The sequence below is a fragment of the Boleophthalmus pectinirostris genome, unplaced genomic scaffold (assembly GCF_026225935.1).
Source record: "Boleophthalmus pectinirostris isolate CB_2022bp ecotype Guang Dong unplaced genomic scaffold, ASM2622593v1 HiC_scaffold_13, whole genome shotgun sequence".
Lineage (NCBI taxonomy): Eukaryota > Metazoa > Chordata > Actinopteri > Gobiiformes > Gobiidae > Boleophthalmus > Boleophthalmus pectinirostris.
The window spans coordinates 7,402,716-7,474,804 of record NW_026571036.1 but is presented as its reverse complement, the minus strand read 5'-3'; the positions used below and the strand labels follow the sequence as shown (position 1 = coordinate 7,474,804).

General features: G+C 40.7%; 1 protein-coding gene and 1 long non-coding RNA gene across 2 annotated transcripts; one reads left to right on the top strand and one right to left on the bottom strand.

Annotated features, from left to right (window-relative positions):
* Positions 1–21,527: 21,527 nt before the first annotated feature.
* LOC129407604 (uncharacterized) lies at positions 21,528–23,073 on the bottom strand. The gene is made up of 3 exons (XR_008631623.1): positions 22,961–23,073; positions 21,854–21,980; positions 21,528–21,608 (listed from the first exon to the last, which is right to left on the bottom strand). It is a non-coding gene; the product is annotated as an uncharacterized LOC129407604 (long non-coding RNA).
* A 103-nt stretch (positions 23,074–23,176) lies between these two features.
* On the top strand, positions 23,177–51,973 carry LOC110164235 (cytosolic 5'-nucleotidase 1A-like). Its single transcript, XM_055149501.1, has 6 exons — positions 23,177–23,407; positions 23,781–23,948; positions 31,194–31,323; positions 33,305–33,427; positions 43,730–43,917; positions 46,773–51,973. Exons 1-6 carry the CDS (start codon positions 23,300–23,302, stop codon positions 47,136–47,138), a joined length of 1,083 nt encoding a protein of 360 aa, XP_055005476.1. The 5' UTR covers positions 23,177–23,299; the 3' UTR covers positions 47,139–51,973.
* The last annotated feature ends 20,116 nt before the right edge of the window (positions 51,974–72,089 follow it).

The following is a 72,089-nucleotide window of genomic DNA, read 5'->3' as shown; positions in this document are numbered from 1 at the left end:
AGGACAGACAGAAAGAGACAGAGAGAAAAAGACAGAGAGAAAAAGACAGAGAGAAAGACAGAGAGAAAGACAGAGGACAGGACAGAGTGAGAGTGAGTGAGACACGTATGATGGACACTATGGGACAGTCATAAAACACAGAAAATAGTGGACTTCTGCTCATCTGTCCTCCCTTTCCTGTCCTACACACTCCTCTCTCCTCATCCTCCTACACTCCTCTCCCTCATCACTCCTCCTCCTCCTACTGTCCTCACTCTCCTCTCTGTCCTACACTCCTCCCTCTCCTCATCTCCCCTCCTCCTCTCCTCATCCTCCTCCTTCATCATCTCCTACACTCTCACTCCTCTCATCATCCCTCCTCATCCTCCCTCATCTCTCCCTCCTCCTCCTCTCCCTCATCACTCCTCTCCCTCCCTCTCCATCTCATCACTCTGTCTACACTTTCCCCTCATCACTCTGGCCTACACTCCTCCTCTCCTCATCACTCTGTCCTACACTCCTCCTCTCCTCATCCCTTGGTCCTACACTCCTCCTCTCTCNGGGACACTGAGGACACAGAGAGGACAGACAGAAAGAGACAGAGAAAAAAGACAGAGAGAAAAAGACAGAGAGAAAAAGACAGAGAGAAAGACAGAGGACAGGACAGAGTGAGAGTGAGTGAGACACGTATGATGGACACTATGGGACAGTCATAAAACACAGAAAATAGTGGACTTCTGCTCATCTGTCTGTCCTACACTCTACCTTTCCTCATCCTCCGTCCTACACTCCTCCTTCTCATCTGTCTGTCCTCACCCTCGGTCCTACACTCCTCCTCTCCTCATCACTCTCTCCTCCTCTCCTCATCCTCTGTCCTACACTCCTCCTCTCCTCATCCCTCTGTCCTACACTCCTCCTCTCCTCATCCCTCTGTCCTACACTCCTCCTCTCCTCATCCTCTGTCCTACACTCTCCTCTCCTCTCACCTCTCCTCATCTCCTCATCCCTCTGTCCTACACTCCTCCTCTCTCCTCATCACTCTGTCCTACACTCCTCCTCTCCTCATCATCCTCTGTCCTACACTCCTCCTCTCCTCATCTCCTTCTCCTCCTCACTCCCTCATCATCCTCTGTCCTACACTCCTCCTCTCCTCATCACTCTGTCCTACACTCCTCCTCTCCTCATCCCTCTGTCCTACACTCCTCCCACTCCTCTCCTCCTCATCCTACCACTCACACTCCTCCTCTCCTCATCACTCTCTCCTCCTCTCCTCATCACTCTGTCCTACATCCTCTCCTCATCCCTCTCCTACACTCCTCACTCTGTCCTCTCACTACACTCCTCCTCTCCTCATCACTCTGTCCTCACTCACTCCTCTCTCTCCCTACACTCCTCCTCTCCTCATCCCTCTGTCCTACACTCCTCCTCTCCTCATCACTCTGCTCCTCCTCCTCTCTCTCCTCATCCCTCTGTCCTACACTCCTCCTCTCCTCATCCACTCTTCCTACACTCCTCCTCTCCTCATCCACTCTGTCTTCCTCACTCTCCTCCTCTCCTCATCCCTCTGTCCTACACTCCTCCCTCTCCTCATCCCCTCTGTCCTCACCCTCACTCTCCTCTCCTCATCCTCTGTCACTCTCCTCTCCTCTCCTCATCCTCTCTCTCCTCTCCTCTTCACTCTCCTTCTCTCCACCTCTCCTCTCTCTCTCTGTCCTCACTCTGTCCTCATCCTCCTCTCCTCTCCTCATCCTCTCATCCTCCACTCCTCTCACTCCCTCTCTCTCCTCATCACTCTGTCCTACACTCCTCCTCTCCTCATCACTCTGTCCTACACTCCTCCTCTCCTCATCTCCTCTCCTCACCTCCTCCCTCCACTCCTCCTCCTCTCCTCATCACTCTGTCCCACTCTGTCCCACTCCTCCTCTCCTCATCACTCTCTCTCTCCTCTCCTCTCTCACTCTCCTCCTCCTCCTCTCCTATCACTCTCCTCCTCTCTCCTCTCCTCATCCCTCTCTCCTACACTCCTCCTCTCCTCTTCTCCTCTCCTCCTCCTCTCCTCATCATCTCTGTCTCTCCTCTCCTCTCCTCTCCTCTCTCCTCTCTCCTCTCCCTCTCCTCTCCATCCTCCTCCTCCTCATCTCCCTCTCCTCTCTTCCTCCTCATCCTCCTCATCCCCCTCATCCCTCTCTCCTCCTCTCCTTCTCCTCATCCTCTGTTTTAAAAAGTAGATAATAAACAGCGTCTTAAGTAAACGCAATATCAACTTTATAGAACTGCTGTGGGGAAAAAAAAAAAAACAGTATGTATCTCTTTAGGATAAATATTTAATCCATTTGTGAAGCTCAGTGAGTTTTTGGAACAAAAACAGACAAAGGTTTATTCTTGTTACAGCAGAAATGGACAGAGTCTCCACACTCCTGACTCTCTCCTGCTCCTGTCTCCTCTCTCCTGTCACACTAGTCTCCTACTCTCCTCTCTCTCTCTCCTCTCCTGTCTCTCTCTCTCCTGTCTCCTCTCCTGTCTCCTCTCTCCTCTCTCCTGTCTCTCTCCTCTCTCCTCCTGTCTCCTACTCCTGTCTCCTCTCTCCTGTCTCCTCTCCCTCCTGTCTCTCTCCTCTCCTGTCTCCTCTCTCCAGTCTCCTGTCTCTCCTCCTCTCCTGTCTCCTCTCCTGTCTCCTCTCCTGTCTCTCTCTCTCCTCTCCTGTCTCCTCTCTCTCTCTCTCCTCTCCTCTCTCTCCCTCTCTCTCTCTCCTGTCTCCCTCTCTCTCTCCTGTCTCTCCCTCTCTCCTGTCTCCTCTCTCCTGTCTCCTACTCCTGTCTCCTCTCCTCTCTCTCTCCTACTCCTGTCTCCTCTCTCCTGTCTCTCCTCCTCTCTCCTCTCTCCTCTCTCCTCCATCTCTCCCCTGGAGCATCTGAACTCTCAGTATTTACATCTCGGTGAGTTTTGAAATGCAGCATGAAAGTTCAGTGCTAAGCCGGTTGAAGATCTATCTGAACAACATATTCCAGTGGTTGTTTTAGAGAAATACAAAATTAAAATATCAAGTACTAGCATGCTAAACGTGCACTTCCTGGTTCATGGAAGGTCAAAATGGTTAGATCCAGAGAGCACAAGGAAGTCTTATTTTAACCCTAACAGCTTCCTCCTTTATAATATATTTGTACAGGGGCCAGACACATTTTAATTTATACAAAAAACAAAAAATCAGTACAACCTCTTTGATACTGTATGTACCTCCACTGAGTCAAACAGATGAGGTTAAACCATCTAAACCAGGTCTAAAACCAGGTAAAAACCAGGTCTAAAACCAGGAGGTCTAAACCCTAAACCAGGACTAAAACCAGGACTAAAACAGGATTAAACCAGAAATAAAACCAGGACTAAAGCCAGGACCAAACCAGGTCTAAACCAGGATTAAAACAGGTCTACACCAGATCTAAAACCAGGTCTAAATCAGGACAACACCAGGACTAAACCAGGTCTAAGCCAGGACTAAAACCAGGTCTATAAAACAGGACTAAAACAGGAACCACATCTAAAACCAGGTCTAAACCAGGACTAAAAACAGGACTAAAACCAGGACTAAATCATGCCATAAAACCGGTCCGTGAAGCTACAAAGGTTGAGGACCAGAGTTAGTTTACAGGTCCGATCTGCGGAGAGGCGAGCCCAGTCACACTACGCATGAATGCTTTTACAAGATATTTTTGAGCAATAAATAAACCAAAAAAACAACAAAGCTATAATTGAACAAATGCAGGACAGACCGTGGAACAATCCAGACAAAAAACATCTTCAGAATGATCTTGAATGCACGAGAAACGACTTTACAGAAGTAACTTTGGCCGAACTTTTGCTGAATATAATTGCATCATTTCTTGGCAGGCTAATCCCTGTTTAGCGAAGGGAGTCTGAGCCATTGTACTTTCCACTTCAAAGGGCTGGAGCGTGTATGTAGGCCACCCATGCTCTAAAGAGTCTGTGCTGATACCAGGCTGCTATTTTTAACAAGCTCCTCACAGGAAAAGTGCATCTATCTTCACTAAATGGTCACTCGGAGCAGCTAAAGACACTATAGACCAGAGCACTGTATGGAACATAAATACAGGCGTGTAGAAAGGGAAGAGGAGAGGGGGAGGTTAAAGGTTTCCATTTTAACGAACCACTTGGAAGGATAAATACGTGAAAGCAGCAACGTACTTTGGTATTTTAACACTAAACTTAATGATCAGTAATGCTTAAGAGGGAGTATTACACTTCTCTGGGGTATCAATTGTTAAAACATAACAGACTTAGATCTTTAACCCTCCTGCACCCCTAGATACATTTTTGTACATCTCAACTTTTCTTTTTTGCATAACTTTGGCTATATTGCACCACCTAGCCTGATTCATCAGCCGGTTTCACTTCGTAGAAACCGTCTGACCTCACAGTGTTAGAATTTGTTCACTTGACGGTACTTTTTATCATTTTAACCCAGGGGTGAGCAAACTTTTTGACTCGTGGGCCATAAAGGGTTCTAAAATTTGATGGACGGGCCGGACAAGGAGCAAATGGATGGAGTGTTTTAGCAATGCACCTCATAAGAGAAAAAAATAACATGGGATATGTAGAAAACATGTGCTTGAATTTCAGTTGAAAATCATTACAAAGAATTACAACTTTTACTATTATAATTTATTCAAGTTTGGCGGGCCGGATTAAAAAGATTAAAGGGCTGCATTTGGTCCCCGGGCCGTAGTTTGCCCACCCCTGATTTAACCAATCGCTGCTATTTGGTTGTGACGTATGTAATGCACCGTTAACGGGACTTACTGGTATATTAAGTTTTTCCCAAATCCCGTAGGAAGAAGGACAATAACGTCTTTCAACTTGATAAAATTCACCAAACATTCTCTTTGTTCCGGCTTTAAATCCTCGATCTTGGGAATCGTTGACATGGCTCTTCTCTAATCGGCTGGTGCACAAACTCGCACCTCCGGGATTTTTGTGCACCTAGTCAGGGCTCAATTTAATTTCTCTCCAGCAACTAGGTCAGGAATCGGAATACACTAGACAGTTTGAACCCCGGAAGTTGTATAGACCGTGCACCGGCCAATCAGAGAAGAGCTGTGAAGCCATGACGTCAAACCGTAGAGTGTATAAAAAGTAGACTAAGTGAGTGTGATGTCATCCACAGCGATTGTCAGGGAATTTTACCCTAAGACATCAAATTACATTAAATAAAGACACACCAAAACGAGACAGTTAATTTACTTGCGCAAGGAGAGAAAAGCTGTCATCTACGCCGTCTGACCCTACAGCTACTCCCCAACAGCAGCTTTTATTGAAGTCATTTCACAGATAACAATACAGTACATTATGTTAAACTCATGATGTTTACCATTACGTTGTTTCTCCCGGTACATTATCTTAATGAGTCAGCCGACACATCAGCAAGATCACCTGATACAGCTTGAACACAACAAAACAAGACAAAAACAAAAAGCCAATGTTGCTTTTTGTCAGAACGGAAAAACCCAAAAACGCAATTGTTGATAACTCTAATCACACACACAAATGATTATGATTTTCATAATATTCAAAATAACACAGAAATTCTTTCACATTTCCCTCCTGTTTATCAATAATGCTTTACCTCAGAGTACTGCAACTTCTAAGCAGATTCATGCTCTTCAGCTACATAAACTTCAATTCTATCCTCACGATTACAGGAGCGAATCTGAAGCCAGGCTCTATGTGATGAATAGAATTTTTTTGACGGACAAAATAGCAAAAAAAATAAATAAATCAGGATCATATGTCGGGGGTTAATACGAACAATTTAAGACCAAAATTACGAGGCTCACTGCAGTAGTTACAGAGAGAAGGATGACAAGATCCTAATTTAACTCAGTTGAAGCCAGAAGGAGCCGGAAGAGCCTCCTGGCAAACTTCCTATTTGGCAGACGGAGACTAGTGCATTAGCTCTGTCCACTCATGTATAAGGTCTATGTGTCAAACTCAAGTGTCTGTCTGGGTCCCTTTTATGGAACAGCACAACAGTAAACAAAGCGGTCGAGATGGATGTAGATGAAGACAGACATTCTGTGTTGGCAACGATTCCCGAGATCGAGGATTTAAAGCCGGAACAAAGAATGTTTGGTGAATTTCATCAAGGGCAAAGACGTTATTGCCCTTCTTCTTACGGGATTTGCCGCATTACAGATGTCACAACCAAATAGCAGTGATTGGTTAAATAAAAAAAGTACAGTGGGGATCTGAGGCAAAATGCCAACACACACTTAACAAATTTTCAATACTCAAATTAAATAGCAATAATACAGGTCAACATTAAATCATCTGCATAGCCTGTCTATCCCCCCCGGCACACATACATACACACGCGTATGCACACACAATACACACACACACACGCACGCATACACACACACACACACAGACACGCACACACACACAGACACGCACATAAGGTTCACACTGTCACCAACCCCTGTCATCTTTGTTCCTATTTGTATGTAATGTTCAGTCGTAATGTCTGTCTTGTATCTTGTATGTCATTTGGTTCCTATTTGTTGTAATCTATGTAGTTTGCAAATAAAAATTATATAAAAAAAAAAAAAAAAAAAAATTAAAATTAAAAAAATTAAAAAGTACATGCCTAATGTCAAGTGAATGAATCCTAATGCTGTGAGGTCAGACGGTTTCCACAAAGTGAAACCGGCTGATGACTACACCAATGACATACAATTTGTCAGAGTTAAAATAAACGAGAGAACTAAACTTGGGAATTAGCTTCAAAAGAAAATTTAAAGGTGCACTGGGCAACCTGGTGGGTCCACTACCTTCTTGTCTCCATGGAGATATTATGTTCCATAGTGTGACATGACATGAACAATATCCATGTAGCATTTATTTATTACGAGTGTTTCTATTGTTCAAAAATACAACAATTCCTTCTGTGAATAGGGACGACTCTCCACAGATCTGAACTGTAATGTAGCGTAGTGCTGTAACGTCCCTTGTAATAGATAAGTTTACTGTGGAACATTCTAGATCAGGGGTGTCAAACTCAAATTCACAGAGGCCAAAATTAAAAACTGGGACTAAGTCGTGGGCAAAACTAAATATTTGGTGAAAAATTACAAAAGCATCTGCATGTTTTCTCTTCTTTCGAGATATGTAATGTTAATAATCTTAATAATCTAAATGTTTAATAATAGTTTTGTTTAAACATTGAATCCAGAACAAGCAAAATATTAAATAATAGCAAAATTTTAAATAAATAATGTCTCTATAGCCGGCGGGCAGCTCTAATACGTACTTGATATGATCTCGCGGGCCAAATATAATTATATCACGTGGGCCAAATTTGGTCCCCAGGCCTGAGTTGATATGTCTGTTCTAAGTAAAGCAATAACATTTCCATAGAGACAAGCAGGTGCACCTTTGAATTTTCTTCTGAAGCTAAATCCGTAATAGTTTTAGACAGAATATATTTATTATTTTAACTATTTTCAACGGAAATGACCTGGACGACTGAAGGATTACACGCAGACGTTTTGTTGACTAAAACTACAATAAAACAAACAATTCTTACCTCCGCTAAATGAATATCCAAGTGGAAGAAGCGCTTACAGACGTCATACTAAACTGTGAACGAAATTAAAACAAGGCGTAATCCAGTGAACCCGGAGATGCTGTCGGTTTTTTCCTCTGAGACGGTAAAACCAGAGTGACCTGTGTGCGCTGAAGCTGCCTGAAGACTCCTCCTGACCTATAGCGCAGAGTATGGGACAGTTCACACTCAGCCCTGCCCTGTAAATGTCAACAGCGCATGAATAATGGAGCGACCGTGGGGTAACCGGATCCGTCTCACCTGATCCGTGCCGCTAGCAAAGCCTGCAGAGGATTGACGATGGGCTCAGGGCAGGTAAAGGATCAGCACTTGTTCAGCACTACGCCTGAATTACAGTGGAATACAATGTTGTGAATTTACAGTCAAAATTGTTTAATGCGATGATACAGTATCGATATCGTGTGCTTCTGTATCGATATATATCTCCAAAGGTATTTTTTGGTGTATTTTACAAAATTATTGTTACAGTGCTACAGTTTTGTTGCTCGTTTGGAGGAAGGAAACTCGTTTATGCGACACATTTGACATTAGGGGTGTGCAAAAATATTGAAATATCAATATATCGTATCATTTAATGTGATAATACAGTACTCATATCATGGGTTGCTGTATCGATATATCGCCAAGAGTATTTTTTGGTATATTTTACTGAATTATTTTGTTACAGAGCTACAGTTTTGTTGTTTGTTTAGTGGAAAGAAACTCGTTTATGCGACACATTTGACATTTTCACAGTTTTGATGATTAAAATGGGCATTTTTCATATCAACTTTGCACAAGAAGTGGTTTAACAAAGACTTTTAGTATCACAGCCATGATTTAGCTTTTACTTTTTTACTGAACTGTATCGAACTGATTTGAAATATATAGTATTGAATCGTATCAAATCGAAAGCTCGCTGTATCGAGATATGTATCGTATCGTGGCCTATGTATCAAGGCATGTTATCGTATTGTTATCGTATTATTATCGTCCTGATGCGATCTGAACAAGCCAAAAGGAAAATACACAAATGTTAAACTTGATGTGTCCATACGTGTTCCATTCATTTTTTTAAAATTTCAATTAAGAAAGAAAAATAATAAAATGGGAAAACTGTTTATTATTTCATTTTTCCATTTTAGTGTCAAACCAAAAAAAAAAAAAAAGATTTTTACCTCTATTTCCAATATTTAATTTAAAGTTTATTTCAAATAACAGCAATCAAAAACAGTCTACGTAAGTGTCTATTTTAATTTGATATTTTATTCTCTCTGGTTTATTTGCCCTGGAAGTTCTGCTGCTCAGGCTTCCAGCAGCATTAGGATTCGTTCACTCGATGGTAGGTGGATATTTTTTTATTTAACCAATTGCTGCTATTTGGTCGTGACGTATGTAATGCACCAAATCCCATAGGAAGAAGGAAAAAAACATCTTTCCCCTTGATAAAATTCACCAAACATTGTCTTTGTTCCAGCTTTAAATCCTCAATCTCTGGAATCGTTGACAACACAGAATATCTGTCTTCGTCTACATCCATCTCGACGCTTTGTTTACTGTTGTGTTGTACCACAAAAGGGACCCAGACAGGCGTTTGAGTTTGACGTCATGGCTTCACAGCTCTTTGATGATTGGCTTTCGCACGGTCTACAACTTCCGAGGTTCTTGCAAACCGTCTAGTGTATTCTGATTCCTGACCTAGTCGCTCGAGAGAAATGAAATTGAGAAGAGGCACTAGGTGGGGCCAACCTGGCTACGTGTGGAGCAGTGGTGGTGAAAATGTGGACTGGAGCAATGACGTCTTGAATACAAAAGAATTAAGATGACTCAAACATGCATGAATCACTCCAAACACAACTTCAAGACGGTAAATGTGAACGGGAAACAACTATACTATGGTTAAAAGCTTTGAAAAGTCAATTTTGCACAATAGGTCCACTTTTATAAACAGCTGGCTCATTGTGAAGTCTTTGTTCAAGCTTTATCATGCCAAACTGAGGCGTAGTTATTACAGTGATACCTAATTCTGAATAGTAATATTGATTTTAGCGTTTTAGGAATGGTTCAATATAATGTTTTATCTGCCAAATGGGTCTAAAACTGAATCCAAATTGTGCAGTGGTGCATTTTTCAGGCACTTGCTCGTACACTGTGAGAACAATCCAGGGATGTTGCTTACACTTGGAGCGTTGGAACGAAACAAAACCTGCTGGATGAATGAATCATGAGCGCACAGCTGGTTCTACCGCACCACAGATAGAGAGAGGGAGCGATGAGTGAGAGAGAGATGAAAGAAAGAGAGAAGAGAGAGAAACAAAACCTGATCCTGACATACATAATGCACGCACAGACAGAACGCTTTTCGACTCACTACAGAGCCGTTTGTGCACCGCAAACACACACTGACCTACTGAAACTTCTAGAGACAAATATGAAGCTGGAGACTGGAGGCCAATACACAACAATTTATAGAAGAGAAAAAGATAATGCCACTTTTCAAATCGCGTAGTACAATTTCAAGAGCTGCCACATTGCCTCTATAATATTTTAGAACATTCTCCATGGAGATGTTTATGTTTTATGCCATACTTTGGAAGATTATAGCCAAAAGAACAACATTTCCATCTAAAACAGGTAGGTGGAGGCCCTTTTCCAGGACAATAAGAGTCAGGTTTGTGGAGAGGCAGCAATGTACAAGGCAGAAATATTCATGCATCATATTTACCTTATTCCGAAAACTGCTGTGTGCCGCCATCATCATTCAAGTTGTATTATTTTATATTATTTGAGGCTGCCGCTCTTGCCGCAAATAAGTTCTATACATACTCCAAAGCTGTTTCAAAGGGACAGTCTGGAATTTTGGACATAGGACCTCATTTCCTCTTTAGCCAGAGTGTTGGAGACGTGTGGAGACACTTTTTAAATTATTCCGTCCAGTGCAGATCTGACAGCTTCGACTGCTCACTAGTGGTCTTTCTCAGAGTGGTCACGTGATGTTGCTGTGACGTGTCCGGTCAGCTGATTTAAACTGAGGAAGAGCGCTAGTGAGCAGTCGAAACTGTCAGGTATGAAAACAAATTCTTGGTCTGAGAAAAGAACCTAATAACATGAAATATCAGAAGACCAAATGATCTTACTCACTCCACAAAGCATCCGAAGCAAATCTATTACTACACCAGACTGTCGATGTAAATGTCTGTGTTTATAGAATAATTTTAGAAATAAAATTTACCTTGCATCGCATCAATCGTCGCATGTTGAAGGACTATTTTCATCAGCAGCAGTGGAATTTTACTTTGCTGGTAAGATAGGTGCGAGGTGATATCAGTCCACCGCTGCCAAACTTTCTATCAGGAAGAATAACTCGCTGCTTGCTGCTCAGACATAAATCCTTCAAATGCAAGCTTTACTTGACACTCGACACAGACATTTATATCAACAGTCTATTGTAATAATAGATTTGTTTCGGGTGTTTTGTGGAGTGGGTAAGACTGTTTTTAATGGCAGGATAACTATGACCATTGACATGCACTAGTCTAGCACCAGCGACCTCTGCAAATACAAGGACTGGATGGAATATTTTAAAAAGTGTCTCCACACGTCTCCAACACTCTGGATCACTAGGAAATGTGGTCCTATGTCCAAAATTCTGGACCATTTAACCGGAAGTGCCACTACAAAAAACGCTTAGGAGCATTTAGAGACAAAAGTGGTCAAGGTGGAATAAGGTGAATACAAGATTTGTCCATATCTGTGTAAACTGTGTGTAAAGAGAGGAGCACTGATACAGCCTTAGAAATGTCATGTGTTCTGTGTTTTGTCTTTTCTTACTAATAATGCTTTGTTGATTATATTTATTCCCGAAAAGCTAGTTTACTGTGTATAACATCTAATGTACAAAGACATAAGTTAATGGAACACTGTGTACATCACAACTCAGACAGAACCTCCTCTATTTTCTTATGAGTGAGTATTACCTCTCCGTGCACAGATGAGCTCATGGGCACCACAACTCCGCCCCCCTCCTGGAAAACACACAAAACACAACACACTTATGTCAAAATATCTTTATCGTAACGTTTTTCTATTATTTTAAACACCTAAGATTTGTAAAAGATGAGGTTTTATTTAGAAAACACTTGGATCAGAATGGTCTGCCGCCCTCTGCTGGCAACAACTGGTCGTGCCACATTTCTACATGAAAAATTAGAGGCACGGTTAATGTGAATGTGCACAATAACCAAAGACAAAAACAAAACATCTCCAGAAATATGACTGACACCTGAAAGAGAAGGAGAACTACATATTAACATTTTCTGACACTCTGAGTCTCTCCCCTCTTAGGTTACATTCAGTCTGCAGCCTGAAGTGACCCAAATCCGATTTTTTCACCCCTATTCTCCTGTATCTGATCTTTTAATGACAGTCTGAACAACACAGATCCGATTTTTTAAAATGCAACCCAGGCCACTTGGTTATGTGCTCCTAAAACCGATACATATCCGATCTTTTGACATGTGACTTCATTCTAAACGGCCAGGTCACATTCATCCCACCTACGATATTTTCCGGGCTACAGGGCGCACTCATAAGCCTCCAACCCCATCAAAAAACGACTGCACGCCCCACAATCCAGAGCACCTTATACACAAATCCACTCGGGTGTCCCAGCACGATAGCATCCTCCCTACGCGCCACAATTGAACAAAGCTGAGAGTCACCGTGAACGCGCCAAACAAAGTCCCACTGACCCATTGAACTGTTGTGTGTTTATTTGTGAAAAAAGTTTGAAAATAGACCATTCTATGACAGTGCGCCTTATAATCCAGAGCGCCCTATAGTGCGGAAAATACGGTACATGTCAGGCTCAGAGTCTCGTCAGTGGAGGGAAAGCGAGGTTGGCGAGTTTATTAATATTTGGGGGATCGCTGTATTCAGGACAAATTGGATGGGTCTTATCGGAACTGGGCGGTTTCTGAAATGATTGCCAAAGAAATGTCCGAGCTTGGCTACAGGCGGACCTGACTCCAATGTCAATGAAAAATAAAGATCCTGCGAGCCAAATACAAAGAGACTAAAGACTCAAACAAAGGAAGTGGCCGTGGACGTGTAACCTGTCCGTTTTACGAAGAACTGGACCGTATTTTGGGAGACAAGCCCAGCGTTTAGGCGACTTCCGTAAACACTGAAAACGCTAAAACAATGTGGGACACTTTTGGGGCGTTTAAAGTTCACACTGGAGATCACATACAAGTCACATTTAACTGCAAATGTGGACAACCTTGGAAAAAAGTTGGATTTCACAAAAAAATCTTAATTGAGCATTAAGCCTTGCAGTCTGAACGTGCATTGGCTTGGTGATGTTTTAGTGTATCGTTTAGTGTCATGCTTTTGTACATTTATAGAAAACGGCCGTGTTGGAGCATGGGTGACATAGGCTTGTGGGCGGAGCATTGGACAGAATCTTCCAGCTAAACACAAGGACGGTTTGAATAGGGTCCTGGTGAGATCTCTAAAATACTCAAAAATTGCTTAATGACGTCTAAAACCTCTTCAGGCAGGTTTTTTGACGAGGGAACGTCGTTATAACGTGGTCGATTTTGCATAATCCCCGCTCTTTAACAACAATAATGGTTAAAACTCATCAAAACAGACCACTTATCCTGCCTTGTAATTTGCGCTCGGTGTAATGGCATATGGTGAGCCCCCAGGTGAGGCGAGGTGACAGATGCTCGCGATCTCATATTAACAAGAAGCAGCTGCTCAGAATGAAACAAACGGTTAATGTGCAAAATCAAAGTGACGAATCTTCATTAGGGACATCAGCGCTGGGACTCAGAAAAGCTAAAATAATGGCCAGGAAATGATCGATTATCTGCTATTTTTATCTTAACAACTAAAGGCTGCACAATATATCACAATCAAACTGAAAAAACACTATTTGAGTTAGTGTAATGATCAAATACAAAGCAAAATCTTGTAGTTTAGACAATTACAAACATGAAATGCATGGGATTCTTGTATTCATTTATCAGTTCAGATGTGAGTCTTCTCTCAAATGTTAACACTCCTGGAGTTGTTTACAATGTGCACTCTGATCAGAATCGTTAGGGCTGGACCTCCAGAGGATAATACACAGTAGATAGAACTCAGTGTTGTTCTTTGGGGAAGGGAAGTCAATTTAAAGATGCAAAAAATCCAAGGCACTCACTGGTTAAAATAAAATGCCTTTATTAATTTACTTGTCTTTATGGACATCTTACAAAGTCCTGACGCGTTTCAGCCAAGGCAGGGGTGTTAATCTCATTTTGGTCCGGGGGCCGTATCCAACCGACTTTGATCCCAAAGGGGCCGGATCAGAAAACTCATGTCATATAAACCCCAAAAATAGCAACAAGTTCAAATATTTGTGCAGAGAAATGCAAATCTATTACAGAAATCTTTTTTAATTGATGAACTCTTTCTTTTTAAAAAATATTAGAATATTATGAACAACCTGAAACTTTAAGAAAAATGCAATTTCAACACAATGTTTTAACATGAACTTGTATGCAAATAGGAATAAGTCCATTTTTCTTGGAAAATCCTGCACTCGGCTCCACTTTTCTCATTTTTGACATTTTGCTGATGAGGGTGTCACGGTCAACAGTCAAAACGATCGTCCTTTAAAAGAGGAAAGAGGCAAGTTTGGAAAGAGACAAGTCTTCATTTGTGCTGCTCTGGTGGGAGGCGGATACGCACAGAGACACCGGAGATGCTGTTACGATAAGCACCACAGAAAATTACCAATATTTTAATAGAAACTATAATTAAAATATTTTAGTAGAAAATCAGCCGAGGGCCAGATTAAAGGTCTTGGAGGGCCAGTTCCAGCCCCCGGGCCGTATGTTTGACACCTCTGGTCTAGGGCTTCCCTCAGGGAAATTCAGAATTATGAGTGAGTATTAACCATGTGAGTTAAATACAAGAAACCAAACAACAGGGCTGCTCCACCTGGAAGAGGAGGAGTGGAGTGATTAAGTGATTAACTGTCCAATAATCAGGAAGTGCTCGTAAGCATGGTAGTTGTTAGTTTTTCCGCCATGGCAAAGCTCTTCACTGGTCTCTGAGGTCTCATCCCTGTGAATAATTAGGATGGTTTGAGTGCACGAGGTGAGTGATGAATAACTTTGGATCACTGCAAACTCTTTAAAATGATTTAGTTCTGTTTTTAAGACAGTCAGAATCAGGTATAGTGCCTTTTAGAACAATATTCAGATCACAATGGCCGTCCCTGCAGCTTTGACACTGGTTATTCCATCACGTTTGACTCAAACACGTTCTAAAACAGAGGTAGGACACAGGCCGTTATATTGAAAAAGCAATTAAAGTCCTTGTTAAGCCTGAGCGTACAGAAGGGATTAGTGTCCTGTCTGTGATTTATAAGGCTCTGCAGCGGTTCACTTTACACTGCGAGTACGTGAGTGTGTGTGTATGAGTTTACACACACACACACACAGCCCCGGTGTCATGTCAGCTCATCTGATACTCTGGGCATTTAAGAAAGTTTTAACGTAATGCAATCAAGTGTGCAGTGAAATGTGGATATAGGAATCTTCTAGTAATCATTTAGACCTGGTTTAGTCCTTGATCCGAGTCGACTGACTAGAATTACCTGAGTCCTGGTTTAGTTTCATTCTCCCCTTAATAATAATACCGTACATTTGTCATTAGGGATGTAACAATAACCGAAATATCGTGATATCGTATCGTCAAAGTTCTCACAATAATATCATGGACCATCACAATATATCGAAATACAAGTGCGACAAACTTTGCTTGTCCCCACTTCCATAGGGGTCCAATTCTAGGTGGCGCTGTTGAGTCGGGTCGCTTCGGTCATTGTCGCGATGCCCATTTTATCAAATTTTTCACCCTACTGGTCGATCTAATACTGATACGCGGACTTTTCGTCGATGTTCAGGGGTCAAAAATGCGATTATATGTAAAGGGGAAAAGAATAATAATTAAAAAAAAGAAAGAAACCGACAAAGAACTATACCAATAACAGTACTAAGCACTTTTAAGTCTTAGTTCTTTGGAATAAGTCTTGTCAAAGAGGAAAAAGTAGCATATTAATAGTTTTAGCTGTTTAGCCTTCACAAAATATCGTAATAAATATCGTACCGTGAGATGTGTATCGTGAAAATATCATACAGAGAGATATGGATATTGTTACATCCCTAATCGTGAGCCTCTCCACCATATCGTGAGCTTTCCCACAATATCGCAATAAATATCGTAAAGTGAGGTTCATACTGTGATGATATCGTATCGTGAGACTCGGATATCGTTACACCCCTATTTGTAATGGGCTTTATAGGCTTGTTGAAGTCTTAAAGCGCTGTGCTGTATATTATATTATTGTACTTGTGCACAGTTCTCTCCTTGGCCGAGCACCAAAGTCCATCTGTGACATGTTAGTGCCATATGAACCATCTCACACTCTGAGGAGCTCAGGGACCGGCCTCCTGCTGGTGCCCAGAGTCACGACTAAACAAGGGGAGTCAGCGTTTCAGGTTCATGCAGCTAAAACCTGGAACAGTCTCCCTGAACATGTGAGACAGGCCTCTAATTTGACTCAAATCCAGACTCAAAACAGTTTTCATTCAGCACTCTTCTCTCTCATTTCACTTCTCTCTCTCTGTTTTTTAATTTTATGATGATTGTTTATGTTTTGATTAGTTTTTATTGCGATTTCAATGTGTTTCTTATTCTGTGAAGCACTTTGAATTACTGTGTGTACAAATTGTGCTATACAAATAAACTAACTCCACACTCGGTGATTCTACTGTTGTAACCACAGCTGCCCTGGGACAGACCGACGGAAGCGAGGCGGCCAATCTGCGCTATCGGCCGCTCCAATAACACACACACCACATTCATACTGGCATTACTACAGGTGGGCAAAGTGTCTTGTCTAAGGAACACACTATAGAACTTGAGCCACAGTCACTCCTGTTCTGATTCTGATTCTGACTTGTACTTTGGCAAAACACACCAGAGTGAGTGTTAATGAGTAAATGGGTCCTTGATTTAGTATAAATACATGCATCACAATATAATTACTGTAATAATAACTCATAATTATTTACCTACAGGTATCTTAAATAATCATAATATCATTTAAAACATGTAAAATAGAAGAGGTCAGGGGACAGTCCTTACTAGGGGTGTAACGATATCCAAGTCTCACAATACGATATCATCACGGTACGATATTTATTGCGATATCGTGGGAAAGCTCACGATTAGAGATGTAACAATATCCAAATCTCTCGGTACAATGTTTTCACGATAAACATCTCACAGTATGATATTTATTGCGATATTTTGTGGAGACTAATATGCTACTTTTTCCTCTTAAAATGCCTTAATCCAAAGAACTAAGACTTAAAAGTGTTTAGAACTGTTATTTCTTCTTGTAGTCTGCACTGAAATGGAGCAAAGGATCATGGTCTATGTAGTTCTCTGTCTATTGCTGCACCATAACTCTTAATTTAAGCAAAGAGACTTGTAATTCGATATATTGTGATGGTCCACGATATTATTGCGAGAACTTTGACGATACGACATCACGATATTTTGGTTATTGTTACATCTCTAGTCCTTACAGTCACATGCAGCTGAACAGAAATGTTTTGAGCCTGGATTTCAACATAGTCAAAGCAGAGGCGTTTAGTCCCGACTCTGGGCACGAGCAGGAGAGCTAGATGGTTCACAGTGTTGGGGAGTAACAGATTACATGTACCAGAGTTATGTAATCAGAGTACAAATTATGAGTAACTGTATTCAGTTAAAGTTACTGTTTCAGTGAGTGGTAATTAGATTACAGTTACTTGGTTGAAATAAATTTTTCCTTGGTAATTCCAGTCATTGCTGGACACTAAACCAGGTCTAAACCAGGTCTGAACTAGGTCTAAACCAGGACTAAACCATGACTGAACCAGGATTAAACCAGGACTAAACCAGGACTAAAACCAGGTGTAAACCAGGTCTAAAACCAGGACTAAACCAGGATTAAAACCAGGACTAAAACCAGGACTAAACCAGGATTAAACCAGGACTAAACCATCACTAAACTAGGACTAAAGCAGGACTAAAACCAGGACTAAACCAGGATTAAACCAGGACTAAATCAGGACTAAAACCAGGTGTAAACCAGATCTAAAACCAGGACTAAACCAGGATTAAAACCAGGACTAAAACCAGGACTAAACCAGGATTAAACCAGGACTAAATCAAGATTAAACCAGGACTAAAACCAGGAGTAAACCAGGTCTAAAACCAGGACTAAACCAGAATTAAAACCAGGACTAAAACCAGGACTAAACCAGGATTAAACCAGGACTAAACCAGGTGTAAACCAGGTCTAAAACCAGGACTAAACCAGGATTAAAACCAGGACTAAAACCAGGACTAAACCAAGCATAAACCAGGACTAAACCAAGTCTAAACCAGGACTAAACCAAGTCTAAAACAGGATTTAACAGGACTAAATCATGCTGCATGGGCCTTGTCTCTTCCTCTTCTCTCAATAATATTTTTATTACGGTAAAGTAAAAACTGGGCTTTTTATTGTCTTAGCAGATAAAACATCTTATGTTACAATATCCTAGTGTTTGCTTCTCTACAGCAAATCAAGTAATCTAAAGTATTCAGATTACTCACCTTAAGTAATTTAATGGATTCCGTTACAAACTACATTTTGGGGTGTGTAATCTATATTCTGTAGGGGAATACATTTTAAAAGTAACCTTCCTAACACTGATGGTTCATAAAGGTTCATTTTTTTTGATCCATTCTTCTATAAAAGCCTCAGTGTCAGTATAACATCATTACATTTACGCACAATCAATCAAGAAATGCATTTTAATCTACTGGATCGGGAGATTTATGTACTGTATCTTTCATATTCTGACTCGGTACGTACAGTATCCAAATATCTCTGACGTTGCTCTCAGCATCACGCAGGTTTTACGCACGCTCAGCACGCACGGCCGCACGTGACAGCAGAGTGCAGTGAGCGCGGGACGGGACACAGCACGCGCCTCCCCTGCTGCATCTCTGTCCCCGACACTGTCCCCCAACACTGTCCGCAACACTGTCCCCACTGTCCACAGCACTAACGCGGCGTGGAAATGTCTCACGGTGCCAACAAAAACACGCACATCCGGATAAAACGAGACGAAGAAGACGCACGAGGATTTGGTGGATGAGCTTTAAAAATATTCTCTAAGACACACGTGACCGCCTCAGAACATAACCTGCAAAAATACGGAGCTGGAAATGGAGAGCAGTGCCTCTAAACGCTGCGGTGTTTGGTGCACCTGCGCGGGCTTTGTCACGGCGACTGCCCCGAACCACGGTCCTGCACCAGCCCGAGTCCCGCTGCTGCTGTCCCGCGGAGGACTGCAGTGACATGTCCGCCGTGTGACCAACAAAAACAGCTCTTTACACACTGCTCTTAAGACGTGAGCGCGAATAAAACCGGTCTGAAATAGTGTCATGTTGTCCCGGTAAAGTTTGTCCCGTGTTCACCTGAGCCCCAGAGCCGTACTCACCGTCTATCGCCATGATGCTCCGTCCCGGACGCTACCATCCTCTGCGGGAGGGGGGTGGAGGAGGCGCGGGGAGAGAGGAGGGGAGGTCATGGTGCTGCCAAGCCGGACGGTGCAGCGCAGTCCCGGGCTCTGGTTGTGTAAGCACCGGGATGGAGGTGGGGTGTAGTAGAAAGTGCAGGAGACAGGTGGCGGTGTGAGACAATCTGCCCCCTCCAGCCCAACGGGAATCAAGCCAATTTATCTCAGGAAAAGTATGTTCTGGTGTTTAGTGAATTGGCCAACTGTAAATAATACTAATACTAATAATAATAATAATAATAATAATAATAATATGATCATTTTAAAATGGGATTCCTGTGGTTTCTGATTTTGGGGAACTAGTTTGCCTTTAAAGTAAATTTCCAAGTGTCAAATTAACACTTAAAGAGTAAAATTTTATTCTATTTCCGAGTGTACATGGTGCTTATCTGTACGGAGTAAAATTTACTCAGCTTCAGAATAAAAATATTCAGTGTCATATTTACACTTAAAGAGTAAGGTGATGACACTCAGTAGTGTTTTCAGAATTTTACTCTAGTGGTTTATTTAATCTACACAGAGTGAAAAGTAGTGTTCATTGTTTACTCTGTTGCAGTGCTGGTAATGACACTTATTAGAGTGTTTTTAATAACACTACACAGAGTAAAAATCACTCTTTGTAAGGGTCATATTTAGATTCAGATTCAGAAAACTTTATTGATCCCATAAGGCAATTCATTTGCAGCATCTCCGAGCAAACACAAACACAAACACAAACAAACACACAGTGTGTCAGTCCAACTGTCGTCCACCAGTGGAACTCAAAATAAATAACAAATTGCAGAGTAAAACTTTCATAAAACTATCATAAAACTGTACCCTTAGAATTTAATAATTTAATAGCACTGGGCACGAAAGAATTAGAAAACCTTTTGGTTTTCCGTACTGGAGCATAAAACCGACGCCCTGAAGGCATCAGGATAAAGTCAGGAGCCAGAGGATGGAGCGGCTGAGCCAGGAGACACTTGGCTTTGCTCAGCACCTGCTCCTCCCACAATTTATTATTATTATTTATTTAATCATCATATTTACTCTTGCAAGAGTTATATTCACAGATTTTATAGTGCAAATTACACTTTGCTACTAAAGAAATAAAACCACAAATTGTAAATATAAATGCCAGTTTATTATTATGTTAAAACATCTTTTCAGTAAAACATTGACCTGAGATACAAAATGACGTAAGGTACAACATACTTGGATGAATCCAATATTCCATACATACTTCCACTTCTTTTTTCAATTGAAAAAATAGCCTATATTTCAGTTAATTTACATATGTAGACCTTTTTAACTCTTGTGCACCCCTTTAAAATAATCACACCTGTGTTCCTTCGTGACAAAAATGTACATGGGAAAAGAATACCACAATATTTTTATGCAGTATATATTTTTGTCCAACTTTTTTATATCATGTCTTCATTTACTTCTGCCCTAATCATACATACCAAATATTATATAATATTTTGAAATTTTAATCCCTTAAATGACATTTTTGACAGCAAAAGTATAACATTATGTGCATTTAAAAAAAAAAAAGAAAGAATTTTAATTTGTTTGTGTTGAGATGATCTGAGGCTGGAGGCTTCTCTAGAACAAACCAGATCATTTTAACCTCAAATATCTATGTCTCTGGCCTTCAGTCTGGACTCAAATGTACAAATATCTTTCTATTGCTATAATCTTGTAATGGAAGAAACACAGTAAAAGGAAAAATATCAAAAAAATTCAAAAAGACATTAAAACAAAAAGGGTTTTCAACACCAAAGAATGAAAAATAAATCAGAAAATAAAAATATACTGGCAAAGTTATGTGAATGGGGCAAAACTGTACCTAAGGATTACAGGTGTGATTATTTTGATTATAGTTTGTTCATTTAATTTGATCTTGTGAGAAAACACAGAAATTAAAAATACATCACAAAATGAAATACACAAACTGGCCAATGTTGGTGCTATTTCGTAGCCTGATTCATCAAACAGTTTCACTTCGTAGAAACCATCTGAATTCATTCGTTCGACAGTAGGCAGGTACTTTTTTTCATTTAACCAGTCGCTGCTATTTGGTTGTGATGTATGTATTGCTAACTGGTATATTAAGCTTTTCCCAAATCCCTGTAGGAAGATAAAATTCACCAAACCTTCTCTTTGTTTCGGCTTTAAATCCTCGATCTTGGAAATCGTTTCCAACACAGAATGTATCACTTTTCGTCTGATTGGCTGGTGCCCGAACTCGCACTTCTTGCAAACCGCCTAGTGTATTCTGATTCCTGACATAGTCGCTGGAGAGAAATTTTATTGAGTGGAGGCACAAGGTGGCACCAGCCTGGCTAAAGAAAAACAGTCATCATTGCCAAATACTACAAAGAACCACAGGCAAAGAAACATTTGAACATTTTTTAGGCCTAAATCTTCTAGTGGATGATGCGCTGCCGAATCTTTTTAACCAAAAAAGTGCTACAAATCACGTTTAAGAAATCACTGATATTCACATGATCATGTATAAAGTAGGTCAATATGGCTAAAGGATGAAATACAAAAAAGAACCCACACTTAAGTCAAACTGCTCCAGTACCTCATTTGGATTAAAGTGCAGGTAGCCTTTTCATTTTTGCATGTCCCTCAGACTAGTCCAGACCCAGCCCTGCAGGTTCAGCTCACACGGTGCAGGTTTGTGGTTCTTCTGACTCACAACGTCGACGCTGCAGGGGAATTACAACACTGAACCACATTTGCATATATGGTGTTTACTATAGAACTGTAGAATTGTACAGACAAAACAGCAGTCTAAATAATGCACAAATAGTAAGTAATATTACCATAGATGGGGTGACCAGATTTTCAAAATAAAAAGATGAGACACACCCGGTTTGTGGTGGTTGGTAATAATAAAATTGAGAATCAAAAATTGTTCTGCATTCGGGTCATTCACGACTAACATGTCAGAATAGTCACATTTTCTTTGTGTTTTGGTCATTTTTAAGCAGCTTTTCCTAACAAATGACAATGTATGCCTCTCTTTACTGTTAGAAGGTATCAAATTAGTTAAAAATACAGACATTTCTGCCCGTAAGTCCAAGTCAAATCCATGTTGTTAGTTTTGAGAGTCAAGTTCATTTCAAGTCTTTAAACCACAAAAGTACCATTTATAGCTTAGATTTTTTTTTTTAAGATAATACAGTAAGAACAGGAAGATTCAGATTTAAAAGTGCTCCTCAAGTCACAGGACTCAAGTCCGAGTCAAACCTCAAGTCACTGACCTCCAAGTCTTGTCCCAAGACTTTGTCCATTTTATCAAATCAAGTTTCAAGTCCTAAAAATAGTGACTCAAGTCTGACTGGAGCCCAAGTCATGACTTGCAAGTCCCACCTTTGCTTTCAAATATAGGCTTTTACAACTCAAGCAGAAGTGCATATGGTGAGCAAACTATGGCCCAGGGGCTATATGCAGCCCTTTAATCTTTTTAATCCGGCCTGCCAAACTTGAATAATAATAATAAATTTCAGTGTTTTAAAAGTAATTTCAATAAATAGTAAATACTGTGGGACTTGAAAGACAGATATTTTGTTGTAATGCTTTGTAATGATTTTCAGTGATGGGATATTTCAATAACATGGGATATTTTTTCTATCATATTTCATGTATTTTTATTTTTTTTTTTTTCTCTTATGAGGTGGATTACCAAAAAACTCCATGCATCTGCTCCTGGTCCGGCCTTTCCATCAAATTTTGGAATCTTTTGTGGCCCACGAGTCAAAAAGTTTGCCCACCCCTGGTATAGGCCGTCTTTATCCGTGCAAAAATACTCATAAAATAAAAAAAAATCATCTCTGGAACCAGCGCCTCGGAGCCAAACCAGCGCCAACCCGGACCTACATCACCACACAAACCCCGCCCCTCTGCGCTGCGTCTGTCTCCGCACATTTCCGCAAAGTTTGGGAGTGTAGACTGCCACTCTCCCGCAACCAATTAACTCCATTTTACTTCTTTTAGTCAGTAATTTTAGCAAAAGTCGTTCAAAATGAGCGAAATCAAGCCTATCGAAGTCACCGAGGAAGTGGATGAGGAGAAGGATTGGGCCGCTGCCAAAGCGTTCTTTGACAACCTCAAAACTAAAAAACCCAGACCCGTGAGTAGCTGTCACATTTTAGTTGCTATTTTAGTACTTTATTAAATATCAGTGGATGGTTTCTCACGTAAAATTGGCTTATTTACGTCGTGTGTCATCGCGTTTTTCCATATCCGACTAAAAAGCGGGCGTAACAAGCGTATTACCAAGTTTCCATTTTCAATATTGCTGTAAACTTTAATAAATTACTATTAAACTGGCATAGGTCGTGCACAATTACGCATTACGCATTGTTCACCCATAATTTGCTATTAAAATTCGTTTTTATTAGACAGTTTAACCCCAAATGACCGTAGAGTTTACCATTAGCCAGTACTGTTCGTCATTTTACGCATTACGCACGAACTCTTTTTGTTTTTATCCACATTTGCAGCCCAAACCACGAAACGCAGTCACTATCGCCGTTTCTTCCCGGACACTTTTCAACCTGGTGGAGGAGCGGAAGATATTCAAGGAGCAGGGCGTAGAGAAGTACGTCGCTCACCAGGTGGAACACGAAACCGAGCCTCTCCAGCCCGGGCCTGCGTTCCCCTTCGTGAAGGTACAGCACACTGACACTGCACAGGCTCAGAGCTGTGGACTTTATATCTGCATGTGGAGCAGAGTGGGTGTGGCAGTAAAGAGATATGAGCCTACACAAAATGTTAACATAGATAGATAGATGAAAGATAGTTCAAGTAAGTAAAACATACAAGTTGTAAAATAAAGATTACAGAGCAAGATTGTACAGCTGTGATTTTTAAACCTGTCACTCTAAAGCTAAGGTGGGGCCAAGTCGTTGTTTTGCAAGTCTGAAGTAAGTCTCAACTCTTTGAACTCAAGTCCGAGTCAAGTCCCAAGTCAAATACAAGGCAAGTCCAAGTCGAGTCCCGAGTCTCTGTCCCATAAAGTCCAAGTCATCTGCTTTGAGCTTCAAGTCTTTAAACCAAATTACCACTTATAGCTTAGATTTGAGCAATTTATATGAATTTTAAACTAAACTGTACTTAAAAAAGTCATTTTATATTTATATATGAGTAATATTAGGGATGTAACAATATCCAAATCTCTAGGTACGATATTTTCACGATGTACATTTCACGGTGCGATATTTTGGAGAGGCTAATGTAATTGTTAGATAGGATATTTTTCTGCTTTTAAAATACCTTGAGAAGATTTTGTTGCAAATCATTACCATCATAATTCCAAGAGTTCAAGTAAAAAACATATTTTGTCATGTTGTCTGCACTGAAATGAATCATGGGATATGTAGTTCTCTATGTTTTTTAGCTTTTGCTTTTGCTTCTATAAAACAATACATTTAAGCAAAGAAAATCAATAATTCAATGTATTGTGACGCCCCACGATATTGTGAGACTTTTTACGATACGATATCACGATATTTCGGTTGTTGTTACATTCCTAGTATTTATATAAGAGTTGTAGAAATGTGAATTTTTCCTTTTTAAATTTCTTTGTCAAGATCTTAGTGTGAATCATTACGGTCAGAATAGAAAGTCTTCTCAAGTCACAGGGCTCAAGTCCAAGTCAAATCCCAAGTCACTGAGCTTCAAGTCCAAATCGTGTCGCAAGTCTTGGTCTGTTTTATCAAGTCAAATCTCAAGTCCTGAGTCCAAGTCACGACTTTCAAGTCCCAACCTCTGTTCTGGATGCCTGCGCCTGTTCCGGACACGTCCCACTGGAAGCAGGTCCCGGGGAAGACCCAGGACACGCTGTACGGACTATGTCTCTTGGCTGGTCTGGGAACGCCTTGGGGTCCCCCCCCCGGAGGAGCTGGAGGAAGTGTCCAGGGTTAAGGAAGTCTGGGAGTCCCACTTAGACTGCTGCCCTCACGATCCGGCCTGGATAAGCAGAAGAAAATGGATGGATGGATACGTTATATATTGAAATCCTTAAAGTGCCCACCATTTGCTTTGTTATTTTTAAATTCCATATATTTTGCTTCTTAAATCTTCTGTGTGCTCGTATGTGGTAAGCGTTTAAAAAAAAAAATAGAAAAAAAAACATTGAATGAGAGGGTGTGTCCAAACGTTTGACTGGTGCTGTTTAAACATTACCAGTCAAAAGTTTGGCCACACATTTTTCTTCTTTGATTCATAATTCCACACATCTTGCATCATATACAGTATTTGATGTCTTCCATATCTAAAATTCAGAATATAGTAAACATAATGAAAAAAAAAATGAATGAGAGGGTGGGTCCAAACTTTACGGTAGCTTATTAGCAGAAGTAGTAATAGTCGTAATAATTTTCAATAAAAAGGATAATAAACTATAACAATGAGTAAAGATCACAATACACATTACAGAACATTTATAAAACCCTGTGCCTTTTTATTATAAATAGGGATCTAACAATAACCAAAATATTGTGACATCGTTTCGTCAAAGTATCTCTGCTTAAATTCATTATTATGGTGCAGCAACAGCTAAAAAAACTGAGAGAACTACATAGACCATGATCCTCGGGTGTTGTCGGTGCCAATTTAACATTAATAACACTTTAAACTCTTACAGGTGGTATAGAGGATTTTTAAGGGAAGAAAAATACAGCAACAAGAAATACACCACCTTCCTCCTCCACAGCTCCCTCAGTAGAAACAGCCTCTCTACTCCTCCCGCCTCCTTACTCTAGAAATTACGTTTGTTTACAGCCAGTGTGCGTTCAGAATTACTTTTGAAGTGACCTGTCTAGAAGTAATTCAGCGACCGACGTGTCAGGTTTTAGACCCTTTGTCTGCTTCAGTCGCGCCATCGCTGGAAGGAATCTTCAAGAATCACCTCAGTTTGGCTTTGCTCCTTTTCTCCTTCTCTTCTTCTTTCAGCGACCTCAAAAACAGGCTTTCTTTTGCAGCGAACTGGTCGTGGATTCTCGTGCGCCATCGCAACAAACTTGTGCGAATTGTGAGGAAGCTATAGTTTGAAAAAGCTTCTAAGAATCGCTACATAAACCACGTCATCCCCGCACGTCGGCGAGTGAGTTACACTAGGAATGTAGGGAGTTTGATTTACAACCTAACAGCCAATAGAAAATGAGGGAGCCTCGTTTTCTATTGGCTGATGTTTATCTGGCCTCACTACGTCCTTAGTTGATAGATTTTCATTCTTTTTTTCTTTTTTGGCCATCATAATTACAAGGCTGCTGCGTCTCTGTAATGGTGTTTTAAACTTTCATTGACAATTTGAAACTAAGGAGGATTTTTTTTTGTTTCAAGTTGTCAATGATAGATTATAGAGATGCAGTAGCCTTGTAATTATGATGACCAAAAAAAAGAGAATAAAAATTCATCAACTCTGGACGTGGTGGGGCTAAACATTTGCCAATAGATAACGACACTGCCTCGTTATCTGTGAGCTGACAGGCTGTCAATCAAACTCCCTACGTTTCTAGTGTAACTGACTTGCCTGCGCCGCCGGTACGTGGTTTACGTACGACTGTCACGCAGTCCACAGACGCAAGCCGCACGGACGCTGTTTACTCCACCAACGCAACAGTTCTTAGCGGCTTTTTTTTACCTATATCTTCCTCGCAGATCGCACAAAGTTTGTTGCAATGGCGACAAGAATCCAGGAGCAGTTCGCCGCAAAAGAAAGTCAGTTTTTGAGGTCGCTGAAAGAAGAAGACAAGGGGAAAAGCAGCGAAGCCAAACTAAGGTGATTCTTGTAGATTCATTCCAGCGATGGTGCGACTGAAGCAGACGCAGGGTCTAAAGACTGACGCATTGGTCCACAAATTACTCCTGGACAGGAAACTTCTGCTTATTATGAAAACCTACTTTATTTCCAAGAGCTAGACAAACGTTTTTCAGGACACGAATGCGATATCCTATGTCTGAAAACGTAATTTTCAAGGCAAAGAAAGAGTCCGCTTGCTGCTGCGTGTTGTAGCTAGTTCATTCGCACGGAATCTCCACGCAACCTTCTCTGCTCCCCTTTCCTGCTCCTGTCCCCGCTGCCCGATCCACTCTTCCCCCTGCTCCTCATTTCTCCGGGCACGGAATCTCCTCTCTCCTCTCCTCTCTCCTCTCCCTGCTCCTCACTTCTCCCTGCTCCTCACTTCTCGTCCGCGAACGAAATGTCCGCACACCCCCTCCCCCCGCTCCTCACTTCTCCGTCTTGCCTAACCAACACTGTAGTTAGTTGTTTACAAGTCATGTGCAGCACCGGCTGTAAACAAACCTGTTTCTGGCGTAAAGAGGAGGCGGGAGGAGGCGTTTCTACGTAGGAGCTGTAGGGGAGGGGGGGTGGTTTCACGCATGCGCAACATTTGAAAAAGCACAAACAGTCGCTGGATTTCTCGTTCCTTGGAAAATCCTCTATACAACCTTTAATTCTTTATATTACAACAGAACCATTATAACAGTATCAAGGCTTTTAAAAAGAAATAAGTGGCATATTCACAATTTTGTTAGCCTCTACAAATATCACAATAAATATCGTACTGTGAAATGTATATATCGTGAAAGTATCTTGCCGAGAGATTTGGATATATCATTACATCCCAAGTTATAACACAATTGTCATCCTTTCATACCTACATTGTATTGTCTAACCTGCTATGCTCATTTCAAATTAAAAATAACAATTCCTTGTACTCGATTGTGTAATGAAATTTGCATGGAATTCAGAAGTGTCACTCTGACCGCGCCCTTAACCACTATGACAGGTATGTGCGGCCCTGGTTCAGAAGAGTGCATTAGACTTTTTTAGGTCTCTGAACGAATGTGCCTCTAGCTGTAGGTTAGATGTAAGTCTGGAAATGAAATTCTCCGTTGATGTTACACAATGCGACCAAACAACTTCCTCACTACTGTAGGAATGTCTGCTTTTTACACCGTGTTGTAGCAATACTGGTCAGTTTGTGGGTTAAGAAAATAATGACGGTACAGTCCTGATCTTTCAAAACGTTATGCAAAATTGACTCTTTGAGCTTTTAGCCATGTTTGAATGTTGTTACTTCATCAAAAACATTTCTGGACTTGTGTTTTGTTTCATTAACGCTTAGTTTTGTGTCATTAACACATGGTTAACACACAAAAGGACCCTTGAGATGCTGCAGTTTTTTTTACCACGACACCATATGTAGCAGCAAATGTGACAGAAGACTTTTACAGGAAATACTTTTAGGCAAGGCAAGTTTATTTGTATAGCACAATTCGTACACAAAGTAATTCAAAGTACTTTACAAAATAAGAAATGCATTAAAATCATAATAAAAGCAAATCAAAACATAAATAATCATGAAGATTAAAATAAAAAAAGAGAGACATAAATTGGAGAGAAGAGTGCGGAATGAAAACCTTTCAGTTATTTGCACAGTTAAACAGAAATGTTTTGAGTCTGGATTTAAACAGCGTCACAGAAGAGTCTGTCTCACATGTTCAGACTGTTCCAGGTTTTAGCTGCATGAATCTGAAACTCTGACTCCCCTTGTTTAGTCGTGACTCTGGGCACCAGCAGGAGGCCGGTCCCTGAGCTCCTCAGAGTGTGAGATGGTTCATATGACACTAACATGTCACAGATGGACTTTGGTGCTCGGCCATGGAGAGACTTGTACAAGCAGAGCTGCTTTAAAGTTTATTCTCTGAGGCACAGGAGCCAGTGCAGAGACCTGAGCACAGGACTTATGTGCTCGTACTTCCTAGTTCGAGTAAGGACCCGAGCTGCAGCGTTCTGGATGTTCTGGATGTTCTGGATGTTCTGGATGTTCTGGATGTTCTGCAGCGTCTCACAGCTCGTTTGGAGAGACCAGTGAGCAGAACATTACAGTATCTAACCTACTGGAGACAAACGCATGGATAAGTTTCTCCAAGTCTGATTTAGACAGTAAACCTTTGATTTTTGCTATGTTTTTCAGATGGTAAAAGGCTGCAGATGTTATTGATTTGATGTGGATGTTAAAGTTCAAGTCTGAGTCCATTATTACTCCTAGATTTCTTGCCTGATTTGAAGGTTTTAGAGAGAGAGACTGGAGGTGACTGCTGACACTGTCCCTTTGTTTCTGTGGACCAAACACTATGACTTCAGTCTTGTCAGAGTTTAGCTGGAGAAAGTTGTTTTGCATCCACACACTGATCTGTTGGATGCAGTGACCAAGTGAGTCCACTGGTCCTACTTTTAGAGGAACACAAGGGACAGTTGGATTGTGTGAACTTCATTTTTTGTTGTTTCCATATCCTTGGAGACTGCAAGAGGCAAACCAAGATGATACACTACCGCTCAAAAGTTTTAGAATGCCACACTTTTTTCTGTTTTTTTTACTGTTTACTGTCGACCAAAACGTATTTTTATTAACTTTTGATTCCTGAAAGTGTCCACCTTTGGCAGACATAACAGCTGAACACACTCGTGGCTCGTTCTTTTTACAATAGAAATCAAAAAATCTTCAGAAAGTTCTTCCCAAGTCTGTTGCAGAAGTTTTGTCCATTTCATCGCAAACCAGCTCGATGGGGTTTAAGTCTGGACACTGTGCTGGACACTCCATGTTTTCAAGCTTTTACCTTCTTGTTCTTTTTTCCTGAGGTAGTTTTGGCAGAGCTTGGACTTGTGTTTTGTTATATTTTATCTTTTTTTAACCTCTGTCTGTTCAGTTCTTACCTTTTATACCATTTCAAGCTCTTCATTGGACTAACACGACTTGAATTGCAGTAAATAACTGGAAAAATTAGGGTCTTCTAAAACTTTTGACCGGACATTTGAGACGTTAAAGGCTTTTTACACCATATGTGGCAGCAAATGTGGCAAAGACCTTCAGAGGAAATACTCCCAGACTTTCAAGATGAAACACTTTGAGGGAATTAATCATTTCAATCACCAAGAAGTGGAGTAAGAACAAGGCGTTGAGGCTGCTGTGACGCTGCAGGACACAGATGAGGGACACTTTTGGCTTTTCCTTTCCTCAAACTGCCCTTGACACAGATCTGCAGACCTTTCCTGACAAATCCTCCTGTTAAACTGCACTGAGACCTTTGACTGAGACACAAAGGACACTTTAATCTACACTATCAGTCAAAAGTTTTAGAACACCCCAATTTTTCCAGTTATTTATTGCAATTCAAGTCGTGCAAGTCCAATGAAGAACTTGAAATGGTGCAAAGGTAAGAACTGAACAGACAGAGGTTAAAAAAGATAGAAGATGACAAAACGTAAGTCCAAGCTCTGCCAAAACTACCTCAGGAAAAAAGAACAATACGATAAAGCTTGAAAACATGGAGTGTCCAGCAGCACAGTGTCCAGACTTAAACCCCATCGAGCTGGTTTGGGATGAACTGGACAGAAGAGTGAAAGCCAAGAAACCTACAAGTGCCACACATTTATGGAAACTTCTGCAACAGATTTGGGAAGAACTTTCTGAAGAATATTTGATTTCTGTTGTAAAAAGAACGAGCCACGAGTGTGTTCAGCTGTTATATCTGGACACTTTCATGAATCAAAAGTTTAGAATACGTTTTGGTCAACAGTAAACAGTAAAAAACTGGAAAAACTTTGGTGTTCTAAAACTTTTGAGCGGTAGTGTATGTATAGCTATATTTGAAGGTTTACATTTACTTTATGAGAACATTTCATACACTATTTTAAATGTAGTTTTATTCTACACTTGGAAATTAATGCTTTTTCTCATTTCATGGATTCAAAAATCAGAATTGGCTTCTCAGTTTTCCCGGTTACATTTTTCTTGATAACATCCAATCCATAGTTAATGAACTACAACTACACAAAAGGACTTGTAACTGTGATGTATGACTACACAAACACGCACACTCATCCATCCCGCTCGTGTTCACAGGCTCTGATGAACGTGAACGACCGCCTGAGACAGCTGTACCCGGGAGAGGAGGAGCTGTTTGACATCGTGCTCATGACCAATAACCACGCCCAGGTCGGAGTGCGCCTCATCAACTCCATCAACCACTACGGTACTCACCCGTTACTGATCAAAACTAAAACTAGAATCCAAACTAATGTGTAATCCTCATTTAAAATGTACCGATACGGAAAAAAATATGTGCTGTGATACTAAAAGTCTTTGTTAAACCACTTCTGGTGCAAAATTAAAATGAGACTAGGGATGGGCATTCGATGAAATTTTCTTAATCGATCGTCGGAAGAATTAACGATCGATTATCGATTAATCATGAACGTTTTTATATTAAAATGATCATCATTATTATTACTATCTGCACTACTAATCTGCATAAATAAATTCAACTTTACGACATATAAACCGTAACGACTCTAGAGCCACATCAGCCCGTTTGACATTATAATGTGTTTAATTCAGTTTTGTGCAACTCTCACAGAAACAAAACTTAAAACCGCATCGCTAATTTGCATAAACTCAGCGAAGATAAAACTACAGCTCTTGTGTCGCTGATGCGGTAAATTTCTGTCAGATTAAAAGACATGACTCAGTGGAATAAGGGTTAGTGTGACCAGGACACCGTACGGAGGGAGGGAGGTGGAGACTCGTCATCGACATTGAGCGACTTTCACCTGGTAAAACTTTTTCCCACTGGACACCGAAACATATGTGCTGCTTTATACACTGTGCACATGGACTCACACTTGTCCCGAACGCAACGGAAAGTGTGGAATTTCTTGTACAAATCATCTTTAAATACGCACATGCACTTCGGTACGTTACAGGCGGACTGACTGTTTGTGTTTGCTCGCTCCTTCTGAGTGCAGAGACACATGTACAGACCCCTGTTTGGTCACGCTACACACAGCATTCGATTTGTCGATTAAAATTAACGTAATCGATGAAATTCTTAATGATCAATTATCAATTAATCATGCCCATCCCTAAATGAGACACAAACATTTTAATCACCAAAACTGTGAAAATGTCAAATGTGTTGCACAAATGAGTTTCCTTCCACTAAACAAGAAACAAAATTGTTGTATATCGTATCGTTTAATGTGATGATACAGTATCGATATCGTGGGCTGCTGTATCGATATATCACCAAGAGTATTTTTTTGGGTATATTTTTAACTAAATTATTTTGTTACAGCGCTACAGTTTTGTTCGCTTGTTCAGAGGAAGGAAACTCCTATGAGACCGGGACCGGACTAGACTGGGACTAGACTGGGACTAGACTGGGACTAGACTGGGACTAGACTGGGACTGAAAACAGTTTAGTCCTGGTTTAGTCCTGATTGAGTCCAGCATTTTAAGTCACGGAAACGGGAAACGTTATCTGTTTTTTTCCATTAAATAAACACAAAATTGAAAACTGAAAAAAAATAATAAATCGTTACCCATTTTTTCAGTTTGGTTTTGGACTAAAACAGGACTGAACCAGGATTGAACCAAGACTCAAACAAGACTAAACCAGGACTGAACCAGGACTGAACCAGGACTGAAACCAGGACTGAAACAGGACTGAACCAGGACTGAACCAGGACTAAAACCAGGAGACCAGGACTAGACCGGGACCAGACCAGACTGAGTCCGAGACCAGACTGGGACTAGGACCAGGACTGAGACTGGGATTGAGACAGGAACCTGACCAGAACTGAGACCACGTCTGAGACCAGGACTGTGGTTGGGACTGAGGTTGGGATCAGACCGGGACCTGAGACCAGACTGAAAATGGTTTACTGTCCTGGTTTAGTCCTGGTTTAGTCCTGATTTAGTCCTGGTTCAGTCCGGCATCACAGTTTGAATCACAGAAACGTGAAATGGTCGATATCCGTTTTTTTCCATTATTTATTTAAACACAAAGTTAAAAACTGAAAAAAATGAATCGTTATCCATCTTTACATTTTGGTTTTGGAGACAAATAATGAAGAAAATTGTTGTTTTTTCGTTTTCTTATTTTTGGTTTTATTTTGAAAAACAAAGGAACGAATGATACACGGATTATAAATTCCTCTTTCCTCTTGTTCCAGACCTGACCATCGAGAGGTTCTGCATGACGGGTGGTATGAGCCCCATCGGTTACCTGAAAGCCTACATGACCAACCTGTACCTGTCCAAAGACCCAGAGAAGGTCACAGAGGCCATAGAAGAAGGTACGTGCGTTTTGTTGTTGTTGCACATGACGGGTTTTCATGGTTTTCTAATTCTGACTTGGTTTGGACTTGGTTTGTTTGAATAGTACGTGTTGTAAATATTTATCAAAGTTTTGTGGAGTGGTGTAGTGGGGATTTTTTAAGTGGGGGTATGTGATTCAGGACTGAACCAGGACTGAACCAGGACTGAACCAGGACTGAACCAGGACTGAACCAGGAGGACTAAACCAGGTCTAAACCGACACTCAATCCTGGTTCAGTTCTGGTTTGGTCCTGGTTTAGATATGGTTTAGTCCTGGTTTAGTCCTGGTTTAGATCCGATTTAGATCTGGTTTAGTCCTGGTTTAGATATGGTTTAGTCCTTTGTTAGTCCTGGTTTAGTCCTGGTTTAGATCCGGTTTAGATCTGGTTTAGATCTGGTTTAGTCCTGGTTCAGTCCTGGTTTAGTCCTCATTTGGTCCTGGTTTAGACCTGGTTTAATACTGGATTAGTCCTGTTTTAGTCCTGGTTTAATCCTGGTTTAGTCCTGGTTTAGTCCTGATTCAGTCCTGGTTTAGTCCTTGTTTGGTCCTGGTTTAGACCTGGTTTAGACCTGGTTTAGACCTGGTTTAGTCCTGGTTTAGTCCTGGTTTAGTCCTCATTTGGTCCTGGTTTAGACCTGGTTTAGACCTGGTTTAGACCTGGTTTAGACCTGGTTTAGTCCTGGTTTAGTCCTGGTTTAGTCCTCGTTTGGTCCTGGTTTAGACCTGGTTTAATACTGGATTAGTCCTGTTTTAGTCCTGTTTTAGTCCTTCTTAAGTCCTGGTTTAGACCTGGTGTAGACCTGGTGTAGACCTGGTGTAGTCCTGGTGTAGTCCTGGTGTAGTCCTGGTGTAGTCCTGGTTTAATCCTGTTTTAAGTCCTGGTTTTCATCATTGCCAGTAGCTCCGGTTTGATATTTAAGTTATAGCTATTTTATATTTGTTATTTTTTTTACTCTCGTGTACCACGCTCACTACACCCCTGGTTTTATGTTAGTTAAGTGTTAATTTGTGGGAAAAGCCCTTGAAAAGTAAAGTAGAAAAAAAAAAAAAACAGAAAGTATTGTTGTCTATGTCACGAACACAGAAAACTACATCCAAAATTCATAGACAATTTATGCACAAGGACAAAGGACATTTTTTCTTTTTTTCTGTCAGTTAAAACCTTCATAAAACCAAAAGTATGTGTTGTCCTCTATTTTTTATTGGTCTAATAATAACTATTGCATAATGTAATTGAAGTTTTGGCCCTTGTTCGCATTATGGTTGCCAGGTAACACTTAATCATAATCAACCAATTAATTAAACACAATTAACCTTTAGAAAAAGTATAGACCAAACATCAATCATCAGTAACATTTTGTGACACATCGAGATTAGAAAAGCGGCTTTGTTCCAGAGTGAATTGTACATAGAAAGTAATTAATTATATTTTCAATTACTATATTTTGGGAATTAAAAGATCCAGTTACAGTATTACGCAAAAAAATTGACTCTTGTGGGTGTTAAGTTATGTTATAATGTTGTTAACTCCTCAGAAATATAACTGGAGTTGTGTTTTGTTTCATTCACACGTTTGAGTGGTATAGATACAAAACTAATATAAAAAAAATGTAAGGTTAGATTAAATGAAAAGATCAATTTGGAAAATGGCACGACACATTAACTTGTGATGCACTTGAATTCGATTAATGGTAAAAATGGAACACCAACTTTTTTGTTTCTAAGTGTTTATTTTTTATTGTAATATTTTTGTAAACTATTATTTTTGTAAAGTATACTTATGTCTAGGGGTGGGCGATATCTCGATATTTTTAATATATCGAGATTTTTTTTAAACTCGATATGAATTCTGACATATCGTATATATCGATATAATGCTTATATTCAATTTTGATTTCGCCGCTTTGCTTGTTTGTTTCTCTGTCGTCGCCCGCGCGCCACCGCCTCCCTGATTTTGTTCGCTCGTGTCTCCTTCACTCGTCACTATCGCCGTGAACGCCGAAAGTTGGTGCCAGTGAAAAGCTTCTAGCGCCACGAAACTTTTCCACCATTTACAGACAAAAGCATCAGCAGCACATCCTCATGTTCCACCGAGTCGCGTCCTTTAGCCCGAAAGAAGCTAAACCGATTTGAGCTGCACGTGAGAAGTGCGCTGTTTATGCAAATTAGCCATGCGCTTTTTAAGTTTCGTTTCTGTAAAACGTAAACAAGTCTGCGCAAAGCTGCAAAAAAAATGTATAATAATAAACATAAAATAAAATAATTAACACTATAATCTCAAACGGGCTGATGTGGCTCTTGAGTCGTTATGCTTTATATATTGTAAAGTTTAGTAATGTAAATTCTATTTATGCAGAAGATTTTAATTAATAATCTGCTGCAGTGTCACTTGTACAAAAGTGTTTGGAAACGTTGGGTTTGATCTGCAGTGGATTGTGGGATTAAACCTCAGAGCTCCTCACTGCTGGATAATAACATGGATCTATTAAAATAAGGAACATCCTGAGCTTCTTCTGCTAAATGAGCTCATGGTTCTGGTTCTGGTTTGGATAACAGAGTTAATGCAAAGATGAGCTTGAGTTGAGTTGTTTTATTTATGAATGAAACAAAGGAAATATGTTTTATTTCTTTTATTTGACAGTTAAATTATTATTTATGTAATTAGGGTTTTTTTGTAATCTTAAATGTTCCTATATGAACTGTCGACCTCTTACACTTTAATTAAAAAAAAGGACCTTGTGGAATTTGGCAGATTTGTTTTTGCAGTTTTCCGTTTTAGGGGGTTATTTTTTCCTGTACAGATATCGAGATATATATCGTATATCGAGATATAGCAAAATATATCGAGATATATTTTTTGATCCATATCGCCCAGCCCTACTTATGTCTATGGAAGAAATTCTTTGAAAATAGCCATTTTTGTTCTGCTCTGCTTTCAAATGGCCATGGATTTCTCTGTGATGAAAAATTAACAATGTTGCCATAGCGATTCAATGTATTAAACACTTCTGAATTGTAGACAGTCATGACAATTGTGTCCGTATGAGAAAACATGTTGCAAAATAAGTTTAAGGCCAAAGAAATTGAATTCATTTGAATATTTTCAAGAGCTTGGTGATACTTGGTGATAGCCAGCAGACACACACCCATAAATGTGAAAACCAAATCGTGAAAAAAGACATAAAACTATCCACAAGAGCTGATCTTTGGCATCTCCAAAACTCAAAATGCTCTGCTCCACCTCCCCCTGATGTCATGTATTGGTAGTTTTAAAATTGACAGCTACTTTTTACTTTTTGTTTAGTAGGAACCAAATGATTCTAGTGAAAGTGTGGAGTGTTTAAAAAGATGACAGTTTACATCATAAGTTGGAACAGTGTTTTCTCTTTGAAAGAACAACTCAGCCTGAATCTGCATGTGTGAATGAAACAAAACACAACTCCAGGTCTGTTTGTGACGAGGAAACAACATTAGAACATATCAGAAAATAATATAGTAGAGCAGCTCGATTATGGAAACAATCATTATCACGATTATTTTGGTCAATATTGAAATCACAATTATTCAAACGATTATTTTTTTTGTTACACGACGCGTTTATTCAGCTTTTCTCTCTTAAAACCCACTTTGTTATTGATAATTTACGCAAAACTTTCAAAATGAAAATAAATATAGGCTACAAATATGTATCTTAGAGCAGTTTTGCGATGCATAAAACAGAGGTGGGACTTGACAGTTGTGACTTGGACTCGAGTCGGACTTGAGTCACTATTTTTAGGACTTGATACTTGACTTGATAAAATAGACAAATGCTTGGGACTGGACTTGGACAAAGACTTGGGACTGGACTTGGACAAAGACTTGGGACTGGACTTGGACAAAGACTGGACTTGGGACTGGACTTGGACAAAGGCTTGGGACTGGACTTGGACAAAGACTTGGGACTGGACTTGGACAAAGACTTGGACTGGACTTGGACTGGACTTGGACAAAGACTTGGGACTGGACTTGGACAAAGACTTCGGACTGGACTGGACTTGGGACTGGACTTGGGACTGGACTTGGACAAAGGCTTCGGACTGGACTTGGGACTGGACTTGGACAAAGGCTTGGGACTGGACTTGGACAAAGACTTGGGACTGGACTTGGACAAAGACTTGGACTGGACTTGGACAAAGACTTGGGACTGGACTTGGACAAAGACTTGGACTGGACTTGGGACTGGACTTGGGACTGGACTTGGGACTGGACTTGGACAAAGGCTTCGGACTGGACTTGGGACTGGACTTGGACAACTTGGACTGGACTTGGACGGACTGGACTTGGACTGGACTTGGACTTGGACTGGACTTGACTGGACTGGGACTTGACTTGACAAAGACTTGGGACTGGACTGGACTTGGACTGACTGGACTGGACTGGACTTGGACTGGACTGGACTGGACTTGGACTTGGACTTGGACTGGACTTGGGACTGGACTTGGACTGGACTTGACAAACTTGGACTTGGACTGACTGGACTGGACTTGGACTGACTGGACTTGGGACTTGGACAAAGGCTTGGGACTGGACTTGGGACTGGACTTGGGACTGGACTTGGACAAAGGCTTGGGACTCGACTTGGGACTTGGGACTTGGACGACTTGGACAAAGGCTTGGGACTCGACTTGGACAAAGGCTTGGGACTCGACTTGGACAAAGGCTTGGGACTCGACTTGGACAAAGGCTTGGGACTGGACTTGGGACTGGACTTGGACAAAGGCTTGGGACTGGACTTGGGACTGGACTTGGACGGACTGGACTTGGGACTGGACTTGGGACTGGACTTAGACAAAGGCTTGGGACTCGACTTGGAACTCGACTTGGGACTCGACTTGGACAAAGGCTTGGGACTCGACTTGGACAAAGGCTTGGGACTCGACTTGGACTCGACTTGGGACTCGACTTGGGACTCGACTTGGACAGAGACTCGGGACTCGACTTGGACTTGAATGTCAGTGACTTGCGGCTTGATTCAGACTTGAGGCCTGTGACTTGAGAAGATATGATGCTTCTCCTAAAAAAATAAGTTTTTAGAAAATACTTTTCTCTTTACAGTTGATAAATATGGTGCTTAATTTTACAGGAACAAACTAGAACATGTCCCTCCCACTTCTGTTTGTTACTTTGGATGAAACTGAAGTACTGTGAGGTGGTATCATCAAATGTACTACAGTAATACACAGTACAACACAGTAAAACAGAGGGAAATACATAGAACATGATCCTTTCATTTCAGTGCAGACAAAATAACTGATATTAAGCACTTTTAAATCTTAATTCTTTCTATTCTGACCGTAATAATTCACACTCTTATCAAAACATTTAAAAATAACAAATTAGTATTTCTACAACATATAAATGCTCATATCTAAATATCCCATGACTTTTTAAGTACAGTTTAGTTTAAAAGTCATATAAATAGCAAATATCTAGGCTATATTTGGTATTTTTTTGGTTTAAAGACTTGAAATGACTTGAAGCTCAATGCAGACGACTTGGACTTGACTCGGACTTATGGGCCAGTGACTCGAGACTCGACTTGGACTTGCCTGTATTTGACTTGGGACTTGACTCAGACTTGAGGCCACAGACTCGAGACTGACTTCAGACTCACAAAACAACGACTCAGTCCCACCTCTGCTATAAAACAAAATAAATAAAATGCTTAAAAATACATGAAATAAGACATAGAAAAACATAAACATATCCAAAATAAACTATATATCCAGCTATTCTACAATCTCTATATTTAAATCTCAGAATAAACTTTGTTCTCCAAACACATATAATCGAGCTGAAACGATTAGAGTTTAACAAACAAATTGAAATCGCGATCAAGATTCAATTCAAAAATCCAACACAGCCTTATAATATGGGCCTTTTAAATATGGTAGTAATTGAGTGCGTATACATGCACATCAATAACCCGGTTATGATCGGGTTTTTTGAGTATCCCGGTTTCTTGATGGTGCATGTATACGCAGTAACCCGGTTTCAGTAACCCGGTTATGGCAGTATCCCGGTTATTAGAAACCGGGTTACTGTAGCTGGTTTATTCCGATAGTAACCGGGTTACTTGTGGCATGTAAACGCAGTACCCCGGTTACTGCAACATAAAGTTGAGTGCGCATGCGTCCAAAAGACACTTTCCAGCCTCTCAACACAACAGTAGTGACATAAATAAATTGACCAATATAAATAAAGTGACCAAACGAGTGAAATGACTGTAAAATTAAGAGCTGCGCTAAACCTGCACACGTACAATCTGCACTCGTACGACCTGCACTCGTGTGACGCTGAAAAGCTAAAACATGAACTATCTCCTATACTCTATACGCACGAAACACACTTACCATCATTAGCGCCTCTTCTGTCACAGAAATAACACACATAATCCACAGAGTCGTGTCATTTAGTCCAAAAGAAACTGATCACATCAGCGGCACAAGGAGCGAGTTGTTTTTATCGCCGCTAACAGTTTATGCTAATTAGCCAAACGGTCTTAAGTTTCGTTTCTGTAAAACGTAAACAAATGTGATCACAGCTGAATTATCTGATCAAACGGGCTGATGTGTCTATAGTGTTTATGGTTTATATGTTGTAAAGTTGAGTTTATTTATGCAGAAGATTTTAATGAAGAATCTGCACAGTGGATTGTGGGAGATCTCGTAGCTCCTTAGCTTCTTATGCTAAAGGAGCTCACGGTTTGTATTTTTCCTGGTTTATGAAATTGATTTAAGTTAATTTTTGCGCCTGCGCATTTGTAAGATTATGTCAAGAAACCGGGATACTCCATTTGATCATGTATACGTGGATATGAGTATCCCGGTTTCTCAGTGCGCATGTAAACGCAGTAACACGAATACTGACATAACCGGGGTATGGCTAATAACCGGGTTACTGATGTGCATGTATACGCACTCACTGATTACACCATTATAAACTCAACTCATTCTAAAAAACTGTCACGTTTAAATGTTAATTCAAGAGCATTTCTTCAGCAGTCAACAGATACAGTAGCTCTTGTCCCCTCCATCAATCTGTGTTCTGTTCTGTCTTGCCTGTCCATGTGTATGTAATGAATGCGAGCTCGTATGGCTGAGTATGGAATGAGAATAAGGATTTTGCGACACAACCAGAATAACAATGTGTCTATAATACAGTATGGTTCATTTAGAGAGGATGACACGGTGACATGTTTGTTTACAGCGTGTTTCACCAGTAACAAAAGCCGAGAGATTTGTTTATGCAGCAAATAGTGTTTTAATGGCATTCTGCATAAGGCTGTGTAAGTAGTAGTAGTAATATTTCAGTCCCTCAGATGTGATTGTGGTCTAGAACATGTAAATTTCATAAAATGTAAACAGGTTTATCATTTGTGGACTGTTTGGATGTTTTAGTCCTATGGAAAAATGGGCCACAATACACAGTTCACTGCATCTGTGCTCATGTGGAAATATCAAACTGTACATTTCACACGCACACGGTCACTTTTCCTAGCCTGATTCATCAGCTCTGACCTCGCAGCATTAGGATTCGTTCGGTTGACGGTAGGCGGGTTCTTTTTTTATTTAACCAATCACTGCTGTTTGGTTGTGACGTATGTAATGCTCCAAATCCAGTAGGAAGAAGGTCAATAACGTCTTTCCCCTTGATAAAATTCACCAAACATTCTCTTTGTCCCGGCTTTAAATCCTCGATCTCTGAAATCGTTGACAACATAGAATATATGGCTCTTCGCTGATTGACTGGTGCCCGAACTCGCACTTCCGGGTTTCTTGCAAGCGTATTCCGATTCCTGACCTAGTGGCTGAAGAGAAATGAAATCGAGAGGAAGCATTAGGTGGCACCAGCCTGGCTACACTTTTCCAGCAGAGTCAGCAAAGTGTAAGTGACTTTGATGTCGTGCCACAAGATATCGTGAGACAAAATTGCCACAAGATCATGCACATGTGAGAAAAATTATCTTATGGGATAGTTTCCTCCTGAATTTAACTTTACCTTAGACTTAAAAAGAGTTCAAAGCTGGAGAGTTATACAATTTGAGAAGCTGTAGTTCAGTACTACAATGACCGCTAAAGTATTACATAAATAAAATAAAAAAATTAGGGAAGCCAAAATTGTGAAATGGATTATACTATTTACCGTATTTATTACAAATTATGTCAAAATCTCGTCTTGTTTTCCCGTGGACTGAACATTATGGTGTGTCTCATCTTGTTAAATTTGTATCTCGTCCCACCCCTGATGTTTAAACAGGAGCATTAACACTGAGAAAACTGGAATATTAAAGGGGTACTGTGTAAGTTTTCTGGTGTAGGGTCTGCTTTACGATCAGGCGGTAGACACTTCATCAGAAATATTAAATAGTGCGCCTTTAAATGAAATGTGTATAAACTGCTAGCCAGGCTGGTGCCATCTACTGCCTCTGCTCAATTTCATTTCTCCAGCGACTAGGTCAGAAATCTGAATACACTTGATGGTTTGCAAGAACCCAGAAAGTTGTAGACCTCGCACCAGCCAATCAGCGAAGAGCTGTGAAGCCATGACGTCAAACTCAAGCGCCTGTCTGGGTCCTTTTTATGGTACAACAGTAAACAAAACGGTCAAGATGGATGTAGACGAAGACAGACATTCTGTGTTGGCAACGATTCCCGAGATCGAGGATTTAACAAAGAGAATGTTTGGCGAATTTTATCAAGGGGAAAAACGTTATTGCCCTTCTTCCTACGGGATTTGGCGCATTACATACGTCATGACCAAATAGCAGCGACTGGTTAAATAAAAAAAGTACCTGCCTACCGTCGAGCGAATGAATCCTAATGCTGCGAGGTCAGACGGTTTCCACGAAGTGAAACCGTCTGATGAATCAGGATAATAAACTGCAGTCAGTTATACAAATACATAATTCCAGGTAACACTTTTTTGCACTGCAACAAAAAGTCCTTTGAGCAGTTCTTCTATAAGTGGGCTTGCCTCTCCATATATGTTACTTGTAACTTGGCCTGGTCCCTGTTTGTCTCCATGGAGATTGACAAGTTCAATGCCATACTGTGGAACACTCTTGACTCGGGATGGGCATGATTAGTCGATTATTCGATAATTGGTCATTAAGAATTTCATCAATTACGTTCATTTTAATCGACAAACCAAATGTAGGTTGCTGTGTGTAGTGTGACCAAACAGGGGTCCGTACATGTGTCTCTCTGCACTCAGAAGGAGCGAGCAAACACAAACAGTCGGTCAGTCTGCAACGTACCGAAGCACAAATGTGTATTTAACGATACTTGTACAAGAAATTCCACGCTTTCCGTTGCGTTCGGGACAAGTGTGAGGCCATGTGCACAGTGTATAAAGCAGCACATATGTTTCTGTGTCCAGTGGGAAAAAGTTTTACCAGGTGAGAGTCGCTCAATGTCGATGACGAGTCCCCACCTCCCTCCCCCCGTACGGTGTCCTGGTTTTGACAAACGCAAATATGGTCACACTAACCTGTATTCCACTGAGTCATGTCTTTTAATCCAACAGAAATTGACCTGCATCAGCGACACAAGAGCTGTAGTTTTATCTTCGCTTAGTTTATGCAAATTAGCGATGCGGTTTTAAGTTTCGTTTCTGTGAGAGTTGCGCAAAACTGAATTAAACACATTATAATGTCAAACGGGCTGATGTGGCTCTAGAGTCGTTACGGTTTATATGTCGTAAAGTTTAATTTATTTATGCAGATTAGTAGTGCAGATAGTAATAATAATAATGATGATCATTTTAATATAAAAACGTTAATGATTAATCGATAATCGATCGTTAATTCTTCCGACGATTGATTAAGAAAATTTCATCGAATGCCCATCCCTACTCTTGACACATCCGAGCAAGTGGCGGACCCTCCACATGTCAATAATATTTATAATACAGGTGTTGGTCTCATCTTACAATAATGTTGTTAAAATGCTGTGAGTTTTAGAATTTAGACACTGATAGGTCATACGTACAAACAACATTTGTGAATTTATCTTTTTGAAAAACCAACAACAAACTGCTGGAAATTGCGCAAATTCATATTCTAATTGTATTTCTAATAATATCGTAGTATTGACATTCTGAGGCACATTTCCTTCCCTGCTGTAGTGTTTAACAAACCCTCCATTGTACAACATAAACACAATCTAACACCTGATCTCACACATGAATGATGCAGATCTAACCTGTCTGTCTGTGTCTGTGTGTTCCTCCTCAGGTATAGCAGCAGCCACCATGTTTATGCCGGAGAAGATGCAGTCCCAGCTGAGTGACACCCAGCTGCGGGTGGCCTTCGACGGGGACGCCGTGCTCTTCTCTGACGAGTCCGAGATCATCGTCAAACAGCAGGGCCTGGACGAGTTCTTCGAGCACGAGAAGACCTTTGAGAACCTTCCTCTGGCACAGGTGAAGAAACTGATCATGTCTCTTACTCTCCTTAAACAAGAAGACAGTAATATCAGATAAAACTAGAATGTTATGTTATATGTTATGTTGTGTTATATTATGTCATGTCACTCAGCTGTACTTATTCTTGGGGTTCAGCTTACTGTTATTGGTGTCATTTGGAGGAATTTTGTCCATTCAAAAGACAGGCTAACATTTAGTTTTGAATTTTTATTTACTATGGCACTTGTGCTAGATTTTGATCACCCTAAAACCCATGGACAGGTGCCACATGTGGTGTAAAAAACAACATATCTATTACCAATAAGATAAGATAAAGCTATATTGCCTCGTAAGTAGTCATGGGACGAGATAAAATTGCCATAAGATTGTGCTCACATTTTGAAAATGATCTTGTGAGAGTTTTTCCCATGTGCAAAAGGTACTGGCAAGATGCATTTTTTGAGAAGCTATAGTCACAAAAAGCACATGCTCCAGCAAAAATATTAAATGAAGTGAAATCAAAAACGGTGAGAATAAAATTGGGAATTGGTTTGTATAATTTATTTATAGTAAATCGTGTCAAAATCTCGAGTTGTCTCGTTCTCGTAGATCCAGTCTTGTGTCTTGTCTTGTGGAAATTGTATCTTGTCCCACCTCCAGACTGATATCTCTGTGTATTTTTATAAAGAGGGATATCAGTCTGGTCACCACGCCCTCCGTCGCACCTTGAACCAGGCTCAAACACGACCGTCCAAGCAGATTTGTTGATTCAGTGACACATCTGAAACGAATGAGCTCATCGGTTACTCATTATTTTTTACAAAATCAAATTTCTCTCACCACGGATTAACAGAGTTTGGTGCTTCGCTCATTGATTTTTTTTCCTTTCTTTCTTCCTCATAAGCAGCCGTGTTTGTTTTGATACAGATGAACCATGCGTGTCCCTGATTGGTTAAACCACCTGTCAATCATCTCCATCTGAACTCGCTGAGGTTATAGAGTTTGTTTAGGCAACAAAGTGTTTTACAGTGATGATTAAAAAAAACATTTAATTTAAAACGAAATGTTATCTTCAGTAGCCTGTAGTTTCTTTTTATCCTGCGGTCTTACATTACCTCTGGCACAGATCAAGATCAATTTAAAACTAAAAAGTGCAGACACAGTGTGTCCATGCTGTAATCTTACTCACACCCCAATGTCTTATCGAATCTATTCTGGCCTTGGTTTATGTAAAGCTTTTAAGCCCAGTAATACTTTAATATGAGCTCTCAACGTGTTTAAAGTATAACTGAGCTGCGTTTTGTCCTGATCAAATATTTAAGAATCGGCTGCATTCTAAAGTGAATGTGCTGAACAAAACAGAAATACATCACTACACTCACAGTGTGAATAATGAATAGAAATGCTCACATATCTACAACCTTGTGTACAACTCAACTTTGATTTTACTTGGTTAAAAAGTCACAGTCAAATTTGTGTTTTTCTTTTACAAGAAGTTGCAAAAACATACGAAACAAACAACAAGCACAAATACAAAATTCAAATAGATTCTTGCTGGGTCATTTTGCAGAACCAGTTGTGCAAGAGTTTTCCCTCCTTGAATCAGATCCTAATGAAATAAATTTAACGTCCTCAATTTCACATTTGACAAACTGCACAGTATTTCACAATATGTCCTGTATTAGACCTGATCTGAAAGTAGGCAAGGCAAGTTTATTTGTACAGCACAATTCGAAAAGTTATTCAAAGTGCTTTACAGAATAAGAAATACATTAAAATCATAATAAAAACAAATCAAAACATAATCATGAAGATTAAAATTAAAAAAGAGAGACATAAATTGGAGAGAAGAGTGTTAGTTATATGCACAGTTAAACAGAAATGTTTTGAGTCTGGATTTAAACAGCGTCACAGAAGAGTCTGTCTCACATGTTCAGACTGTTCCAGGTTTTAGCTGCATGAACCTGAAACTCTGACTCCCCTTGTTTAGTCGTGACTCTGGGCACCAGCAGGAGGCCGGTCCCTGAGCTCCTCAGAGTGTGAGATGGTTCATATGACACTAACATGTCACAGATGGACTTTGGTGCTCGGCCATGGAGAGACTTGTACAAGCAGAGCTGCTTTAAAGTTTATTCTCTGAGGCACAGGAGCCAGTGCAGAGACCTGAGCACAGGACTTATGTGCTCGTACTTCCTAGTTTGAGTCAGGACCCGAGCTGCAGCGTTCTGGATGTTCTGGATGTTCTGGATGTTCTGGATGTTCTGGATGTTCTGCAGCGTCTCACAGCTCGTTTGGAGAGACCAGTGAGCAGAACATTACAGTATCTAACCTACTGGAGACAAACGCATGGATAAGTTTCTCCAAGTCTGCTTTAGACAGTAAACCTTTGATTTTTGCTATGTTTTTTAGATGGTAAAAGGCTGCAGATGTTATTGATTTGATGTGGCTGTTAAAGTTCAAGTCTGAGTCCATTATTACCCCTAGATTTCTTGCCTGATTTGAAGGTTTTAGAGAGAGAGACTGGAGGTGACTGCTGACACTGTCCCTTTGAAGTAAACTTCCTTCAATTATTTGACTTCAAATTATAAATTAGACCTTATGTTTTGGTAGTTACTCTTTCCGTTTCTTTTACTTGAGTTATAGTTTCACCAAATACTTTGTTACTCTTATTTGAGTAATTTCTTGGTCCACTACTCTGTACTTTGTGTACTTGAGGAATATTATTTCAAAGTAACATAATTCTTAATTGAGTAAAATCTTTAGTTACTACTTTAGTTCCACCTCTGCTCTGCTGTCAGTCTTTGTTATATTTCAGATTTTTGTTCTATTTGCAGCTCACTTTAACCCTCTCTCCTCTGTATCTCTCGTCTTAGGGTCCTCTAAAATGCTTCCTGGAGGCACTGGGAAAGCTCCAACGAAAATTCTACGCCAAGAACGAGCGACTGGAGTGCCCCATCCGCACCTTCCTCGTCACAGCCCGCAGCGCAGCCAGCTCGGGGGCCCGCGTCCTCAAGACCCTGCGCTCCTGGGGCCTGGAGATAGATGAAGCTCTGTTCTTGGCCGGAGCGCCCAAGGGACCGCTCCTGCAGAAGATCAGACCCCACATCTTCTTCGACGACCAGATGTTCCACATAGAGGGCGCGCAAGAGATGGGCACCATCTCGGCTCACGTGCCCTACGGCATCGGACAGAAGTACCACCGGGGGAAGCTGATCGAGAAGCCAGCAGAGAAGAAGTAGAGATACAGGAGCGTTTACAATATAACAGGAAAGGCAAAGGGCTTTAGAGGGTTTACAGGGACGTACAGACATATGAGAGTTAGGAAACGGTGGGTGATCAAAAAGGTCAAAAACTAAAAACTGTTTTAGAAAGGCTGTTCAGTAGTTTGTAAAATAAATAAATAAATAAAAAAAAACATTCCCAAATGGAGGCAACTGGATGCATAAAAGTAATAAGTTTGTTTGCTCTTTGAGGACACCCTGCTCCACGGGCTCGGGGTTCTCTAAGGGGTGATCCTAGATTCCAAGTCCTAGTCCAAGATTAGTCCTGGTTTTGTTCTGGTTTAGACCTGGTTTAGACCTGGTTTAGTCTGGGTTCAGTTCTTGATTCAGTCCTGGTTTAGACCTAGTTTAGTCCTGATTTAGACCTGGTTTAGACCTGGTTTAGTCCTGGTTTAGTCCTGGTTTAGACCTAGTTTAGTCCTGGTTTAGACCTGGTTTACTCTGGGTTCAGTCCTTGATTCAGTCCTGGTTTAGACCTGGTTTAGACCTAGTTTAGACCTGGTTTAGACCTGGTTTAGTCCTGGTTTAGTCCTAGTTTAGTCCTGGTTTAGACCTAGTTTAGACCTGGTTTAGACCTGGTTTAGACCTGGTTTAGACCTGGTTTAGTCCTGGTTTAGACCTGGTTTAGACCTGGTTTAGACCTGGTTTACTCTGGGTTCAGTCCTTGATTCAGTCCTTGATTCAGTCCTGGTTTAGACCTAGTTTAGACCTGGTTTAGACCTGGTTTAGACCTGGTTTAGTCCTGGTTTAGTCCTGGTTTAGTCCTAGTTTAGTCCTGGTTTAGACCTAGTTTAGACCTGGTTTAGACCTGGTTTAGACCTGGTTTAGTCCTGGTTTAGACCTAGTTTAGTCCTGGTTTAGACCTGGTTTAGACCTGGTTTACTCTGGGTTCAGTCCTTGATTCAGTCCTTGATTCAGTCCTGGTTTAGACCTAGTTTAGACCTGGTTTAGACCTGGTTTAGTCCTGGTTTAGTCCTGGTTTAGTCCTAGTTTAGTCCTGGTTTAGACCTAGTTTAGACCTAGTTTAGACCTGGTTTAGACCTGGTTCAGACCTGGTTTAGTCCTGGTTTAGACCTGGTTTACTCTGGGTTCAGTCCTTGATTCAGTCCTTGATTCAGTCCTGGTTCAGTCCATATAAAAGTTCGGCATCTTCACTCAGTTATTTTGTTGAGAGTAACTTAAAGTTCTGCAATAGTCGTGTAATGTTTTACATTTTAAACACTGTAATATTGTAATGTAACGAATGACTTTGAAATGACAGTAACAAGTCATAAATAACACATTACAAATTTGAAGTAACTTACAACAGTGGTCATAACGTGTTAAACATTACGATACTTCTGGCAAATGTGCACTGCTAAACTAGTATTTTACCTTGTGTTTTTTAATGTTAGGAGACTATTAGACACACTCATCATCATTACAACATATTAAATGTTTTGTGACGCTCAAATACTATTTAGGCTTCAATACCTAATTGAAAATATGGGATCTCACTTTTGCCTCCAGTTGCCACCATTTCATCGTTTTGAACATTCTGATGACATAGTATTTTAAGGAATCTGTAAATACACAGAAAAACAATAGTGCATTTCCATTGTGAGATATTGTGCTTTGGTAAAAAATAAGTTCTAACTAAACCGTTTGTATTTGTTCGACTTAAAGCTGGGGTCTGATTTCACGTAAAGCATGTCAAAGCAGCACTTTGTAACACATGAGGCCACCTCTGTTTGCTGTGCGTGTCTCTCACTGTAAAGAGTTTTTAATAGAGATGTAACAATAACCGAAATATCGTGATATCGTATCGTCAAAGTTCTCACAATAATATCATGAACCATCACAATATATCAAATTACAAGTCTCTTTGCTTAAATTAAGAGTTATGATGCAGCAATAGCTAAAAAAAGACAGAGGGAACTACATAGACCATGATCCTTTGCTCCATTTCAGTGCAGATTACAAGAAGAAATAACAGTTCTAACACTTTTAAGTCTTAGTGCTTTGGATTAAGTCTTGTCAAGGCATTTTAAGAGGAAAAAAGTAGCATATTAACAGTTTTCGTGAGCTTCCCTACTATATCGCAATAAATATCGTATCGTGAGGTTCATATCATGATAATATCGTATCGTGAGACTTGGATATCGTTACACCCCTGGTTTTTAAAATCACGTTAGACAGGCTCTGATAACCGCTATGTTCCCTTTAGAGACGAGTGCGTTGGGGCTTCACCGTGTTTCACTTCTTGCCTTAAAAAGCTGTTCTGAAGCTTGTCCAACTGCCAGATAAAGTCATGCACGTATTTGAAAATCAATCACCCCAGTTTTAAGTAATTTTTACAAGACATGTGCCTTTATTTTACCTCACTACATGTTTAAAAAAATGTCTGTAATTTACAAATTTTACGTACAAATGTTGTATAAAATTGAGTTCAAACTGTAGAGACACTATGGGGAAACTGCACATACATGAAACACAGATACAGATACTTTTGCGTTTTGTTTTGTAACAGAACTGCAATTTCACTCCAAAGTTGTGCTGTTTGTGTCTGTAGTGTATTTAAAGGGCCCATCTCATGCAAAATAACTCTTTTCACATTGTATCTTCAAGCACAATTTGGGTTTTGGAACATCCATTACACAATAGTTATGAAATCTTACTGATTTCTTGGAGGCGTCACAGACCAGGAACTGTGAAAGACCGACTATTGCTCCTCCCCCCGCCCGTCCTGAGAAAGCACAGGCTCCGCCCTCCAAACGTGACGTAGGCTCTGAGTGAGCCGCCCTTCCTCCGCCATCTCAGGGAGGGAGGGGGAGACAGACGTGACCCTGATAGTGGTAGAAATAAACTTTTATTCATCATGGAGATACAGCGCGTTCAGCCGCATGTGTTGGACCTGGAATCAGACGAGGACTTTGAGGAGCATCAGCTGAACATTACTGATTGGTAGAGTACTGATAAACGCTAGTAGATAAAATGATTATATTGTGTAGCCTGCAGTGTAGAACAATGAGCTTATGCTGTCACTTTTGTTGAGGTGTTCATGTGGGAATTTTCAGCCGACGCAGATGGAAGCAGGGGACGGGGACGGGTGCGAAATGCTGATTTCTGCTACCAGTGTTGGGAGGGTGACTTTTAAAATGTATTCCCCTACAAATTACAGATTACACACCCCAAAATGTAGTTTGTAACGTAATCCATTAAATTACTTAAAGTGAGTAATGTAATCTGAATACTTTAGATTACTTGATTTACTGTAGAGAAGCAAAGACGAGGAAATCGTAACATAAGAAGTTTTGTCTGATAAAAAAAAATAAAAAGTCCAGACTTTACTGAACCAAATTAAAAATATTACTGATAGAAGAAGAGTAGGAGACACGGTCCAAGCAGCATGATTTAGTCCTGTTAAATCCTGGTTTATTCCTGGTGTATTCCTGGTTTAGACCTAGTTTATACCTGGTTTGGACTTGGTTTAGACCTGGTTTTAGTCCTGGTTTATTCCTGGTTTAGTCCTGGTTTAGACCTAGTTTAGACCTGGTTTTAGTCCTGGTTTAAACCTGGATTGGACCTGGGTTTAGTCCTGGTTTAGACCTGGTTTAGTGTCAGGCAATGAGTGGAATTACCAAACACAACAGAACAAAAAAATGGAATAGCCAAAATGTGAAAACAGGAAAATACCGCCGTGTAATCCATTTATTTCAACAAAGTAACTGTAATCCAATTACCACTCACTGAAACAGTAACTGTAACTGAATACAGTTACTCATAATTTGTACTCTGATTACATAACTCCGGTACATGTAATCTGTTACTCCCCAACACTGTCTGCTACGTCAAACGCGTCGTCGTTGTAGCAGCTTTAGTTCGTTGTCATGTGGGAGGGTGGCAGAAATACGCTGCAATTTGTTAAAAAAAATGCAGAATTAATCTAAAAACCACTTGGGTGACAAATACAAGGCCCACACATCTTGGAAGATAGAAAACTCTGAAAAGTCAATTTTGCATGACATTGGCCCTTTAAATCTAGGACTAGTGTTACTAAAGTTAGGATGATACAATATAAATATACAAATGTAGTGTCTCTTTTGCTTCTCAGGATTTATCTGCGTGTTGCAACCTGCTCACACTGACTTGGCAAAACTGTTCCTGCATATTCAGTTTTTTCAGTGCATTTGTGTTAAAGCAACAAACTTGTAACTTGTTTTCTTTCAGACACTTGTAACATTATTGTGATAAAATATTTAATGTTTTTATGGCAACACATTTTACATACAACCTTTTTTTTACTGTTGAAAGTTTATTTTTTAACTTAAAATGTAAAAAAAAATGCACAAAACCTTTAAGATTTTCTGCTGCAATAACAAACCGAGGAAGAACATATGAATTTATAAGTATATTTTGGTCTAATACTTTTCATTTCTATGGGTTTTATTAGTTTGGACAAAATTTGGTTCTATAAATCTTCACATTTTCACAGATTTTCAGTTCAAAAGGGAAGGATTTTGTATTTCAGAAGTTGATGAGTCGATGTTTTTCCATGCGGCCTCTTCCAGAATCTCCACCATTTGATGTAGTTCATAAATAATACAGGCAGCCTATTTTCCTGTGCGCGCTGTTGGTGGGCGGGGTTATGTGGTTTGGATCACTGCTGTTTTGCTGTTTGACGCACACTTTTTCTTGTTTCTCGTGGGTTTTTCAAGTTTACATTTTGGACACCAGCGAACTGTGTGTATCGTATTCATGTTCGTGCTTGATAGGACAATGTGTTTCCTAATAAAACGTGTGCAATGACATAATTCTGTTAAGACTCTGTTTTCATTTGACTTTCATTTCAGTGTGTGGTACCACTTTAAAGGCGAATAACTACAGCTTAGTCTCAGTGAAGATCTGCTCTTACAAAACCGAGGCCATGGTTCTCGACTGGAAAAAGGTGTCTTGCCGTCTGCAGGAGGTTGGAGAGTCTCTGCTTCAAGTGGAGGAGTTCAAGTATCTCGGGGTCTTGTTCTCGAGTGAGGGGAGGACGGAACGTGAGATTGCAGTGTCTGTCGTGATGCGGTCGCTGTATCGGACCGTTGTGGTGAAGAGGGAGCTGAGTCGAAAGGCAAAGCTCCTGATTTACCGCTCAATCTACGTTCCTCCCCTCACCTGTGGTCATGAGCTCTGGGTAATGACCGAAAGGACGAGATCGCGGATACAAGCGGTCGAAATGAGTTTCCTTTGCAGGGTTTCTGGGCGCTCCCTTAGAGATAGGGTGAGGAGCTCAGTCACACGGGAGGAGCTCGGAGTAGAGCCGCTGCTCCTCCACGTCGAGAGGAGTCAGTTGAGGTGGCTCGGGCAACTGTTCCGGGTGCCTCCTCGACAGCTCCCAGGAGAGGTTTTCTGGGCATGTCTCACCAGAAGGAGACCCAGGACACACTGGAGGGACTATGTCTCTGGGCTGGCCTGGGAACACCTCAGGATCACCCTGGAGGAGCTGGAGGAAGTGTGTGTGGAGAGGGAAGTCTGGGAGTCCCTGCTCAGGCTTCCCCGGATAAGCGGAAAAAAATGGATGAAAAATGGATGGAAAACTAACCTTACATCGCATGAATCGTCAAATGTTAAGGGACTATTTTCTCATATATCAGTCCGCCTCTGCCAAGCTTTCTATCAGAAGAACTAGCTGCTGCTGTTCAGACATAAATCCTTCAAATGCAAGGTTGGTTTTACTTCTAAATTATTCTATCGACACAGGCATTCACATGGACAGTCTGGTGTAATAACAGATTTGCTTCGGGTGTTTTGTGGAGTGGGTAAGACTGTTTTTAGTGGCAGGATAACTATGGCCATTAACATGCACTAGTCTAGCACCAGTGACCTCTGCAAATACAAGGACTGGATGGAAAATTTTAAAAAGTGTCTCCACACTTCTCCAACACTGTGGCTCACTAGGAAATGAGATCCTATGTCCAAAATTCTGAACTGTCCCTTTAAAAATGTAGAAAAGCATTAATCCTGACTATAAGCGCGCTTGCATCTCCACAAACTTATAATGTTGTTCCTTTAACTATAATCTTCCAGAGTATGACTAAAACATTTCTATCTCTATGGAGAATGTTCTGAAGTGTGGCTTTAACTTTATATTTCCATGGGATCGTGCAGGTGATGGATCTCCGTGAACAGGGTGACCAGCTTTTTATAATTCTAAACTGGGACATACCCGGGTTTGGATGGTTGGTATAAATAAAACTGTGAAAAGAGCATGTAAAATTAGACCTAGACTTTAATGATCCACAAGGGAAATTACTAAAATAGTCAATTCTCGACTCACTTGTGGGTCAGTATAAAATTTGAGAGACTTGGTGCATTTTTTTTTTTTGACACAGTTTTCTGTATTTTAGCTGAAAAGAATGACAATATTTTTGTCTTTACAGAGGCTGGGTTTCAAATTGGTCAAAAATAAGAACATCTGGGGCATTTCTTGTATAAAACTGGGACAAATGAATGTTTTGTTTTGGATAAATCTGCTGGGACGGGGGATGCAGGAAACAAAACTGGGACTTTTCCAGGTAAATCGGGACATCTGGTTATATCCATGAAGTTACGTAGTTATATTTATATGTAGAGAGAGTACTGTACTTTTAGGCAAAGCAAGTTTATTTGTATAGCAGAATTCATACACAAAGTACTTCAAAGCACTTTACATAATAAGAAAGACATTAAAATCACAATACAGACAAATCAAAACATAAATAATCATCAACAAATTAAAAACAGAGAGAGATTCAATTAGAGAGAATAATTTAATAAGCTATTTGTTCATTAAGAATTAAGTCTTTGTTCTTTTCATATTAAGGCGAATTAAAATGTAGCCTATAAAATAAATGTAATGAAATGCAGAATCGGCTTTGTTATTCCAGGTTAATTCACAGGTCGAGAATTGATCCTACTTTTTACTTAATTAGCAAATAATTATGCAGACAATTCTCACCTTGTAGGCTAAAGAATATCACAGTTAACATTCTGAAAAAATAAATAATAAACGTCATATTGCAGTTTAATCATTTCAATTACATGCAAGAAAATATCACAAAAATAATTACCAACAGTGTAAGTTACAAAGACAGCCTGAAGAGGGCGCCCTAATCAAGCAGAAACCACTACTGTAGCCGTGTCAGTTCTACACATTCATAAAAATGTTTGTAGCAAAAATGTTTCATAAAATTTATGTTGATGTTTACATGGTTCCCAATCTTTTTCACTAACAAAATTTCAAAAATTTTCCATGACTTTTTCATGACCTAAAGTGAATCTCCCATGACTTCATAGCACCTACATGTGTAGAATTTAACTGACTTTTAGGGTTAAATATGAAATGTTAACTCTTTCGCCTCACCTTATGGTTTGGTATTCTAGTTTTTAACATTCAAAATACTGTCAGTCAGAGTCTACGGTGCACGAGTCCATCACAGTACAGTTCAACGCCGCACCTGCCCGTAAACCCACGATTATATCAAAGTTAAACCCGCACCCGCCCGGACCTGTTAACATTTCACCTGTTACCTGCCTGTGCCCATGATAAACCACGCACAAATTAAAATCATTAAAACTAAAGCATCTATCAGAATACGAATCGAAAAGTTGTGACTTCAAGAATTATAATCATGAAATAGTTACACTTTCTTCAATATAAACACAAATCACAGACGGGACTCGACTGTCATCACTTCACAGGCTTTATTTACTGAACAGAAGAAACACTGATCGAGATGCTGGACTTTTGCGCCGCACACACCACGGACTGAACCAGTACTAACCCAGGACTAACCCAGGACTAACCCAGGACTAACCCAGGACTAACCCAGGACTAACCCAGGACTAACTCAGGACTAACCTAGGACTGAATCCAGGACTGAACCAGGAGGACTAAACCAGATCTAAACCAGAATTGAACCAGGACACACTGTCAGGACGGGCTCGGAGATGAGCCTGAGTGCACCATTGGGTGACCTCAGGTGAAAGGACCGGTGCAGAGCGCTGCACAGCACAGGGATAAGAGCACCCGTCGCCCGATCGTGCTTTGCGGACACATTGCTCCGCGGGCTTGGATTTCTCTCTCTCTGTTAAATCCAAGATTAATCCTGGTGTAGACCCACCTGTTTCAGCAGCGATTTGCCCACAGGTACCCGACCCGGTGCAGGAGTCTGCTGTCAGTGCATTTACTGTCGTCTCTTTCAAACAAAAAGCACATACGTTCAAGAAATAACCATAATAGTTTAACGATAACTTAACAGAATGCTGCAGTTGTGTTAAAAAGACATTAAAATTCTATGACTTTCCCAAAACTTTCATTGAGTTTACAAAATTCTGTGACTTTTCCAGGCCTGGAAAAATGACATTTTCAATTTCTATGACTTTTCCAGAATTTCCATGACCGTGGGAACCCTGTGTTTATATTGAATTTTGGCTTTAAATTAGAAAAAATTTGTTTAAAACTCATCCCGGCTCGCTTCTGGATGATGAGAAATTAGAGCCGTTGTCATAGCGACTAACGATAAAAACAAAATATTTTATCTTCTGAATGGGGAAAAGTCCACCGTAAACAGTCCGCCGAAGCACATGAATAGAGACGACTGTGAAGCAAGCGGGAGGAAGCTGCTGTGCTGTTCCTGTGCAGACTTGTGAACACCCACGGGTGCTCCTGAGCCCTGCGCGCGTCTCCCTCTCGCTTTTCCATTAGCTCCGATTAACTTACACCCGTCCTGTCAGCCCCGCGCTCGTCTTTGCGACACCTCGACCCGCTTTTCGTCTCTCCCTGCACACACACACACACGCTCACACATACTCGTACAGTGAGAGGACCGGGAGGCTGTTGCCATGGATACGGCGGGGCGCTGACACCGGGAGAACTGTGTAGGCTTGTCGTGTCGGAAGATATAATTAATAACAAAGGATTAGCGCGGGCATAGGTAGCGAGGGGCTAGCGCGAGAGGAAGCTAATCACAGAGTGGCTATAATTGGCACCTTTTCCCACGGCGAGGGTGTGCCACGGGAGGAATACGTGGCGCTGTGAGGACATGCGGAGGGGAAATACTTTGCAGTGAAATTGCAGAAGTTTACGTGTTTGGGTCTCAAAATGTGGCACCCGCATATCTGGTAGCTTTTTGTGATTGGAGGTTTTTGTCGGTTAAACGAACCGTATGTAGCTGCCACTTTGACTGGGTTCAGGGTTCCCACGCTTTTTCACTGACAGCATTTCAAAACTTTTCCATGACTTTTTCATGACCTAAAGTGAATTTTCCATGACTTTACAGCACCTACATGCAGTGTTGGGAGTAATGCGTTATAAAAGTAACAAATTACTGTAATACGTTGCTTTTTGCTGTAACGCAGTAATGTTACAACATTACAGGGGAAAAAAAAATTAATATTTTACTTGGTACAAATGTGAGTAATGCGGTTACAATACTTTTTTAACCTGGATTGAAGTGGTGGGTTTTTCTACATACAAATTAGCTAATATCACCATGATATCAGCAGCAGTGAAACGCCCATGTAGACCGTCAGGTGACCGTGGGCGAAAGGACCGGCGCAGAACTCTTAAGACCTTTACAGTCGTCCCTCGCTCTATCATGGTTCACTTTTCACGGTCTCACAAATTTTTTGCATGTCATTTGTTTTTACAGTGTATGAACATGTATTGCGTTCCTCCCGCTGCGTCCTGATTGGCTGAGGGACTCCTGTCTCCTGTACAGTACAGAATGTGTTCAGCTGCCAAATTTAAATAAATGTTGGATCTCTAGCAGTGTGATTCTGAAGTGCTGTATGTTTGCAAGTTTTCTCCCCGACAAAACCCACAATGTCGACGAAACTTTCGGCACCGACAAAGGCTCCTGCGCTCGCACCCAAAAGGCAGAGAAAGATCTAACCATCACACAAAAAGTTGGACTTCTGGACACGCTGAAGGAAGGGAGAAGTTACGTGGCTGTAGCAGAGTCTTGCAGCAGGTCGGGTACCCGCAAATAGTTGCTGAAATCAGGACCGCAAGCCCGCGCAGCAGGGTGTCCATAAAGAGCAATCGGGCGACAGCCGCTCTTACCTCCGTGAGGTGCGGAGCTGAGCCGCTCCTTTCTCCTGTGGTCACCTTTGAGCCCGTCCCGACAGTCAGTCCTGTTTTAGTCCTAGTTCAATTCTGGTTTAGTTCTCCTCTTCAGTCCTGGAATCAGTCCGAATTTAGTCCTGTAACAGTCCTGGTTTAGTCCTGGTTTAGTGCTGGTTCAGTCCATATATGGCGCAAAAGTTCAGAATCTTCACAGTTATTTTGGTGAGAGTAAGTTAAAGTGCTGCAATAGTCGTGTAATATTTTACATTTTAAATACAGTAATATTGTAATGTAATGAATTACTTTAAAATGAAATGAAATGACAGTAACAAGTCATAAATAACAGTGCATGTTCTACATGTGTAGAATTGATCAGACTTTTAGGACTAAATATGAAATGTTAACCCTTTCCACTCACCTTATGATATGGTATTATAGTTTTTGAACATTCAAAATCCTGTCGGTGCATTTATTGTCGTCTCTTTTAAACGAAAGGTGCAGACGTTCAGAAATAATCATAATAGCCTCATGAGAACTTAACTACGTTGGCCGGCAAGTGCAAAACCCTTTTACATTTCACAATACACATTAACAAGTTTGAAAACAAAATTACATTTCGAATACACTTTTACATCTTGAAAACAAATCCACGTTTTACAAAACACGAAATACTTGTACAAACGCCAAGACAAATTTAAAACAGAACCCTGGCGTTACTAAAATTCCATGACTTTTCCAAAACTTTCATTGAATTTACAAATGTCCATGACTTTTCCAGGCCTGAAATATTACATTTTAGTAAAAATCAGCTACAGAACATTTTAATAGTCGTACTTCAGTGATTCTGAGCTGGTGCGTCCTGGAATAGACTTTACTATTAAACGAAGATTCTCCATAGATCTAAAAATAAGCCGTAGCAGTACTTAGCTCTGGCCTATGTTGCGGTACCGTCTTTTCCTCCGATGCAGCTGATTGTGCTGTCTCTGGTTTCTATAATTGGCATCTCCTCCTCCCAAGGCGATTGTGTGTACGCTCCTATAAATACATCCTGCTGAGGACAGTGCGGCTCCCGTGGCGTGTGTGTGTGACTATAAATACACCCTGCTGAGGACCGTGAGCAGCTCCGTTCCCGTATACTGTACGCTAAAGCTCGCCCGCCGCATTCATCTTCCTGACAGGCTGTTTGCTCTAAACACTTGGTTGATTGCCAGGATCTGAGAAGGACGAGGTTTTTTCAAAGTAATGGATTTTACCTTATTCGTGGCCTTGGAGATCTTATTAATTGCATAATTGGTGAGTTTTTTAGTTTTTTTTTTAAAGATTACAGCTGTCCAATTAGACGGGCCTGATGTAGTGGTATAAGGAGTTTTGCAGAGTCTGTAGAATGTATATTTTCAAAGCACATTGTATTAAACTCACAGCAAGTTACAGGTCAGATCTGTGGAGAGACGACCCAGCTCACTAGCCAGGCTGACCTAGTGCCTCCGCTCAGTTTCATTTCTCTCCAGCGACTAGGTCAGGAATCAGAATACACTAAAAGGTTCGCAAAAACCCCGGAAGTGCGAGTTCGGGCACCAGCCAATCAGCGAAGAGCCGTATATTCTGTGTTGGCAATGATTCCCGAGATCGAGGATTTAAAGCCGGAACATAGAGAATGTTTGGTGAATTTTATCAAGGGGAAAGACGTTATTGTCCTTCTTCCTACGGGATTTGGGAAAAGCTTAATATACCAGCAGTGTTGGGGAGTAACAGATTACATGTACCGGAGTTATGTAATCAGAGTACAAATTATGAGTAACTGTATTCAGTTACAGTTACTGTTTCAGTGAGAGGTAATTGGATTACAGTTACTTTGTTGAAATAAATGGATTACACAGCGGGATTTTCTTGTTTTCACATTTTGGGCTATATCCCTTTTTTATTTTTATTTTTTTATTTTTTGGTATTTCCACTCATTGCCGGACACTAAACCAGGACTAAATCAGGATTGAACCAGGACTATAACCAGGACTAAAACCAGGTCTAAACCAGGACTAAAACCAGGTCTAAACCAGGTCTAAACTAGGACTAAACCAGGACTAAAACCAGCTCTAAACAGGGCTAAAACCAGGTCTAAACCAGGTCTAAACTAGGACTAAACCAGGACTAAACCAGCTCTAAACCAGGCTAAACTGGGGCTAAAACCAGGTCTAAACCAGGTCTAAACTAGGACTAAACCAGGACTAAAACCAGCTCTAAACCAGGGCTAAACGGGGCTAAAACTAGGTCTAAACTAGATCTAAACCAGGACTAAAACCAGGTCTAAACTAGGACTAAACCAGGACTAAAACCAGGTCTAAACCAGGGCTAAACTGGGGCTAAAACCAGGTCTAAACTAGATCTAAACCAGGTCTAAACAGGACTAAAACAGGCTTTAACAGGATGAAACCATGCCACGCGGACCGTGTGTCCTCTTCTATCAATAATATTTTGGGCTTTTTATTTTCTTTTATCAGACAAAACATCTTATGTGAAGATTTCCTCGTCTTTGCTTTTCTACATCCAATCAGGTAATCCAAAGTATTCAGATTATGTTACTCACTTTAAGTAATTTAATGGATTACGTTACAAACTACATTTTGGGGTATGTAATCTGTAATCTGTAGGGGAATACATTTTAAAAGTAACCTTCCCAACACTGTTATACATGTATGTTATGTTATTACATACGTGACGACCAAATAGCAGCGATTGGTTAAATACAAAAAAAGTACCCGCCTACTGTCAAGCGAACGAATCCTAACACTGCGACGTCAGACGGTTTGTACGAAGTGAAACGAAGTAAAACCGGCTGATGAATCAGGCTACCAGCTGACAGTAAGAATGTATGATTTGTCAAAGTAATAAAAACACCTGTAATTCTATATAGGCAAAATAGAAAATGTGAATGTAATAGCATTAATTGCACAGTGACCCTTAAAATATAGTTTAAAGAGCTGACATTGTTTCATACAGATTTATAAGACGACAGCGATAAAAGGTCCAGTTTCTCTCTTCAATGGCTCAGAAGAGGTAGTCTGATTCATCAGTCGGTCTCACTTCATGGAAACCGTCTGACCTCGCAGCATTAGGATTCATTCGCTCGACAGTAGGCGGGAACTTTTTTATTTAACCAATCTCTGCTATTTGGTCATGATGTATGTAATGTGCCGCTAACGGGGCTAACTGGTATATTAAGCTTTTCCCAAATCCCGTAGGAAGAAGGACAATAACGTCTCTTTGTTCCAGCTTTAAATCCTTGATCTCGGGAATCGTCGCCAACACAGAATGTCTGTCTTCGTCTACATCCATCTCGACGCTTTGTTTACTGTTGTGATGTTCCACAAAAGGGACCCAGACAGATGCTTGAGTTTGACGTCGTGGCTTCACAGCTCTTCACTGATTGGCTGGTGCATGGTCTACAACTTCAGAGGTTCTTGCAAATCGTCTAGTGTATTTTGATTCCTGATCTAGTCGCTGGAGAGAAATGAAATTGAGCGGAGGCACTAAGTGGCGCCAGTCTGGCTACAAAAGAGCTGGTTAACTACAGAAGTCACAGCTGCCCTGGGGCTGAAAGGCAAATAAACACTTGCACGCAGGTCTGTAAGAGAATTTAAGTAATTTATCTTCCACGTAAATCTCAGTTTAACATTGAATCACAAAAGCTATATTTACACCATGATCTTCCCTTGGCACACCATTGGCATACCATTATCTAAATTATGGCATATTTCTGTCTAACCCAGGGGTGGGCAAACTACGGCCCAGGGGCCGTATGCGGCCCTTTAAACCTTTTAATCCGGCCCGCCGAACTGGAATAAATTACAATAATAAACCTTGTTGATGTTTTATTTGTCATGCATTTCCAGCGTTTCCCAGTAGATGGCGCACTATATATACATTGAGTTTATTGTGGCGTATTATGTTGGCCGCAATGCTTTATGGGAAAGTGTTCTTACAGGAGTTATTCAGACCATGAGTGAAGTAGTTGGTGCTTAAGATATAAGACTGCACTGCTTCCATTTTGAATTGGTAAAAAGCAATTAAGGAAACGTATGGACTCTGAGTTGTAATTATTAATGTGTACAACATTTTGGAGACAGGTTTTATCACACTCACAGGTGTGTAACTGTGGTTGTTGGCGTGAGCTTTGTTTTTGAGCTGTTACTAGTCATATTCAAAAATGGTAAACTCACGATATACATTCACTCGTGGTGTGCAGTGGAGCAGGTCTCAACAGTTTTATGTTCTGAATCTTTCACAGAAGCGATGAAACGTGTGGCGCGTCTGAAGTCCTAGATAAATGTGAATAAGAACGTAATGAATCTGAGCTCTTAACACATCATGTCCTGTCTTCTGTCCGGCCCTACAGTCAAACTTTAGGACCCTATGTGGCCCGCGAGCCAGAAAGTTTGCCCACCCCTGGTCTAACCGGTGCCTCCTGGCCTTCATAGTCTCACTACACTACACTTTATAAAGCTCCTCCCCTGGAAGCTCAGTCGAGGGGTTTAAACACTCAAAGATCATATTATATTCTCTTTTGAAATCATACTATGTTGCCTTTTCAAGTCCCCCCAGGGCCCGTATTATTGATGGTAAATAAACTGCTCCTGCTTAATACATCCAGTTGGTCTCCAGGCTTTTACTTCCACCCTTTCTTGGACAAGCTGAAAACTTCTACAGCAAGGTCTATCCAAGAACAACACTGAGGCATGACAGGGATTGAACCATCATTTTTATTTCAGTCAGTGAAGTTTTAAAACTACTTTACTGTCTCCTGTAAATGGTTTAGTTCTCTAATATTAATTAGTACTCATACTAATATTGTGCTCACAAGAAGCAGAATCAAAGCTGTGACTGTTTGAAAGTTACACAATCCCATCAGTCCAAACACACAGTGTGAGATTGTACTCCACGTGTGAAACGCCCACACAGCCCACGCACCACCACCGCACTCTGAGACCACACTCTGGGACCAGACTTTGGTACCAGACTTTGGACCAGACTGGGACAACACTATGGGACCAGGCTTTTGTATTTATGGAGTTTGTAGGTTCTTCCTGTGTCTGAGTTGCACAATAACATGCACAATACAGCAGGTGTAAAGAAGTCGGAGATCTGGAGATGGGTCCCTCTGCTCCTGACAGTTGAAGGATGGGTTAAATGCAGATTATGAATTTCCTCGTGGGTTTAAAGTGTACAATTACAGAGTTTGGGCCCAGGCTGTGGGACGTGCCTCCTCATGTTCAGTGTGAGCACATGAGCGACTACCTCCTAACTGCTCTCATAATCACATGTATCGGGGTCAGATGTTCTCCTCCCTACAGGCCGTCTTAGAGCTGCTATTGTTCACACTTACACACATGTGCCCCCCCGGCCCACACACACACACACACACTCTGTCATAGAAGAGAAGCCAAACCCTCATGTGTTATGTGGCTCAGATGACATATCATTCTCTAGGACAATCATATAGGACTGTAAAAAAAACGTAGGACAATAAAATGTAGTCTCTCTTATATATATAACCAATTAAGACACTCACCTTGCCACCAGTGAACGTGTGTGAATGGGTGAGTGCGTTGAAGGTGGAAAAGCGACGTATAAAATGTGACCAATTCCCATTTACTCAAATAGAAGAACAAATAAATGGTCCAAGAAATTACTCAAGTTTAAAAAAAAGAACATAATACAGACATAACAAAAGGAGCGGCGCAACAAACACAAATCAACATAAAGCGTTTGTCACTTTGGACTTATTCACAGTGGGAACTTTGACTCAAGTAAGAGTACTAACTAAATATTCCTCAAGTTGGAGTAAAAGTATGGTGTCTGAAAACTACTCTGAGAACTACTCAAGTACATGGTGAGTAACAAAGTACTACCAACCTCTGATTTGATGTTATTGTAAACCTATCCTGACACAGCGAGAACATGCAAACTCCGCACAGAAAAGAGAACTGAAGATAAAATGTTCTTGCTGTGCCCAAAAGATATTTTAATTAAAGGATCCGATATAACACAAAATTGACGAGTATGTTTTGAGATATGTTATGATGCTGTTTCCTCCTCAAAAACAGACCTGGAGTTGTGTTTTGTTTCATTCACACGTTTGAGTAACTCTTTATTATAAATCTGTCTACATCTCCAAATCTCAAAAAGTTCTGTTCTACCTTGTGATGTCATGAAGTTGTAATGTTCAAGTTAACAGCTCCTTTAACTTTGTTTAGTACAGATGGGCAATTCCAGGTCTGAAATTATGCAAGTGTACAAAATGTGAAAAACTTGAAGCATAAACAATATTGTATTTATTTATTTATTTTCCACATATATAACATAAACAAATAAACAAACAAAAAAGCACTGGATTAAAAAAGTAGGTGCCAGAAGAGGCAAAAAACCCTAAAGAGCTTATTTTACAGCTACCTTATGAAAAAACATTAACACACCTTGGATTAAATTCATTTGATTCAAACATGAATTAAAATACAATGAAACATCCACAACTGAATGATTATCAAACATTATCATGAAATATCAAACATTTCCTCAAACTCTTTTTAAACAACATTTCTGACCTGCTGTCACTACAGATATAACAATCTCAAAACGCTCTGTGCCACCTTGTGATGTCATATAGTGGTAGTTTTCAAGGTAACAGCTACATTTTATATTTTGTTCAGTAGAGATTGACAATTCCAGGGCTGATATTATCAAATGTGTATCAAATGAGCTCGGTCACATGGGAGGAACTTCGGAGTAGAGCCGCTGCTCCTCCACATAGAGTGCGTATACATACACATCAGTAACCCGGTTATTCGCCATACCCCGGTTATGTCAGTATTCAGGTTACTGCGTATACATGCGCACTGAAAAACCGGGACACTCATATCCGCGTATACATGGTCAAATGGAGTATCCCGGTTTCTTGACATAATCTTACAAATGCGCAGGCGCAAATATTAACTTAAATAAATTTAATAAACCAGGAAAAATACAAACCGTGAGCTCCTTTAGCATAAGAAGCTAAGGAGCTACGAGATCTCCCACAATCCACTGTGCAGATTCTTCATTAAAATCTTCTGCATAAATAAACTCAACTTTACAACATATAAACCATAAACACTATAGAGCCACATCAGCCCGTTTGATCAGATAATTCAGCTGTGATCACATTTGTTTACGTTTTACAGAAACGAAACTTAAGACCGTTTGGCTAATTAGCATAAACTGTTAGCGGCAATAAAAACAACTCGCTCCTTGTGCCGCTGATGTGATCAGTTTCTTTTGTACTAAATGACACGACTCTGTGGATTATGTGTGTTATTTCTGTGACAGAAGAGGCGCTAATGATGGTAAGTGTGTGTTTCGTGCGTATATAGAGTATAGGAGATAGTTCATGTTTTAGCTTTTCAGCGTCACACGAGTGCAGGTCGTACGAGTGCAGATTGTACGTGTGCAGGTTTAGCGCAGCTCTTTATTTTACAGTCATTTCACTCGTTTGGTCACTTTATTTATGTTGGTCAATTTATTTATGTCACTACTGTTGTGGTGAAAGGCTGGAAAGTGTCTTTTGGACGCATGCGCACTCAACTTTATGTTCCAGTAACCGGGAAACTGCGTTTACATGCACCATCAAGAAACCGGGATACTCAAAAAACCCGATCATAACCGGGTTATTGATGTGCATGTACACGCATTCATAGAGAGGAGCAGCTGAGGTGGCTCGAGCATCTGTTCCGGATGCTTCCCGGGCGCCTCTCTCTGGAGGTATTCTGGGCATGTCCCAACAGAAGGAGGCCCCGGAGAAGACCCATGACACGCTGGAGGGACTATGTCTCTGGGCTGGCCTGGGAACGCCTCAGGATCCCCCCTGGAGGAGCTGGAAGAAGTGTCTGGTTGAAGGAAGTCTGGGAGTCCCTGCTCAGACTGCTGCCATTGCGACCAAGCCCCGGATAAGCGGAAGAAAATAGATGGATAGATGTAAATTATCGAATTATTCTAGCGAAAGTATATGGAATTTATAAACACAGTGGAGCTTTCCCTGTATTACCACATGACATCACAAGCTGGAACAGAGTTTTGAGAGAAAAAAATCAACCTAAATGTGCAGGGTTTGTGTTTTAAACATGTGTGAATGAAACAAAACACAACTGCGGGCCTGTTTGTGGTGAGTAAACATTAAAACATACAGTAGATCAGATAATAAAAAGTGTAATATGAGCTCTTTAAATGAAAACTGCATGAAGACCATTTTCAGTCACATATACAGGGATCAGATGTTTCTTATAGGCTCCATTGGTGGATAAGTCCAGTGCCGCGGGCGATGAGAGCGAGCCTCATGTGGATGTACGCTAAAGCAGCACATTTACATTTCAAAAGCCTGTATACGCCTGAGTGGAAAGATCACATTGGTTTTGTAGTGTGAGCTTAGCCCACTTCAGGATCTGTCGTGGGTTTAAGACAACTGGAAATGTGAGATAACGTACAGTATGTCATCTACATTCCCTCGGGGTGTGACGCTAAACGAAAGCACTACTCTGTTAAAAGTTCTGTTACTCAACTTAGACTTCATCTGAGTTTTGTTTTAACACAGTCTGGCCGGAGAGAGTTGACTTGGTTGGAGCTACAACAGACGAGATGATTTGTGCTGTTAAACAAGTTTCTCTCTCACACATAAAATATCCAACAGTTTTTCAGTTTGTCCCTCTCATCTTTGTAGTTGAAAAAAACAAAACAAAAAACAAAATAGGACCATAAACGCTCGTATTGATCACAGGCTTAAAAAGTTTGCGACTGTTTACTAATGTGTGTATTGTGTCACCATGGTAACTTACAAACATTCCATCATAGACATACATGCAGAACCCCCCTACTCGTTTTACAAAAATGTAGTTATGATTCTGTTTAATATTTTGTTATAAATCTTAGTAAAGTACTAACTAAAGATTGATATGTGCATCACTCTGAGTTGAGTTTTACACATTCTCCATCTTGAACGGCTCTCGCTGAAAGTGTTTAGAAAAAGGAGGGAGTTTCTTTTTTACCCAGTCACGGAAAACCTGTCAAAATGACGTATCCAACCTGCACCAGGTAAAACCATAACAAGTGTCATGGCATAAAAGCTGTTTTTGCAATGTAAATTTGTGCATTAAGGGTGTCATAAGCCACCATCACTGTCTGACAGCAGTGCCATGTTTGTTTTGCTCCGTGTAGACCACAGACTGTATATATAATCTATATATGTGGTTATGGTGTGGGCCTGGTGCTTGAGGTTGTCGTCATATTGTCTGAAACACCTGCCTGGACCATAGAAGCTCTGTGATTGGGCCGACCACTGTGGAGTCCAATTTAAACTGTAAGTAAGTCTTTATTTATATTGTGCTTTTCACAGACATTTTTGTCACAAAGACACTTTACAGAGCATTATTCAGCATTATTCATACTCATACCTGGTGATGGTAAGATACTATCGTCACCACAGCTGCCCTGGGGCAGATTGATGGAAGCGCAGCTGCTATGCCAATCAGCGCCATCAGTCCCTCCAACCACCACCATCACTCACACACACCACTTTCATAACAGGCAATATGGGTGAAGTGTCTTGCCTAAGGACACAACGACAGTTATTCCCCCTGGCGCCCCACTGGGGCACCTGATTTTCCCAGTGTCTCCCATCCAAGTACTAACCAGGCCCGGCCTTGCTGAGCTTCTGAGATCTGACGAGATCAGGGTTTTACAAGCCGGTATGACCATGGAACTGTACGGCGGGAGCACCTCAACATGGATTCTTCTTTGTGAACTCACAAATATCCTGCTAACTAACTAACTACTTTGATAATTTTTGTGAAGTTTATTTCCTGGTTGGACATGGTCCTCAGATGTGACAAACACAGAGATAGATTCATGATGTTTATCTCCAATCATTCTGTAAACAACTCGTCTAGTTTACACTATAGTTGATCTGACAATAAAAATATATGACAGTATAATAATAATGCAAAGTGTAACACTATGGTCATTATTCATTCTCTCCACACTCAGCCACTGTTGTAGCCACAGTGGCCCTGGGGCAGACCGATGAAAGCAAGGCTGCCAATCTGCACCATCGGCCCTATGACCACCACCAACACTCACGCACACATACACACACCACTTTCATACTTTCATGCAGGTAATGTGGGTGAAGTGTCTTGCCTCAGGACACAATGACATAATTTGGGCCAAACAGGAACATCTGTCATTGTTCCTGGTGCTTTTATTGTCCTGCGTTTTGTATAGAAATGATAATGCACTGTATTGATGACATATTGTATAGAAGAATGAGTTTAGAGCTGTTTCTTGTACTGTTCTGTGTCTCCTCTCTCTTCACTCTTCACTCTGTTCATTTCATAATCACCTCTTCATCTGCCTGCTCTCTGCTCTCTGTCTCTGCTCTCGTTAAAATTGAGCACCATGTCCCTCAAAGACACGACTCCGTTTGTGTCTCGGGTCAGTCAGCCCACCTGTGACAGTTAGCATCATTAGATTCACATCAGTTCAGTTGATTTGATATTTGAAGAATAAAAACCATGTTGGAAAAGAGGGCGCAAGAAGATCGGAGGGCACAGCGTTCATGCACACATTCAAACAAATTAAAACATATTAAAAACACAAACCACAGAATATCAACAGACACCATTAAAACTTCATTTAGTCAAAGATAAGTACATGAATAAATATAAAGTGCCTGCTGCAGAGTTAAAGTGCACTGATGGCACAGTAGCGCTTCCCCGAGAGAAAAAGGTTCAAAAATGTCACTTGCAGGATGATCAGAGGAGTCATTAATAATTGATAATGCCCAGGAAAGAAGTCTCTGTTTGTAGTTGTTCTCCAGGATCATCAGCTCCACACCTACAGCCCTGCAGGACGAGCGGACCACACTTTGGAGAGCTCTCTTCTCTTTGGCTGTGGCATTTCCAAACCACACCAGAGGTCACTTTTAATAGCACAGCAATAAAAGTCTAAAATAATCTGTATGTTTGGGGTAAAAGCTTTCAGGTTAAAAGCCTCTGACATGATTTTTTTTTAGCATTTACACTTGTATGTGCATGCCGACTCAAATCATGAGAAAGAGCCACACCCAAAAATGTAGTTTTTGTAAACATTGGTCACATTTTTCTATAGCGCTTTTCCACCTTCAAGGCACTTTACAACAAGGAACCACTCACACATTCACACACCAGTGCACGCAGACACTGTGGGCAAGGTGGGTAAAGTGTCTTGCCCAAGGACACAATGACAGCATTCAACTGTGGGAGCTGGAATCACACCAGCCAACCTGTGGGTCAGTGGATCTGACCACTCAACCTGTGATGTTTTATGTCGAGAGCTGAATTCGAACCACCAACCTTCAGATCAGTGGGCAAATGCTCTACCAACTGAGCTACTGCCCCAGTAGCTCAGTTTTCAACAATTTTTACCTCTACTCCACTGATAGAAATGGGCTGATGAGAGTATTTTTTCCTAAAATCAATGGTCAGCTCATACGTTTTGGAAGTGTTCAGTTTCAAACTGTTCTGCTCACTCCAACAAACTACTTTTTCCACATCTGACCTATAGTGCGCATCATCGTTCTCATTAACGAGACCAGTGACAGTTGAATCGTCTGAATACTTTATGATCAAGTTGTCAGGATCAGAAGCAGCACAGTCACAGGTGTACAGAGTAAACAGCAGTGGGCTCAAGATACAACCTTGTGGAGAGCCAGTGTTCACAGTGAGTTTGTCTGAGACCACACCATTCATTTTGATCCATCTGCAGGTTAAAAAGTTCTAAATCCATTTGCAAATGGTATCGCACAGACCAAGATCAGTTTTTGTATGAGCCTCATAGGTATAAGAGAATTAAAAGCTGAACTATAGGTCAGTAAAAGCATCCTGGTGTGGGATTTACCCTCATCCAGACGCTCATATATGGAGTTTAGAGCATGAGCGATGGCGTTCTCCGCACTTCTGTGGTCTGTATGCGAACTGGAGCAGGTCCACAGACACAGAATGCAGATTTCACATTACTGTAACAGTGGTCTAAATCGTGTTTGTCTGACAGTAGTGGGTAGGACAGTCTTTAGTTTGCTTTTGTTAAAATCACCAGCTACGATTTATTTATTTATTTACTTATTTAATTTAATTTTATTATTATTATTTTTTAATTTAATTAAATTTTATTTATTTATTTATTTAAATTTTTTTTATTTTATTTATTTATTTATTTATTTTAGTTAGTTAGTTAGTTGAGACAGGGACAGCGCACAATTTTTGCATTAACCTTAAGAGGAGAGATGCATTGTACCAGGTTGTAGCACCAGAGCTTGACAACAGCATCAGGATGTGAGCGTTCATATCTGTGCAAGTGTCACTCAAGTCTGCCAGGACATCTGTGAGTCCGCCTGTGGATGGATGTAAACAACATCACAGTAAACTCCCCTGAGAAGATAAAACGGGTGGCACTTCACAACCAGATATTTCAGATTAGCGTTACACAGTGCACCACAGTTCATTTATAAGAAAACTCACACAACCCACAATGGAGAACGGAGAATCCCGATGGTTCTAAAGCTGGGTTCGGCACGTTGCTGTGGAGCCAGGTCTCTGTCAGGCAGAACTTGGAGCAGTCCTTGGCCTCATATTGGGTGTGTATGTGGCTCAACAGTTTGTCCATCTTGTTTGGTAAAGATTGAACGTTAGCAAAATAAAATGATGGCAGCGGGATTCTCGATGGGCAAGTATGCAGTTTGTCAAGCAGCCCTCCTTCCTTCCTCTGGGGTGGGCGTCTCTGTCATCAGTGACCTGTAGCTCCCCCGCTGTGGAGCTCAGGTGAGCGCCATGCACGACTGTGTCTCCACCTGGTTCTTTCGCTTCGTTTTTTGCTTCCATATCTCGACTCCTGGCCACTAAATTCCCGACTCCGAGCGGGACGTTCATTGAAATTCCCGCACCTTAGTTCTTAAATCACGTGCAACAATCCACAAATTTTCTCCCGAATCCTCAGGAGTGACTCACGATCATATTTAACTGTGTCAAGTGTTTCAAAAATGCAAACAGCACAAAACAGATTGTACCCACCAGAGCTCCCGCAGAGGCGCCCCGTCTCTGCACCATCTTGGACACCTCATAAACATCACATAAACAAACAAGCTTTTACAATCCGTGGATCATTTGTTCATTCGTTTTTTCAAAATAAAACCAAAAATATGAAAACGAAAAAAAAAAAACTATTTTCTTCATTATTTGTCTCCAAAACCAAAATGAAAAAACAAACAATGACTCATTTTTTTCAGTTTTTGATTTTGTGTTTAAATGAAAAATGGAAAAAACTGATAACGACCATTTCCTGTTTCTGTGACTTAAACTGGATGCTGGACTTTTGTGCTGCATATGAATTGAACCAGGACTAAACCATTTTCAGTCCAGGTCTGGTCTTGGACTGGTCCTTGTCTCAGTCCCGGTCTCAATCACAGTTTGGTCCCGGTCTGGACCCGGTCTCAGTCCCGATCTGGTCCCAGTCTCAATCCTGGTCTCAATCACGGTCTGGTCCTGGTCTACTCCAGGCCTCAGTCTCTTTCTCATTCCCGGTCTGGTCCCGGTCTCAGTCCTGGTCTCAGTTCTGGTCTTGTCCCAGTCTTAGTCCCGGTCGTAGTCCCGGTCTGGTCCTAGACTCAGTTCTAGTCTGGTCCTGCTCTCAGTCGCGGACCTGTTTTAGTCCTGGTTCAGTCCCGATTCAGTTGTTTTAGTCCAGGCCTCAGTCTCTTTCTCATTCCCGGTCTGGTCCCGGTCTCAGTCCTGGTCTCAGTTCTGGTCTGGTCCTGGTCTCAGTCCCGGTCGTAGTCCCGGTCTGGTCCTAGACTCAGTCCTAGTCTGGTCCTGCTCTCAGTCCCGGACCTGTTTTAGTCCTGGTTCAGTCCTGATTCAGTTGTTTTAGTCCTGTTTTAGTCCTGATTTAGTCCTGGTTTAGTCCTGGTTCAGTCCCTGGTTCAGTCCTGTTTTTTTTTTTCCCCATTCTTCATTTAAACACAAACTCGAAAACTGATAAAACAAATCATTATCCGTTTTTTCAGTTTGGTTTTGGAGACAAATAATGAAGAAAATAGTTGTTTTTTCGCTTTCTTATTTTTGATTATATAGTGAAAAACAAATGAACGAATGATACACGGACTTTATACTTTGACGTTAAAGGAGTTTATTAAGTCAAATCAACTTTTCATTATGACATCGTTCTATTAGTAAACCTTTCATGATAACACAGGATATTTTGCTGAAAAAAAATGAAGAAAATAAACAATAATACTGAAACTATTCACAAAAACCCACAAAATCTACTTTTTTTTGTGTATTTTATTTTGAAAGTTTTGCTCTTCCAAAGACATTAACGCCAAATTATAACTCAGAAGTTATGTCCAGTTACAATTCCTTTCTTGGACCACTACTTCCTCTTGAGTAATATTATTTTGAAGTACATTAGCCGCTCTATCTCCTCTGTTTTAGATGCATGTATTGAGTTCATTTCTGTGTTTTCTGTTCCAAAGCAGACAGCGCTAACAAGGCCCTGAGCAGCCTGCAGCCAATATGCAAAAAGACCTGTTAGTTTCCAGGAAAACATCTCCCAACATCTGAAATCAATGCTGTCTGTTCGCCCGCTGCTTTATAAGTGACAGAAACAATATAATGAAGGCCTGCTATTGGACATGATTGAATCCTGTTACTCCGACCGAGAACGAATGACGCAGAAAACTCAGATGTGTGATTTGTGGGACTTTGGGCCCCAGCGAGGACATCGAT

What these genes read in the sequence shown, in the direction of transcription:
- LOC110164235 (XM_055149501.1), top strand. Translation starts at nt 23,300, where the DNA reads ATGAGCGAAATCAAGCCTATCGAAGTCACCGAGGAAGTGGATGAGGAG. An exon ending in CAACTCCATCAACCACTACG is followed by an intron (nt 31,324 to 33,304) that starts GTACTCACCCGT and finishes CTCTTGTTCCAG; the next exon opens with ACCTGACCATCGAGAGGTTC. An exon ending in CACAGAGGCCATAGAAGAAG is followed by an intron (nt 33,428 to 43,729) that starts GTACGTGCGTTT and finishes GTTCCTCCTCAG; the next exon opens with GTATAGCAGCAGCCACCATG.